This window comes from Strongylocentrotus purpuratus, unplaced genomic scaffold (assembly GCF_000002235.5).
Source record: "Strongylocentrotus purpuratus isolate Spur 01 unplaced genomic scaffold, Spur_5.0 spur5_scaffold_14, whole genome shotgun sequence".
Taxonomy (NCBI): Eukaryota; Metazoa; Echinodermata; class Echinoidea; order Camarodonta; family Strongylocentrotidae; genus Strongylocentrotus; species Strongylocentrotus purpuratus.
Window position 1 is genome coordinate 4,566,812 of NW_022145599.1, and position 71,469 is coordinate 4,638,280.

Consider the following 71,469-nt stretch of genomic DNA (forward strand, 5'->3'; position numbering starts at 1 on the left):
TCTTGTTCATTATGGTATTCAAACGAAATATTTATCATGGGAAATAGTTCAGGTTGTAGTTTTGATAAAATTGATTTAAATGTTGCATGACTACAAACACAAGTAGAAGACAAATGTACTCGATTCGTGTATACCTTTATATGCAGGTGCCACTATTGGTTATGGAGAGAAATGTTTTGCACTCAGATACTAAATGTCATGTACACACAAGTAATCATAGAAATTCACCTTGTTTTTATTTTAGGATGATTGGTGTGACTGGAGGATTTGAAAAAGAACAACTAAATTCTTGTGCCCTTCTTTAACTTCCATCATAATTATATACAAGGCATAAATCATGCTTATTGTGTACATTTAAGAAATCAAATGAAAACATTAAAAAAAAAAGGATTTCTCTTGTAGTCTATTATTTATTGTGAAAAGTGATGTCATAAAAGTAATATTTAGTACATGAAAGTCACAGTAGTAACAATGAAAATGCTTCTTATTTTATAGTCCCACTTGGAAGTTACTACACAGGACTGTAACACAGAAACAAAATACACAAAAAGACATGTATAGCTTAAGCTTGATATTCTACAAACGATACACATGAAACAAGATTCGGGTACATGGAATGAGATCATGTGTTAAAAATAAACTGCATCCTAATAAGTGCCTAAAGAAAAAGACGGATAAACACACTAAACTAGCTTTCTAATATTTTTTTAATATACCTCTGTCACACCACCAAACTGACTCCAAGCTGACTTATTTTTTACCACAGGGGTAATGTAATTTTTTAGCTGGTCTGTTGTCGGCGTGATGTTGGTTTTGTTGGTGTGACTGAGGGATTAGATATGGCACATTTGTCTTGTGAAACAATAGTTTCTTTGCAAATTTGCAACATGGCATCTCAAAGATACATTACATGTAGGATAGATACAAAACTGAGTAAGTTCAGAAGCTTCATTTTATAGACTAGCATTTTTAAAATGAAATGTATAGCTTGTATATAGGTTTACTATATTCATTGATGCACATAATTAATCACTTGGTATTTAAACAACTGCACAGAAAGGGAATAAAAATCACTCAAGAGGAATGTTGATCATTGTTAATCTTATCGCTCAATCAGTCATTTTGGAGATAGCACTTGTACAAGTGACCCCTAAGTGGCTCAAATCTATCCACACATCCTTTAAATGTTGAGAAGTCCCACCATGCATTTTAGAATAATCACTACAAAAGTGATGGAGGTACGCAAAACACCTTTTGTTTGCCATCTTGACACAATACTTCCTCCTATGTATCACAGAATATATTAAAATGAATAACGGTCACATAACTTTCATGAACACATCATGAACACATCCAGCAATTATATCGTCAGGTTTTACAGTTTCATATAAATGACCTTTATAACATGTATCTCTGAAGTCAAGTCGCTTATCGATATCCAGGCACAAGTATTCATAAACAATGTAATAAAAAACAACATAATTACAATAAAATGCTCTTGATAATTCAGGCCCATAGGATCGTATTTCAGCAGGTATTCATATACATAGGCTACACACAGACCTAATATATTTCTATTTGACATGATAAATGCAGAGATATCTAAAATGTCCCAATGCTCAAGCTTGAGAAATCACTCAGATTTAGTCAATACATAATAAACAACCTGTTAAGAGTCGGAAGGTTGACAATCTTCTGACTTTCAGCAGATTGCTTATTATGTATAGACTAATATCTTGGGTTCCCACAGAAATTTGAGGACCGAATTCCATGACCGGGTAAGTACCACTTTGGTACGGGTTGTGGCATCCAAGAGGCATATGGATACCAGGTACATTGTCAGTTCAAACTGGCCGCCTTAGCCACATACGTCCCACACTCACAATCAATGTCCTTGACTTTTCATGACTGGGAGATTTTTGAAACATTTTCCATGACTTTCCATGGTTTTTTCATGACTGTGGGAACCCTGATTGTTGACACTGTGTTCTTGTATAATGGAACATGTCTATAAAGACCACCCAAGGGAAATACAAAATGTGGTCTTTGTAGACAGGTTTTCACTAAAGGAGGTTTGAATGTATATGAATTAGTGCCCTTAATAATATTTAGCTTTTATATAGCGCTTAATAAAAATGTCTCTAAGCGCTTTACAAAATACAAATATACTATTACCTTCTGAGTATATATTATGAATTTCACGAACTCACATTACTACCTGTAGATTATTCAATATCTACTGCCTACTTTAAACAGTCTGCTCTTATTCAATAATAGACTGCTCAACAGGTTTGTTTATAACCATATTTCATTTTGTACATGTATGGAATACAAATAATTACATCCAAACATCCTGTAGTAAGCCCTTCTGACAGAATTTTACTTCCTCTGCATTATGATATTGATTGCTGTATTGCAGAGCTCACCGGCAATCACAAGAAGAAAATACATTGAATTGACTAATTCTGCTGTGATTTAAAGTGAATTACACATTGCAAGTAACTATTGCTTATTGATACAAGTAAATGTGTACATAACTCTATCTTTACTTGTAAGAAATATAATTCACACATCCACATTTTATTCAGATTTTCAGTTCTCTTCCTTTCTACATGTACATTAATGTGTTGCTTTTCAAAACTGTACAGGCCGAGTGGCTCTAAGGTTAAAATACTCTGACCAAGACTGAGTTGATTATACACTATTACTTCATGCCTTTACTAATGCAACATTTTGTTCATATATTTTACATTCTACAGGAAGCACTAGTAAGAGGCAAAGAACACATGTACCAAATGTACATACCCAATTTCTTGAATATTTCTAGAGTAGATGTTTCACAATGACTAATCAACAATGATATTTCAATGACAATGTGATTGTAAATTTTAAAAAATATGCCATACTGGTACAATTCATCTGAACCTGTTCAGGAACTTTGAGAACAGAATTTCTAAGTTTCTCTCTATCTTTTAAGATAATAACCAAAGCTAGTGGAAAGGTACCTTGTGGTTCTAAAAACTATTTACGTTTTATGCTGTACCATGCAATACCTCATACAATGATATCATGACATGTACAATTCAACTTTAATGAAGTCCATCTGATGAATGACCAATAGGCCTAGACCCATGGCTCCCATCCCTGGTAGGTTTTCCCAAGAATGCGAGGGTCAGTGGCTTGATCAATTAGACAAGCGACTTGATCCTCAACGCTTAGTCCTTTTGACTTAGATTGTGCTCGTTTGCTCTCTGTATTTCCACCACATGTAGACTTCAATGCTTTCAAGAACGGAGCGTCCTTCGCGTCCTTCGAATGCGGCCCCATCTCTAGCTCTGCCCTGTAGTGTAAAATAGAAGAGTAAACATCAAATAAAGTATTGTCTTGTTACAAGAATTGCTGCTATAGCCATCCCTACACTTTACTTGTGTTATAATTTCATTGCACTTTTGTGAATATGGCACATGATCTTAATCATTACGAGGCAGCTTACTGCTTCAAAAATGTACAATGATTCTTCTAATGTCTGATTTCATAAACACAAAATGTTTCACTACGGGTCCCACAAAGGTCCCTCAAAGGTCCCAAAACAAGAAATTATATTTCAACACTGACAGTCCAGGAGCGCATCAGTGCCCCGTCTCTAGACATTTTGTGAAATAATTACAACAGTAGTGGCCTATCAGTTCCATTTTTGTCTTCTTTCAAGTCTTATACATATTGTATTGAATTGAATATGGGCCCAGGACTTTTAGGATAAGGGTTGGAAAAAGAAAAAGGATACTTACTTGGTGATGTACGTTGAGTTAACACCTTGAAGTTTCATCTCTGCAAATTTAATCTTTTTCTTTGGGTACCATGAGATGTCCTCACGACTATCTTCAGACAACTTCTGGTAATCGGCTTGCTTCACAGCGAAACACTACAAATCACAAAACAAATATTTAGGAAATCCAGTTTAGGGCCACTGCAATTAAGGATTATTTAAAACTGATCACATTTCATTTTGTTTTTTAATCCACTTTTTTAAATCAGCTTTTCTAGCTCCATTTAGGTTCAAAGCACCACATAATAGGTACTACAATAGACATAATGCTATATATATTACTCATTGCGGATATAGTATCGAAAATAATGTCGCTAGTGACGTTCGTTTGTCTCGCAATGCATGGTCAACAAGGGATCAAAAGATCTCAAAGTTTTGGGCGCCACTTCGTCAGGTGATAAAATATATTTGTAAGCAAGCGTCTTTTATACTCTACGGGTGGACTGGCGGTCAAATAACTTGGCGCACGAAACTTTGTGATCTTTTGATCCCTTGTTGACCATGCATTGCGAGACAAACAGATGTCACTAGCGATATTATTTTGATACAATAGACATGTTTAAAAATTCCATACATTTTAAACAAATACTTCTCTTGCCATTTAAAAGGCTTGTGAGAAGATGGCCCGACATAGCAACAAGTAATGTATGCAAAATGATTCCATACATAGAGATGCCATTATTCAGAGCAGGTGAATTAAATGGTTGGAAACCAGATGCTAGGGAGAGAAACATGAAATACAACGCATTGCAGGTCTATTAAAAAACAAGCCATTTTCTTCTTAGTCTACAAACCAACCTTCCAATCGAGAGATGGCTCTTTCACAAACACATCCATCGTGTTTACTAAAAGCTCATGATTCTGACGAAGCGCCCTCAATGTATGAACCATGGTACTCTGTAGGACGCCATCTATCTTCATGGGTAGCATGAGGTTGATGATCTGTCTGGTCAGACGGAATGGGATCAGCTCTGGGATCGGCAAGAACTGTCAAGAATAATTGTAGACATGACACAAAGAAAATGTAGAATATTTCTTCTGTAAAACATAAAGTACTATTTTTATCTTTAGACAAGTAGCATTTGAAGTGGTTTTATTCATCTTTGTGAAATAAATTGAAGAAAATAAATCAACCTCAAATAATCAATGACACAATAATGGCAAGAAAATGACACAGTTCCCTTCTCATTTTATGATAATACAACTTAAACTAATAAAGTCTGTTCTCACAACATATGACTGGTTTTCAGCCTTCTTACCTGGGTAGCTGATCCAAAGGAATGACCAAAGTCAATGCCCACCATACCGCCTGTCTCTAAACTGACCAAGAAGTTTGAAAGATGTCGATCACCTATACCAAGAATGTATTGACAGATACACAGGACAGCATGCGAACGAGCAAAGTGCGCCCTCAACGTCAAGAATGCTTCAGGGGAAGCACTCAGCTGCATGAAGCCTCGTCTAAAGAAACACAAAATTGCAATGAAGGCAGATATACAATAAGCTTTTGACTTCACAAACATTAGAGTACAATAATGCAAAGTCCCAGATGAACAAGAAATTCAAGTACAAGATAAGTCAAGACAAGAACATAAGTCTGTATTAGTATTCTTGGAGATTAAAGCACTAAAAAAGTTTGTTGCCTCTCCTCCACAATTTCCTGTTTTGATAGAAATCTGATAAATGTAATTGACCTTCATAATTTCACAACACTTTCACTTGTGGAATAAAATTATCTACTGCTGCATGTGCATGTCGATGTATCTATATGAAAACATTTATAACTCTGTCTGCTAGAGCACCATAATGGCAGCCATTCTAAAGCCGGGGTAATAATTGTGGGGCACCAGGAGTATCAAGTCTGATATGAGTGCTATACAAGAACCCACAATTATAAATTATTAATATTGCATGATTATATAATTTAGAACATATTAATCATTTATCAATAAAAGAAACATACCTAAGAAGGTCCCAAGGTAGTTTTGCTTCTCTCTCTCTGAAGGCTTTTATAGTCTCTGTCTCATTTGCTTTCCTGAAAGAAAGAAAAATCATAGTTTTCATGGTTTCACATTATTTACATTTGTTCCACATCATATGTCTCCATACCAGTAGCAATGGCGCAGTGGTACAGCGTAATTTTTGTACAAAATGTTACTTATTATATTCCTTTTACCATACTAACCCTCTAACATGCAAAAAGTCCTGACAAAATTCTCAAACCTCAAAGATTTTTATGGTTTTCTTGAAAGGCGTCACTGTGCGACACGCTCGAACTGTAAATTCTTGAATTTTCCCAACCGTTTTTCCATTAAAAATAAGACATAAAACATGCTTTTTAAAATCTTTCAACACTTAAATGTTTGGAATGGTATATAGAGCCAATTAATTGCTTTGTGATGATTTACATTTACCTAAAATTTAATTAAATTAAATTGTAATAATATAGTAGGGAGAATTTTGGAATAGATCAGATCATATTTTTCCCAATTTTTATCATTAATAATGGTCTGTTTTCACACAAACTTTCAGATTATCTTTAATTGTACATCTAGCATTGAAGTCACTCTCTCATCTGAACAATGTTACCAAGTCCCTTTAAAAGCTGAAACAGGAATGCACAATTTCCCATGCCATACTGCTGAAATCCTTGTATAAGAATCACCATTCCAACAAAGAAAGAGTTATGAAAATATTTTCACTGACCATCACTGCTGAGGTTGTTCTACTTACTTGTATGCTTCAGTAAAGAGTTTAATAATGTTCCCATCATTTTGGCAGAATTTTTGAAGCCAAGTAGTGAAGAGAGCTCCTGGTCCGGCAGTCCTGTGATTACATAACAAAGGGAATGTGATACAATTGAAAATAATAATACTAATAATATTCAGTTCTTGTATAGGGCATAATACGTTATGAAATAACATCTCTATGGGCTTCCAGAGAGCTTTGGAAATTATTACCCTAGCTTTAGTTGTTACCGGAGTGTTGGCTCAGTCAGTAGAGCGTCCGCCACACAACCGGAGGTCGTGGGTTCGAACCCCGGCCACGTCATACCAAAAGACGTTAAAAGATGGGAGTTGTTGCTACCTTGTTTGGCGTTCAACAATAAGGGATTGAGCAACGTCGATCTGGCGCTGCACAGTGGCTGCCGGGCTCACGATCAATTAGGCAAAAAGAATTTCTGTTTCGGTTTAATAAAATTTGGAGTAGACTATTAGGCTATTATTATTATTACTGTAGCTGTGGATGGAGGAGAAATGGTAAAGATAAAATATGTGACTCTCAGTGGCAACATGTAGTACATGTAGAATCCCGAATGTGGGCACCTACCTGGCATAACCACACAAAGTCCATTGTCTTAAAATTAGTACCGTAAATCAGCGTTCAGAAACCCATGCAGGGAAGGACTTTCATTTATTACGAGGCACAGTTGAAGTGCTTGTGAACTTGTCACAAATAATAGTAACAATGTTGTTTTTAAAACTAAAGATGACAGACAAATTTTGCTCCGAGTCCAAATAGAAATTTGGACAGGCTAGTTTTTCAGTGGTGAGTCGATACCCCCTGTGCGAGTGAGCTGGAGACAAGGGTGAGCCTCGGCCGGCAAAGTGAAGGGGTATAATTTATCGAGACTGAAAAAAACAAAAAGCAAAAAGAAACAGCAACTCTCTTCTCTTCAAATTGTTGAATGTAGGTTAACTTCAAATTGTAGATCCTATTCTTTATTCGCATTATGTAAATTATGTTGAGAGACAGAGATTTTTGAAAACCACTCAAAAGTAGCGTTTTGAGGACTCAAAATATCCTGTACCTGTCTATAAGATGGACCCCCGACTTTTGAATTTTTACCGCGGGAAAAAATTGCGTCTTATACACGGAGAATACAGTAGTTTAGTTGGCTATCTATTTTCAAAGCCATGAGAGGTAATAGTCAGGATTGGTGTATAACCCTCCCACTACCACACAGTTTACGATCATACGTATGCAACACGATTGTGAATGTGAATGTGAATGGAGCTTACCTGGATGTATAAACCTTATGCTCAGCTTCAGTCATGGATCTGGTAATAAAATCCTTCAGGGTCGTTGTTCTCTTTACCCACTCTAGAATACCAAGTCTTCAAAGAGAAAATTAAGAGAGAAAATATTGTACATCCTCTGCTCATATTGCACAGCAAAATTGAAATCCTTTTGAGGGATGATTAGGAATATAATGTATTTTGTATGCTTCTGACACTGACTTTTATTAGTATTATTATCATTATTATAATAATAATTATAATTATCATTGTTATTATCATCATCACCACCATCATCATCACCATCATTATTATTAGTAGTAGTAGTAATAGTAGTAGTATCATTATCATCACCATCATGCCAGGGGTATGACTTTGTGTATCTTGTACCTGGTATCGTTAATATCCTTTACATATAATTCACTGAGACAATGAACGCAATCATAACAATTGCAGTCAAATCATGTTACGTGGCATACCTTGGAGTCATGGGCACAACCTGATAGGTAGTAAGAGTGAGCCCTCGTTGGCTGCAAGCCGCATCCTGTGCCAGAATGCCGTTCATGATGCAGAAGAGTTGTTCTATCCTCTGATCCATCCTGAGATCCTCTCCAACCTTGACCAGGAATGGGTAGTCCATCTCATCGTTGCCTCGGATCGTGATGCACTTGGGCTTGCGCAGAGAGGACAGCGTCAGCACCGTCTCGTCGAATCCAGCGATCTTGACATGGTAGGCTGGGAGAGGCTTCTTGCTTCCATCGTACTGACCTGTCAACAGATCAGAAAAATTGTGTACCAGTAACAGATAAATCCAAAGTAAATACAAGAATAGCAGTGTCGTTGTTTCCTTGTATCCGAATAGTATACCAAGTCCAGTCCGGTCGTTGAGTCTTGGCTTTCTTTGACTACGGCCAGGAGGGAAATGTGGTACATTTCCTTAGCATAAGGTTTCAGAATCGAGGCTTAGACCTAGAAATACAAAAATGATTCTATATGAAAGTTAATAAAATAATTTTAAACTGCCTCAACAGAACCTTATGGTTTTATTTGCAGTTTCCCCAATTCATTTCTATTGCTGATTAACTTTGTATAATTCTGGTATATTTGTAGACATGTTTCCGTTTTGTATGTGCTCTGTGTCTTCTATATTGTATATATTGTAGAGGTGTTGTGGTCGAGTGGATACGTCGCCGGACAATCGATCACAAGGTCTGCGGTTCGAGTCCCGTCGCTGCACTAATGTCCTTTGGCAAGACATTGATCTACATTTGCCACACTCCACCCAGGTGAAGTAAATGGGTACCTGGTAGGAATTTATTCCTTGAAATGCAGCTCGCGTAACAGCTGCACTGCTAAAGCCAGGGTAATTATGCTGCATTATTGTAGAGCGCTTAGAGACTTCTGACAAGGTAAGTGTTAGGCGCTATATAAGCACTGTAAATATTATTATTATTATATAATCTGTATCTTATATGTTTTTTTATGGATTTGAAATGAAATAAAACTTGAAACTTGAAAACTTGTATATGGAAAATGCACTATTTAAATGCGTTAATATTATTTACAAAATAAAGCCTGAAGCAAATTTTGAAGCACGGTGGTAGAACCAATTACCTACCAGGTATCTCCAGCTCATCTCCCCTTAGAGTCTGGAACGCAGTGAACCAGGGAGAGTACTCCTTGAGATTGCCAGGGTCATCTTTTCCTGGAGTCATCTTTGCACAGATGTCCTGCCTTAGCTTGGACCATGTCTGCAAGCAAAGAAATCAATTGATATGTGTTCCATGCTTGATACATGTATATGCAGACATAATATGCTTAGAACATGATGCTCATTTGTATGTAAACAGTCACGGGAGTAAATTGTGCCAGTACTCTGATATTTTGTAATTGTAGAAATTAACAACGTTTCCAAGATGGTTTAGAATATAGTCGTGTTTATTCTACAAAAGAAAAGCATAAAATGCTTATTTGCGCATCTGCTACTACAATGGAGAAAAGACTTGATGTTGGAGTAAACAAGTGGTTCCTGTATTAAGCCTTTAGGAATGAAAATATTTTGTTGTCATTCAGAAATTGTTTATTCTCTTCAGGATCAAAACTCAGGAAAAAAGGAAATCATCAATGTGCTTTAAAGCTGTACTCAGCTGAATCAGGAAAGCCTCTGCATTACAATTCACATGAGTTTCCAGACTTGGTCTTACCTTGTAGTCCATTGCTGCAAGCTTACTTCCATCTTGACCAAATGATGAATCAAACCTCTTCTGCCATTCCTAAGAAAAAGAGAGCAAACATTTCAAGACTTCATTCTCTTCTAACAAAATGATGACGACATGATTTTGACACTGTCAAACATAATATTAACATAAAATTTTCTATAGCTAAACAACAGGTATATGCTACATGAACTTGCCTTACTCTTACTTTGGAAGAGGAAAGCTTTCAGCAGATGTTTGATCTGAAGCAAACAAACCACAAACAGTAAACTACAGTGAAAACTCCCTTAGCGACCACCTGTATACAAAGTCCACCAGCCTATAAAGGCCACAACATTCTCTCTTTCTGTTAAATAGTGGATCCCGATGACACAATGTACTAAAGTAATGTACTGAAAACTGTTCATAAAGACCACCTGCCCACACAGACTGCTTTTTTTGCCTCCCTTGAGCAACCTTCCCCCAGCAAGGTCCTGCTTCTACTCTCTGATAAGAGATGGAGGACCTTTCTTGGGCTGAGACATTCGTCACACCAAGAAGGCCAACAGCAGAGCGAGTAAAACATCAAACATCAAATGGATCAAATTTGACTGGCTTGTGTAGGAGTGGAGTAGGTATGGCAGTTTGACTGAAGTCCTAATTTGCAACTGGTTATACTCGCCGTACCCTTCCGACCTTCTTCCAGCACAGTCCTCCTCTTTGATAAGAACTGCAGAAATTACTTTGGGCTTAGTAGTCAACTGGTAAAACCCAACTTGCCCTTCCAACCTTCTTCTAGCTAATAAAAGTTTGGCTTATACCTTAGTCACACCAATGAGACCGAAAGCAGACCAACATCTGAACAATTAAAACATTGCATAACAGCTTAAACTTGGTCGGTTTGGAGTCGGTGTGGAGTAGGTTTGGCATTGTGACCAAGATACTAATTCACAACTAATGAAAACCACCTTATTCTTCCAACTTTCTTCAAGTACATGTATACCCCTGATTCTACTGTCAGATAAGAGCTGCAACAGCAACTTGGGCTTAGTTTTCAACTGGTTAAACCCCTTCTAAATTCAGATAATGAGATCTGTAGGGAGGTTTTCCAGGCTTAATAATCAACCAGTATACTTACCCTTCCAAATTTCTTCCAGTAAGGTCCTGGTTCTACTGTCTGGCTAGAGCTGGATGGTTCTCCTTGCCTTCCTCCGGACTCAAAGAGCTGCTGATAAAGCTGCTGGTATTCCTCCTTGATGGCAAGATGATCACGTTTCTTACTGTTCATCTTACTGTTGATTACACTGACCCAATCCTAGAATTGCAAGTGGCCAAAAAAAGCAAACAGTATGTTATATCTATTGTGCTACCTACCTGAATTACATGTATGATCTTTATTTACAGAGAGTCATTAAATGGGCAACAAGTTTATTATGCATCATTTTGGATCAGCTATGTGATGACACGATGGCTAATGAGTATTTTTCTCATAACGATACCGCTGAATATGGGCTATCCAGCCATTTATTTTATCTTGGAATTCATTATTCTATTTGATATTATTTTGCTGATTGCATGATGTCTTTTTATATGGAAATAAAACAAACAAACTAGTGTAAAATATATAGATGTGACCTGAATAAACTTGAGCCATTTAAAGCAAAAGTAAAATACCGACTCAATTTAAGTATTGACTTGAATATTGGCTCAGAGCTTTGTCTATAGAAACAATGTAAGATGGAGACATTGTGGTATATAGCTGTTATTCACTTGACTCTCTATCCAAGGGTTGAAAGTTTGAATCCAAGCCCAGCATTAACGTTCTTTGAGAGGACACCAATCCACATTCGGCACTCTCCACCCAGGTGTTAAAAGGGTAACCAATAGGTTGCGCATGTCACTGTACTTTGCTCAGCATTGTAAGTGTGTGTAAAATAGTGCCGGGCTAGAATGCTACCCAGGAGTGGTGAATGTGCATACATTGTGTGCAGGCAAGCATGAATCTGATGACTACAGTAATGAAACATCTGCGAAGCACTTTAAGAGACATCGTCAATGTATTGAGTGCCATCTAAACCGAGAATAGTATTAGCATTATTAAGATCTTTCCGAAAATCCAATCATTTTTGCAAAATAATATACCTTAAAGATGAATCCAGGATGGGTAAGTCTCTGTAGAGCTAGTGTAAGATTCTCAACTAGTGGTACTGTAGATAAGATGTCTTCTATTTCCTTGACTGCATCCTTCCTCTGTTTCTCCTTTGATTTATCTCCAAGTTTGAAATCTTCACTGCTGATCTTGAATGGGTAGACTAGAGCCTAAATACAAGGTGATACACAGGCTCAAATGAATTCTTTTACTAACTCTATGCTGAAGAAATAGGTACAGTGGAGCCCAAGCATCAAATAACATATAATCGTTTAACCGCAAGATGGCCGTAAGAGCTACAGTAAACATATAAATTTTCCATCCCCTTACCAGGTTGTCTAAGTACGTCAAGCATTAATTTGTCCCCATTTATGCTTCCTAAGCATGTGACATATTGAAAGCTTACATCTAAAAGCGTTCAACAAAAACCCTCATTCAACCAGCCCACCTTTCATTCTTGAGTTAAGAAAATCACAGAAAGCATAACTTTTACAAGGGGTATGAATAATCCATTTGTTAAGTGGATGTATTGTCACTTGCAAACAGGGCCTTCTTGCAGGCAGCCAACAACAATTGGTATGAAATATTTGGTCTTCTAAAAATTAAGACTGTACAAGTAACAACTGAAACTTGGGACTGAACACGTTACTATAAAAAAAAAAAAAAAAAGAAACATTCACCATGGGTTACAGAGATGTATATCTGTGTATTAGATGGTACACAAAAACCTTTCAAATATCAATCGATGAGCATGGTATGTAAGTGCTACTCAGTCCATCAAAGCCAGTAAACAAACTATTTCCGGTATTTGTTTTTAATTGTAAGTACAGTCAAGTGACATGTTTTTGGTAATATTAACACCGCCTGAAAGGGAAGGGGGGGTGTAAACATTTTGTTGTATGCTTGAAGATTTCCTCTCACTCATCATGATTGTATTACCTGTGGGTAATCCTTTGCGATAGCTTTCAGGATGCCCTGGACAGCTAAAGATTCTGGTTTGTCAAGAAGAGCTACCATCTGGCTTATCCAACCAATGAACATCCAACTTGGAATGATGGAAGCCTGTGTGGTACAAAACAACGAAAAATATCATATAATTACATTCATTATCTTAAAATGTTATGGGCTTTAACAATAGCAAAACCAACATATGACTGTGATTAATCAAAGCTGCTTTATGTTACTTTAACCTGTTGACCACTGAATTCTCACATAGACTCCCATAGACTTAAAGGGAAATTCCACTCTGATAATAAGTTTCTTTTAATATTAGGACCAGAAAAAACAAAAATACACATCAGTGTAAATTCCATTCTGATAAAAACAAATATTTTCCTTTTGCCTATCTTGATCATATATTCACAGCTTTAAGCCTAAGTGTATACATGTACATCAGCTCATGAAACCAGCACAAAATTGCTCAAAAGAAAATCTTGAGTCTATCTAAGGAAAAAAACACTCAAAAATCGAACAATGTAACAAACAAAACAATATTTAATATAAGATTTTAAGTTGGAAAGAGTAATATATGCGAACCTTTTTTACAAGACTTTGCATGGTATCAGGATATTTTTCTACCAGCTGGAGCAGCCTTGGGAAGTGTTGCCTGGCCTCGGGTGAGTTCAGATTCATAGCTTGAAGAGTTGAGTTGACCACGGTGGAGGGGTATGCTTCCATCAAGGGCAAATAATCAGGGTTGCAATCATCTGACATTAAATACAAAGTTTACCGTCAATAGTGTCTCTTTTTAATAAATTTGGCAGCATTTGTTGTAAAGACAAGTGTTGTTACATAACAGATTATTTTCAAATTCTTTTTAACCGCTAGTCAAAATCAGACTTTTTTTTTTTTTTAGTAATACTTTTTTTTTTAAATTTGGGTTTTTATTGGAAAATTAAAAGAAATCACATTATTTACAAATTATTTACATTAAATACAAAGTTTATTGTCAATAGTCTCTCTTTTTAATGAACTTGGCAGAATTTGTTGTAAAGACCTACCATAAAATTGTTCTTGCTAGCCACTTTCTACCCAGAAGTAGTAAGTGGGTAAGTCATCTGACATTAAATACAAAGTTTACTGTCAATAGTGTCTTTTTAAAATAAATTTGGCAGAATTTGATGTAAAAACCTACCATAAAATTTGTCTCCTAGTCACTTTCTACCCAGAAGTAGTAAGTGGGTACTCAGTAGGAAGAAATTCCTTGAATGCTTGAGTGCCTTGTCATAATTGCTTGACTAAAGCCTAGGTAATACATTAATATGAATAGAAAGGCCCTAAGTAAGAACATTACTAATACTGATCAGTGAGGGGTAGACAAGATCACTAAAGTACTTTTAATTTTATCAGTCATTTGCTCTGGTGACAATTGCTCTAGGGCTTTATAACATCAAAAATACAGGCTTAGGTTTGCAACTAAGTTTTAGGTCAGGTTTAGGTTTAGGGTTATAACCTGGGGTTAAAACTGGCAATTGGCTTTATTATTACCTCGGTCACTGGATTCTGTTACGACTCTGCAGAATCAAGCAGAATCCAGTGACCGGGGTAATAATACTGTGAGCGTTGTAACCGATAAAGTGCTCAGTAAGAATCATTTATTATTATAAAGGTTTAGGACACTTTTTATTTTTAGAACATTGTTCTAATATAATTCTCAGCAAATTGAATGAATGGACAAAACATGTCATTGTACTCATACTCATGGATAAGCAATGTTAATATTCATTTACCATCGTCTTGTTGCCGTAGCAACTGATCACAAAAGCTGACGAGAGCCATGTGCGCCTTTGCCATGCTCTGCTCCTCTCTCTTAGCTGATGATGATAATGAATGGGAGGCAGGGTCTAGTTTGATGGTTCCTACGGCATCATCAAGGTATTTCTTGCTCTTCATAAACAGACTCTGACACACCTGTATTCAATGGAGTGGAAAACAAAAGTCTAGGAGGAATACCAATAAATCATACTGATTGCCCTTATAGTCCATTTACCGTATATTTTCTCATTTGTTTTTGTTTTGCTTGTTAGGTATAAAACTGCCATAAATAAACTTCCAATGGTGAAGTTTCACTTACAATTTAATTAATTCAGCATTTTTACAGCATGAAACTTTCGTGAATTTAAACCACTTGTGGAATATGAACACATTTCATGCACGCAAAGGATTCTGGTATTACAGGAGTCATGTGATTTCCAAATATGATCGTCAAAGCTTGAAAGCTGGTGCAGGGTTTGCTGCAAATGGCACGTTAGGGGTTAAGGATCATGACCAACAAGGTTCTGACTTCAAGATATTTTAATTTTCTCACCTTCTCAGGTTTGCTCTCTTGACATTCAGCTTTAGAAAGCAATTTATCCAGCTTGCCGGCATCACTGAGTCTGGTTAACATTTCTCCTTCTAAAGTATCACAGCAAGAAATAGAAAAACAGAAGTTGTTAGACAAGCTGGGAGGAAGATCCAAAATACTGTAACTATACTTCATCTGTACCAACAGTATTTACAACTTGGTAGAGAGAGTAGTTGTCCCGAGGACTGAATGGGAAGCCGTGTTATTGTACAGATACTGTAAAGCATTTATCACTTTTAAAACTTAAAGTCTCAAAGGCCCAAATTCACAAAGGAGGTTTAAACCCTCATTTACATAACCCATGGTTTAAAATTTGCGCAAATTAAGCGTACCTTGCCTCACGCTCGTCCAATATTGGATCTCTGACTGTGTCACGCTTATTTTGCGCTAATTATAGACCATGGGTTACGTAAATGCAGATTTAAACCTCCATTATTATCATTTAATATTTCTTAGCAATGAAGAAGACAGAGACAGAAAAGAGAAAATTTTACCTTGCACTCTATCATTACAATCACCATAATATTAGACTATTCCTTAATCCTGTACATGCATGTTTTGAATATGGTCTGAAAATGAACAAGTTTAAAGTATTTTACAACTTTGTAGGTAAAGACCAGGTATTGTACATAATGCACACCTCTTTAATAGTCAAAACAAAGTCGTCATCTAATTTGATTCCACTCAGTCATGCATCTCATTCATCGAGGTACCTTCTTGTACAAAGCATAATAATGTAATATGTAAAATTATTAATTTTTTTTTCTTCTCATGCTTTCAATTTTCTCTAACCGCCATTCTTCTTCACGATTATCAGGCCTACTTACTTTCTTCTTGTAGAGCACTAGCCATGGACTGATAGGTCTTACTGGTCAGGATACGATGGTCGCAGAGTAGGAACAGATCACTCCCCAAGTTATGGGATACTGGTAACTTGCCTGCAGCACATCATACAACATATTATACTGATTGAATGATTGAGATGGATTAAAAAAATGGAATTTATACTTCTGAAAACTATGTTATATTCAATTATTTAAGTATTATTTAAGTATGTTAATTTTCATAACAAACTAAAATTGCATGGAATATACAGATTCCATTTAGTGCTTGCTCAGATGCCTCTCAATAATGTATGCATCTGTATATAAAGACCACATTTTTTGTTTCTTTTGAAAATGGTCTCTCATTGAAACATGTACAAAAGGAACCTGTCTACAAAGACCACTTTTTGTGTTTCCGTTGTGTAGTTGGTTTAGACAGGTTTGACTGTATCTTGTTTACTAACATAAGAGTTAAAGTATTTTTAGGACACCTGTGTGACCTTTGAACTCTTCAATTCAAACCCTAATCAGTTCGTCCTTGCATACTTGTACATTCTTGATCCCAGAGGATTTGTTCAATGGTTCTCAAATTATTGCGGTAACAAAAAGCGGAACCGACAACCCCAAAATACAATGACTCCAGCAATACATAAGGTGGCGGAGGCATAACAAAACTAGATGGAATTTTGACTGCGCGCAGTCGAAAATGATGCCTCCGCCATAGAGCAATTTAAACAAGTTTGGAGTTTAAATCTCCAGTGGTTCTTGAGATATCATGATAACAATCTCAATGTATGGAATTTCATAAGTTGACCTCTGTGACCCTTGACCTTTGACTTACGTGCTCCAAAATCTAATCAGATTGTCTTCCTATGGTGATACATACTATCCTTAAGTTTGAAGTTTTTACATCTCCAGTGGTTCTTGAGATATCATGATAACAATCTCAATGTATGGAATTTCATAAGTTGACCTCTATGACCCTTGACCTTTGACCTACGTGCTCCAAAATGTAATCAGATTGTTTTCCTATAGTGATACACACTATCACTAAGTTTGAAGTTTAAATCTCCAGTGGTTCTTGAGATATCATGATAACAATCTCAATGTATGGAATTTCATAAGTTGACCTCTGTGACCCTTGACCTTTGACATACGTGCTCCAAAATCTAATCAGATCGTCTTCCTATGGTGATACATACTATCCTTAAGTTTGAAGTTTAAATCTCAAATGGTTCTTGAGATATCGCGCTAACAAACTCAATACAAGGAATTTCATAAGTTGACCTCTGTGACCTGTGACCTTTGACCTACGTACTCCAAAATGTAATCAGATCGTCTTCCTATGGTGATAAATACTATTCCCGAGTCTTAAGTTTAAATCTTAAATGGTTCTTGAGATATTGTGATAACGGTCAAACGGGACGGACGGACGGACGTACGGACGGACGGACGTACGGACGGACGTACGGACGTACGGACGGACAACCCGAAAACATGATGCCTCCGGCACCACCTTCGGTGGCGGAGGCATAAAAAAGTATACATAAAACAAATCAACTTTATAGTTTGATTACCGAGATGATCTAAGGCCTTGAGAAGAGAGGTGATCCTTTCATATGGCTTAAGAAGCAATGCCTTCCTTTGTGTCATAGACACATAACTGTGAGTCCAGGCTGGTCGGAGGTCCTCAAATTCTACCAGGCCCCGATGAGTTGATTTGAGATGTTTGGCTGCAACACAGAAATTGGCCTGGAGTACAAAGGGAAAAGATCAAAGATGTGCTACTTTGCTTCCACATACATCTACTATCATGAGATGGGATCACAATATACTTAGCAGCTACCTCTCTAAAAAGGCCACTTCTTGTGTTTTCGTTTGGTGGCCTTCATAGACAGGTTTGACTGAAATTGATGAAGAAGTTTTTCCTTTGTTTGACAGAATCATGGAAAAGGTAATGGTTGTCAACTGCCCAGTAAAGCATTCTTACAACCAATTTCAGTTTGAAAATTCAATTTCATCTTTTCATCAATACATGTACATGTGTAGATATTTAATGAAAGTACATTCAATGATATGCATTCTCACCTGCTACTATTGGAGTTGTGACCCTAAAAAATGCAAGGAACTGAAAAAACAACAACAATGAATCAAAGGCCTTCTTGCAAGCAGCAGATTACAGTATGTATCCATTTTGTAATTAATATTTGTATTATTATTTGCGCCGACCAGAAAAATCAAAAGATCTTGGGCTTTGTGCAAAAGTACCAGGATGACTGTGCAATTTTAAAACAATGTTTCATAGTTTGGGGTATGCGAACTCGTGAAACAGTAAATATGCATTTAAACACGCAAAGGCTAAGACATTGGATGTATGCGTGCAACTCTTTCAAAATGGATGGGTAAGGACTAAATGTATTTTTCTCCCTCTGATTAATGTGGATTTCATTTTAAAAAAAACATAAGGATGTAGTGCTGAAAATTAAGGTACTGGGTTTCATACAACTAATAACAATATTGAATGGCTTTCTTTTGTGATATACACGTGTATACTATATCAAACTCGCTTTAACAATATTTTGTTTGTCATGCCGACTTGTGAAATATGCTCATCAGCCCATGGGATAGTAGTATATCCTTGCATCCCAATCAAGGCTATTCAATATCACATGCGCACCTGTTGGCAAGCACTATCAGCCATCTTCATAGACAAGAGAACCTTCTCCCTCCTCACAAGGTCATCAAACTTTTGGTCTTCTGTCTCCATGGAGTCTCCTCCTCCTCCTCCTCCTCCTCCTGAGTCACCTAACAGGTTACACAGCTTGTCCATGTAGAGACATCTGATGAATGATGCACATCAACAAGTACAGTCAAGAGAAAGAGAGAAAGAGAGAGAGAAAGAGAGAGGGAAATGGATAGATAAATGGAGAGAGAGAGAGAGAAAGAGAGAGAGAGAGAGAGAGAGAGAGAGGAAGAGAGAGAGAGAGGGAGAGAGGTGGATAGAGAGGTAAATATATATTAAAAAAAAGAGAGAGAGATAGATATATAGGTAAATAGATAGATAGATAGAAAGAGATAAACAGAGAGAGAGAGAGAGATAGAAAAAGAGATAGAAAAAGAGACAGAGTAAGGTGGAGAGAGACAGAGAAATGCATAAAGAAAGAGACACAGAGAGATACAGAGAGAGGGGTTAAGTTATGCACATGAGACTGGAATATCTCATTGCTTCTCGTTATCCAGGTGTGTAAAAGTAACCTATAAGATGTCAAATTCATTGTGGTTTTAATAACAAGTGCACACTGCTGTTAAATGTGAGTAACTGTATTAAACTCAAGGAAGCAGTAAGTATGCAATGAAGGTGCTGGGTGTAAAGTGAATACAATGACCTTGGTGACGACTCACTGAAATATTATCAGTGTTTGATATAAAGCACATACACTGTATGCTGCAGCTGTAAACCAATGCGGTTTACCACATGATTCTTATTAAAGCGTACTTAAATGACTGCACTTCCCTTTTTTGTATATTAACATATATATAACTGTATGTGAGTACATGTATGAACTTAGCTGCACGAAGCTATTAACCATTTTCATCCCAAATTGCAATTACTTTAGTACACCACAGGATATGTGAATGAACCCTGCTGTTTTCAAAGACTCTCAATATACATCTGGACTGACCTGTATTGAGTGACGTCATCCCACACACTGATTGGATCCCTCTTTGGGTCTGGTAGATTCCTGGACCAGTCCGACACAAGTCTGGTGGCAGAAGACTTCAAACCCTCCGAAACTATAAGCATCATAATAATCAAAATATAAAAACAAGAACATCTACTTACGTACTCATCTTCTACTTTTGTGTATACTGGTAGTCCTTTTATGTGCACCATGAGTAACTGATGTCAAGCAATTGATGAAAACAACATTATCAACAAAGTTTATGAATATTAAATTGAGAATATCAATGGAGGATTCCAATATTCAATGCATTTTATCTTAATTTATCTAACTTTCGTGGTATCTTGTTACAAGTTCATGTTTCAAACATAACACAAAGGTGTTTGAAAATGCTTCAATTTTAGACTTTGATTCAAAATCAATTAAGTGTTCAACTGACAGCAAGATTACGCGACCAAATGGTAGGATTAAGAGCAAACTTGAGAGAACTCACATGGTTTGTTGGCAAGTTGTAGGAACTGTTCAGCTTCAGTGAGCTTCTGGATGTCTTGGAGTTTGGACAGACGACTTGTAAGCATCAGAGGTCCAAGACCAGACCACTCCTAAAAATAGAAAAAGTATTTCATGAATTTTTGGAAAAGGACTAAGAAAAATGCCACATGAGGCATGAAAAAATCTACTTTTTCAGTCCCCAACTAATTGTACATTTTCATTGTGTATTCAATCAATCAAATAATCTATTATTCTTGAAAAGTTATGAAAAAAAAATCATAAACTGCTATGTGTTTGGCCTGTTAATAAGTAATAACCCAGAATGAAAAGCATCAGAAATGTGATAACCCCTCTCATAGTGGCCTGATTTTCATCAGATGCGTCCGGATGCATCCTATAAAATGGTCACTATGAATGCTACAGAGGAGAAAAAGCCGATAGAATAGCCGATAGAAAGAAGAGAAATAGCGATGAAAAAAGCGATGAAACGGCTATGAAAGGGGTTTTAGAAACAAACAAATATGGAGGCATTTTGAAAATACAACAGCATTGATTTCATCCCATTCATTTGTCATTGCTGAAACTAAATTGTACATTGTAATCATTGATCAAATGCAACTACATCCTTTTACCCAAATGAGAACAAAATTCTAACACCGACAGAGAAATAATAGAAAAGACAACATGCCCAGTGTACCCCTACCTGCAGAAAGGAACTTGTGCTGTTTGCCAAGTAATATTTCGCTCTATTGTAGTCTTCTTTCAAAATAGACAAGGCAGCCAATTCCTCTGTGTATCGAGACTGATCAAATCATGCAAAAAGAAAAAAAGTCACATATGAAAACATTTTTTCTATTAAAGGGATCTGTTAACTTTGTCTCAGATTCTGAAACAAAATCCTGGATTTAGCTCATGCTGCAATGATAATTAAAAACCTTTACAGTGTAGGTCCGTCAGGAACTCCATGACTTTTACAAGCCGATCGCCTGTCTGATTATCAAGATATTTATGATTGGAAATCGAAACCAATTTTTGTGTTTTCCTAACGGTTTTCATAACACTACAGTCTATTGGGGAAAACGAGTATGGTAAAACCGGTCACTCAAAGATTTTTACTTTTTTGAGGCACTTCTTGATCATTTTGAAGCGCAATTTTTCAAAGGCTTCAATATTACACCATATCACAGACACTGATAACACGTAGGGCTGTGCATCTCAGTTTAACATTGTTAAACGATGCCTTTAAAGCTTGACGGATCGCAAAACCAGAAACTTAATAAGCATGGACCTTTCACAAACTTCACAAGTACTCCATACTTGTGATAGTTTCATGACATAAATTGATTGAACTACAACCTTTAGTTTTTGCAATTCACAGGAGTTTTTCTGTGGGAGAAATGACAAATGTTTATCAAAGTTGCAGTTCATAAAACAGAAGTTTTAGAAAGGGTTGGCAGTCCCTAACACAAAACTTGTATAACTCCTATGAGAAGTTTGAAAGATATACAAGTACTTTCATTTCTCATGATATAAATCATCTTGGTATTACTGCATGTATCATTTCTCTTGTACATATGTAGATCAAAATGCTCCTATCATGATACAGATTGTTCTAAACTAGATCTCTGCATTCCAAACAATAAAACAAGTAGATACACTTAACAACTAAATTATTCATTACCTTACCAAGTTTTTGAAAATCGATTTGTCCTGATTATGTTTGTTGAGAATGTGACATATTAAAGCTTAAACCTAAAAGTATTCAACAAATGCCTTAATTCTTGAGTTATGAAAAACACAGAAAACATCAAATTTACAAGGGGTATGAATAATTTGTTATACATGTACATCTATGATATGTGGGAATAGTCAGAAAATAGAGTGGATAAAAATGATTAAGCCTTCACTGAATAGGGACTCTGGCTAGTCACTATCTCTATCTTTGCTCCAGTGACCTCGAGGCAGCAGACAGCAGGAAACTGTAAAGAATCACTTGGCTTGAGATGGTCATACAGGAGTGGACGAAAACTTGCCTACTTAATTTTAAGGTTGGTAGAAGATTACATTTTTACATGTCATATTTTGACTTGTTAAAGAAAAAGAATGAAGAATTTACCTCTAGAATGACTCTCTTCTCTTGGTCCTTGGCAGATGAATCGATGAAGCCTAGGAGACTATCATCTTCTGAACCTTCCATCAAGCGCTTGAGTTTGGATCGCATCATGTATGGCAGGTAGATCTCCTGCAAACCAAAATGATGTAGAACATTTAGAACATGACATAATAATGTAAGCAATGTCAACATGAATTTCAAATAAATATGTATGCAACACTCCTCTGCATCAAAAATAATAATCTGATACATGTCATCTTCTATAACTCATCCGAAACAAAAAACAAGAGAACAAACTCACAAAAACACAACTTGTCAATTATTTTACTTGGTAACATTTCTTAAGTGATGAAGGTCAAAACTGATACAATAAAAATAACTTTACCATAAAATGTAATGAACCTTCTAAACTGTAAAAAAAACACACACTTGATACATTAAATTAGATGAAATTAAGGTATAGTACTTCAACAGATCTCATTTAAAGAACCATCAAGATATTACATGTATGTACAATCCTGAATACTAAAGAAGTCACTTGCATCTTATAAACTTGTTTCCTACTAGTTCATGGCCAAAATACACAATTTAATGTACCTGTTGGTAATCATCGTTCCATATCTGAGACAAATCATTTGATCCTTTTCCTTCAATCTGATCAGTTGAGAAGCTTTCCATGTCATCCCACTTTGTCAGCTGGTTGCAGCACTACAAATAGAAAGTGATCAAATGACTTGGTTGCTGTATTATGAATATATTTTGGTAATAAATGATTGAATCCAGTCAAATAAAACCGGAACATTTGCTTGATATTAAAGATAATCTGAGGCTCTGGTTATGAGCATAAACAATTCACAAAACTATCTCTACATACATAAAAAACATCTGACTAATCTATATGAAGAACATGCGTAATTGTGAGTAATAAGCAAAGTAAACAAGGCATTATATTAAATGTTTGGACTATGGGAAGGCTAATATGTAAGCCACTTACACTGCTTTGCCATTTGCAATAAGTTTTCAGCATAAAATTTCCCTAAACAAACAATTATTTACATGATAACATTCCAAAATAATTTCAAATATTTCTTCCTCAAATTAAAACTTCACTGAAAGTACTAAAAATTAGCTAAGAATTATTCAATCATGTTTGAATGTCCAATGGTACAAATATGAGTAGCTGACCTGAAGACGAGCCTCATCCCAGAAGTCTTCCTCCTCCCGAGCAACGCCATCTGGGCCCCAATCGGATGATATTGCCTGTATACAAGATAGATAAATGGTTATTGCATCTTTCATGAATGGCAGTTTCACCACTGAATTGCATGTGAATTACACAAATTGGATATGTACATTGAACAAAGGTCTAACGTGGTATTATTATTTGGTTGAATCCGTTCGGACCTTCGGACCTGCATGTTTGATGGTGTAGGGCTGTATCCAAGCTCATCGAGCAAAACGAACTTCACTTCGAACTTTAGCTTGGCCGTGATCAACGCATGTTTTAGAATGATTGAAAGGCACATCGATGTTGTTCTGAGTGCTTTAATGTATTTTCCTTTATCATTTTACCCTGGGTAAGCTATAATTTTGTATATTTGAACAACAAATGCCAATTACATTGTAATTTTTATAGTCTGATCAGGATTTTAGTCTTGAGTGTGATACAATCGTTTCTTGTCAGTTGTCTGGAAGTTTTGACTTCCGTTTGTGAACACGCTCCGCATCGTCAAACGTGACTCCTTCCTTGCACCCTCAATTTTAGAGACAAAAAAGACCTACCGTAAAATGAAACAACATCCAATAATTTCTACAGCACATTTATTTAATTAGATTGAAATCCAGTTTGTGAATTGCATATTTCAAGTTCTGTACTGCAAATGAAAAATGAAAAACTGAGTGACCTTTTACCTTTGAGTAGAGTTCGAGAGCGGACTCGTAGTCTCCTCTTGACTCCGCTTGGATAGCTTCCTGCGTCACATCCTTCGTCTTAATGAGGGCGCCAAATATTCCTCGTAGAACATCAAACTCCCCCATGGCTTTGTACAACCTGCAAATAAATATTTTAAAAGATTGAGCACTTCTTGTCAGAATATGTAGGTTAGGAGCATATTTCTCATAGATTGCAATAACGAGACAACTCAGAAAGGGTTGTGATGTGTACTGAATTAAAAGTTTTCAGAAATGATTAAAAAGAAGTTCATTCATTGCTGCGATTAAATATACAGGCATATAATAATAATAATAATGAACATTTGTATAGCGCCTTTTCTACAAGTAGATACAAAGCGCTTAGAATATCTCCATCACAGCAACAAAAATTGAAAAACTACATTCTCCCTTAAATTAAATGTAACTTTCTGGTATTCCATACTCCTCCTGTAGCTGTGGAGAGTAGAAATTAATCAAAAGACAAACATCTAAAGACAAGCACTACTTCCAACTCTCAATCAACGCTAAAAAAACCTCACCCCCCTTAATTTAGAATTAGAACTGGCCTGCCAAACATCATTTGATGATTTAAAATGTCCAGATATCATAGGCAACAAGCTTCAGGGTTTCCTCTTCATCCTGATATCGTTACTGCTTATGGTTTATACAGAGTGGTGATGGCTAACAGAGCTAAAAGCTAGGGTAGTCATTTCAAAAGCCCTTTAGTAGCGTAGATCATTGTTATATCAGAATGTGATATGCTTAATAAAATGACAGATAATCATATGAACATACCTAGCTAGTTCAATCCATGTACTCATCTCCTGGTTGGACTCTGGTCTTGAAGTCCTTGCTCTCTTCCTACTTCTCTCATCGTCCCCGCTCTTCTTAATCAACACCTCCTCCAACACACGAATACCTTCAAGCAATAACATAGATTGATTAAGAATCTCTTTTATAATTATAAATGACAACATTTAAAGATAATTCTAACAGAGTTTTAAAAAATTGTCAGCCCCTTTATGGCCAGGTCACACATAGACGACGCACGGCCGGCGCATTGAAAATAAAAAAAAAGTTGTGAACCCGATTTTTGTCAGGATTTGGGAGAACCTAGCGAGCTGACACCGGATGCATATCGTGTTGCTAGCGCGCTGTGCGTATACAGGGTGTGGGCTCCGCGTATATCTGGTGTTGGTCTAGCGCGCTCAGCGCATGTCTGGCGTCCTTTTTGCAAGTACATTTATGCATCACCTCCGCGCACACTTTTGAGCTTGCTCAAAAAATCCTGACGCACACAGCGAATGACGACGAATGCAAAGCGTTGGTCCAGCGCGCTCGACGAATGAGTAACGAATGATGACGCACACCTAGCGAACGACAACGCACTGGTCAAAATTGCAAATTCCCAATGCGCTGGCCGTGCGTCCCCCATGCGTCCCCTATGTGTGACCGAGCCTTAAGGCTCGTTCGGATATGAAGTGGTAAGCCACAATGCTTTTAATGCTTTAATGGTAATGAAAGGCAGCCGTGCACAACAAAAGTCTTACTCGAATTCCCTGAGCTCTGTGTTATCAGATACTGTAATCAACTAAAATATGCATACGCCTTGAAAATTTGATGTTTTTTGTGTTTTTAGTAACTCAAGAATGAGAGATGGACTGGTTGAATAAGGGCCTTTCAGATGTAAGCTTTTCTAAAGAAACAAAAATCGGGACAAATAACAATTTTACATACTTAAAAAGTTACAAAACTTGGTAAAGTATGAAATATTTAATTGTTAAAGTTGCTTGTGCATGGGTATATAGAGGGCAGCACACAGACGTATGCATGGGAGCGTAATACCTGTTGGCTCAGTGTTATGTAGTGATCGCCAAGTTGCCTACTTCACGAACGACTATATACCCACGCATGAACATCTTTAACTGTATGTATCTTTCATTGCAATTTTTCTTTTGTTTACAAAAGCTATCATCAGAATTATTATAAAAAACTAAACAAATTTAGGGATGACTTTAATCAGCTCAAATCGTGATATATGACGGTTTTACCGATGAGAAGCTGACGACTGGTCAGACATGATTGGCTGATAGCTGCAGGGTCAAGGGTCAACTGCTCACTGTGGTAGAAACCAATCTCCTGTGGAACGATAAAGGGAAATCCATAGGGGTAATTTTACTATCATACATGTATATATTGAATGAAATCTTTGAACCTGCTGTAAAACATACTACAGTTTTTGTACGTGTTGATATCTTCACATAACAAATCCCATCACAAATGATGGTGTTATCTGAACCAATAATCAGTTAGAATAAATGACAACTACATTTTAAAGTACCTGGTGAAAATTACAAATGATACAGAATGAACATGGGAAAAAGCACTTTTACCACGTGTTGTACACAAAATTCCTACAATTTTTCATGAGTTTCAATGAACTACATACACAAGTCAGGATTAATAATACCTCTTTTGTTTTTATGCATTAACAGTAAAATGCATTGTGAAGTTTTGTACTAACAAAGTTATTTAGAGCCCAATTTATTTAAAATGTAAAACTAAAACAAAGAATTAAAATATAAATAAACCCCTGATATTTTATTAATATTTTTCCTCAATGATTTCATTTTCATGGATTGAAAATGATAATAATAAAAATAGTTAGTTCTAAAGTAGACTTGACATTCTTGGTGCTCTGCAATCATTACTGAGGCTTCAGCATGCCTGCCATTATGACACTCTAGCATTTCAAGGAATTAATTCCTATCAGGTACCCATTTACATCACCTGGCACAAAGCACTTTGTGCCGCGGCGATACTAGAAACACCAACCATGGAATCCACAGTCCGCTGACGTTTCCACTAGAGCACGACAACTTCACTAATTGCATGACCCCGTTTTTTACTACCATGGCAACATCACTCAACAGCCAATCAAATCAATGATTCCATCGAAGTGACCATTTATGACAAAATTACCATGAATGGTAAGTTTTATGTAACAGTCGAGGCACAGGTAGTTAATAGAGTAAAGTATTCAGGAAATGTCTGAAGTCTTTTGACCATTTCAGCATGCATCTCTATTTTAAAACTCTGGATATCATTTAATCAACATCTGGAATCATAACGTTTGTTAATTACTATCTTTAATATGGCCCTGAACATCCCTTACCAACATACAGCTGATGAAAGCCGGATCAAACTGGTTTGAATCGGTTAGCATCTGGTTGAGATGCCTTTCAATGCCTTTCACATGAAGCTCTGTTTCTCCATCTGTGCACATGTCTCCTATCCTGGCCAAGATACCCCTAAAGAGGGCGCAGAACAGCAGTCGAGACAGCGTGGAATCTCTCTGACAAATAGGATTTAATTTGTTTGAAAATTAATAGCAGTTTTGCAAAATAATGAAAATAAATTTGTCTTTACGTTATCACCAATAAAATTTCTAACAGTTCAATTCTTTCATTTTGTAAAGCTCATGATATACATTGCACAATTAAGAGGTTTCCTTCATGGCCAAATTAAAAACAAAATATTTTTTAATTCTACTAAATTCCCAAGCACTCATTAGTGCTCATGCCTGGAGTATTCCTCCAAACATTTCATCTGTAAATATCAAACAATGTTGACTGCTGTGAAGCTCCTACTCCTATATTTTAAAAAGTCAATTATTCATATAACTAGGCTCTGTAAGACAAAGCAAATTGATCTTACTTTAGAATTCAAGTTCCTTTATTTACACTCATCATTAAAAATACAAGAACATATACAATTAAATACGGAATAATCACACATAAAATATCATACATTCAATAACAACAAAATAACATACATGTAACATAATGGGAGTGAAGGGATGAGCTAAAAAGGAGTATGGTCCTTATGCTAGAGCCCATCCCTCAGTATAATATAAATAAAAGGCAAATTAAATGTTGTAGGATTGGAAGCATGACAAAAAGAGGGAAAACAAGGGGGGGGGGGGGGTAAAGAGCCTGGTGAGTTATAGCACGTAGGAATCAATTAAATACATTTTATATTTTCGTTTAAAAGCTTGAAGACTTTTACAATTTCTTATATTTATTGGAATGGAATTCCAAATTTTTGGACCATCAAAAAATATTGACTTTTTCATTAAAGTTGTTTTAATTTGAGGTAAGTGGAAATTAGTTGCATTTCTAGTTTCATAATCATGAAAAGTCGATTTCAAATTAAAATACTTTAGAAGTGCACATGGTAAAGATTCATTTCGACACAAGTACATAAAGACTGCAATGTGATATTCACAGATATCAAATACATTGAGAAGCTTTAATTTATAAAATATAGGTTTCGAATGAGCTCTGTAGTGTGAATTTGAAATTATCCGGATGGCTTTCTTTTGCATTTTGAGTATCCTATTGAGATTGGTTTGGCTTGTCATGCCCCATACTTCAGAACAGTAATATAAATGAGGAAGAATTAAAGTATTATATAACATTCTTAAAACACATTTTGGTAGAAATCTAAGTTTGTTTAGAATGCCAGTATTTTTTGAGATCTTGTTGCAGACAGCACCAGTGTGTTCATTCCATGTAAGTTTAGAATCAATTTCTATTCCGAGGAATTTGTTTACAGATACACGTTGGAATTCATGATTATTCACCTGAAGATCAACCTCATTAAAATCTATTTTTTGTTTTGTAAAAACCATGTAGTTAGTTTTATTAACATTCAAAAGTAATTTATTCAAAGAAAGCCAATGTAATAGCTTGTTTATTTCATTACCAAAGTCCTGTTGTAAACTTTGAATATTTTTATGGGACATAAACACACTGGTGTCGTCTGCAAATAAGATATATTTTAATTTGTCCGATATATTACACATGTCATTAATAGAAAGAATAAATAAAAGCGGGCCTAAAATAGAGCCTTGTGGCACTCCACATACAACTGTTTGCATAGACGAAGTATTACCTTTAATTTTGACAAATTGTTTTCTGTTTGATAAATAACTCTTAAACCAATTTAATAACACACCATGTATTCCGTAATTGAACAATTTTGCAAGTATAATATTATGATCAAGAGTATCAAAGGCTTTACTGTAAAATAGCGATCCACCACTATCTTACAGTGCCCTGCTAATCGAATATGCTACAAGAAGTGTTTTAATGCATACGTTCTTTAAATCCCCCAACAAGCATTAAACACTTTAAACCAAACACTAAATCCTCACCAGTGCTAAAGCCTGTAGTGGTGCTATGATGTCAGAGTGTTTAATTTGGATGTCTGGAAGGTCCCCTGTCCTGTACTGACGGTACATCGTCACCTGCGCAAACCTACGCTCTCTCTGGCTCTTCTGCACCTCCTGGAAAGAAAGTTCATGATAAACAAATTTTAAAGTCACAAAAAATGAATATCTGATTGACAAATGGTTTGTTTTTGTCAAATTACTAATTTGTTTTTGTTTTTTAATTAACAGTCAACCTAATAAAAAATCAATGAATATCAAAAATGTCAGAGAAATTCCCTTCTATAAAAGCATGAATCATGTGGAGGCTTGACAAAGAACATTTACATGTACCAACTCATAAATCATTAATAAACATGTTCATACCTTAAACATCATTAATCACTCTTTAAGGACTTTCACAATTTCAAGTTTGGTGTATTGTAATAATAAAAAAAAAGTTGAGATATAGGAATTGAGAGAAGTGAAAATATGATTTTGAAAATTAAGTATGAAATATGAATCTACAAAGAATTTTAAAAAAAATACAAAGAGAAAAGAAGAAGTTCTACATGTACCTCTCTGAGTTGTTTTTGCCTTGTAGCCCGTTTAGCAAAGAATGCACTCTGAGAGGATTGGTCCTTCATGAAACGTCTCTTGAGTCGCTGAACTTCCTTCTCCCCTTCTGAGGGTGCTGGTGAAAAATACAATACAGAAAACACAAGTCATTATTTCCAGATGGAAGAACCGTTGCAAAGAGGATTATAATATAGAAACGATCTCATTCAAACTATAACAATGCACTTGATCCTATTGATTCATGGATGCAAAGAAGCAGCCATCATATCATCTTAATTAAATACAGCAAAAACATGTATATATAGACCGCTCAAGGGAGACTAGAAAAAGTGGTCTCTATGAGCAGGTGGTCTTTACTAACAGGTTCCTCCAAAACGAAGCACATTCCAGAAAGTTTGACGGTATCACCTACACACACACACTAACAGTTTGGACCTTTGAACAATGATCCCAAGATATCTTGGACTAGAGTACATGGAAAATGTATGTTACACAGTCAAACCTGTCTATAGCGACCACCCAAGAGAAACACAAAAAGTGGTCTTTGTAGACAGGTTCATTTAGTACATGTTTCAATAAGAAACCATTTTGAAGGGAAACAATAAAATGTGGTCTTTATAGACAGGTGGTCACTAAAGCAGGTTTGACTGTACCAAATCAATGTGTATCCCATGGGTTAAAGGGGAATTTCAGACTTTTCCTATCTTTGCTTATACACCGGCATGCACGCTTACTTTCATTTTCCAGATTTTAACATTTTATGGCTGAGTGGTCATCTACATATTATATTCTTTTCAAGATTCATGCAAACATTTACAGAATGAGGTTGGAAACCTAACAGTCACAAGGTTTGGGGAATATTGATATTTCTCCAAGTACAAAGACAAATTCAAGCCACCTTTCTGACCTTCATAAGCTAAGTTTTTTACAAAGTCAATGCAAATGATTGAAACAGATTTGGCTAACCTTTCCTGGCCTCTTTGTCTCTGCTTCCACCTGCTCCAGCCTCCTGCTTGGTGCCCCTGGAGCCCTGGGCAGTTCTCTTCGGTAGAGACCCCATAGTAAAGAGCAAAGAGGATTCACTCGCTGAGGAAGATGATGAATAATCAGCAAACGTGTCCTGGCTACCTGTCAACCAGTTGTAGCCATTCTTGTGACTGGAAGCAGCTTTATTAGACAAAATAGGGATAATAAAGATATTGAATTAAGGAATAGAAATGTTGACATTAGCATCGTCTGTTGTTCTAGGCGTGAGGTGTTTCGGTTTGTAAACTTGGCCCTGAACATCAAGATGGGAGTCCATGGATCATTATTAATTTCATCCTCATCATCGAATCACAAACATCATTATCAATCATCATCGTCTCCATTACCACCTTCGTCGTCATCATCACCATCAAATCACAAACATCTTAATTGATCATCATCAGGCATTTAAAAAAAAGTTTTTGTATTGCTCTTTGCGACCGACCCAAAAATCTTGACATCTATGGTCGGCTTTTTGAAAAAGTTTTTTTAATTAAAAAAAAATATTTTCCACCGATCCATGTTTTGGCACTTAAAGGGCAATATAACATCTTTTTTTTAGGCCTCATTGCTTTCATCATTATCATCACAATTAACATCATCATCACCATCTTCATCATCATTATCTCACCATCACCACCAACATTGTCATCATCACCATCAAATCACAAACATCATTATCAATACTCATCAAAATCATCATTGCTTTCACCCTTATGATCATCATCAAATCATCGCAAATACCATTGTCATCATTGTTATCATCATCATCTTTGTCAAAAACATCATTATCAATCATCACCTCCTTCATTATCGGCGCCATCATCATCTCAAACGTAAACATCATTACCAATAATCATTATCATCATCGTCATCAAACCAATCATCATCATCACGAATACCATCATTACCTCATTAGCGTCCTCATCACCATCATCATCATCATCATAAAAGCTATTGTATCATTATTAATCGCTACCCCTACCATCAACATCCCGTCATCACCTCATCCCCTATGATGACCATCACTCACCATTATCTTGAGTGGCAGTGAAGTTTTGAGTAACCTGTGTGGCCCTCAGCTGTCCTCCTCCACCCATGCTCATTCCTGATGATGTCATACTCTGTGATGAGGGGGATCCCCTAATACTCCCCTGGGACTGACCCACCTGGGTCTCTACAAACTTGGGGGTGGATATCGCTGCGTGACGCTGACGCCAGGAGTGGTCGATCTGCACTTCCTGCAGGTTGAAGATACAACAATAAATTTAGCTAGCATCAATTCCATAAATGGTGGGAGTGTCGTGGCCGAGTGGTTAAAGGCGCTTGACTGGATATGCGAAGGTAGAGGGTTCGAATCCCGACACGCCACTTATATCCTTTAGCAAGATATTAACCTGCACTTGCTACTCTCCACCCAGTTTTTAAATGGGTACCCGGTAGGATGCGACCGACATTGTTGGTCAACCAGTTTTTGAGCGTCAAGTAACGCCTGGCTGGAATGCTCCCCAGGGAGTGGAGATTGAGCACACAGTGTGTGCAGGCAAGCACTGAATCCAATGACTGGGGTAATAGTATATCAGTAAAGCGCTTAGAGACATAAAGCGCTATATAAGCGGAATATTATTATTATTATTATAAATGCTATCAGATTTTTAAATTTAAGTACTTTGACAGGTATTTGGTGTGCAGTAAATGCTCTGCTATGAGTTTCGTTTTAGATTATATATAATGATAAAATCACAATCAAACTATTTTTATCCAAGTAAACAATTATTGTACCCATCAGTGTATGCATCTTAATTAGTGCTGTAGTCAAACGTTTAACCGTCCGGTATCCGACCGCCCATGGCGGATTCCGTTTTCAATTGGACGGTTTCGTTTTCCCGATTTTTTTTTTTTTTTTTTTTTTTTTTTAAAGTTTCGATTTATGCCCCTCCACCTGGCACTATGCCTGGCAATGTCTCCCAGCTCAGTAATTTGTGTGTTGACTCACCACTCCAAAACTAGAACAACACTCCAATTTGTCTGTCATCTTGGTTTGAAAGTAATCTTTGTAATAGATCTCATCATCTCAATATGTAGTTTATAATAATAATTCATCCAACTTTTACACAAGGTTCTGTCCTAGGTCCTCTACTGTTTTTAATTTACATTAATGATCTTACACATTCTTCTAAAAACAACATTGTTACTATTATTTGTGACAAGTTCACAAGCACAAATCGGCCCCTTTAAATGCACCTCGCAGTTAAATGAAAGTTGCCGACAGAGTCGGTAAAAAAAAAATATTAAAAAACGATTTTTAAAAAAATTTTTTTTAATAATTTTTATTTTTTAATTTTTTAAATCGTTTAACCGAAAACCGTCCGGTTTTGACTGGCGGTTAAACGGAATTGGAGATATCCGTGATGTTACAGCACTAATCTTAATGTGAACTTCATAACTTCCTAGACTACAATAAAAACCACCATAGATGAAAAACAGATGGAAAAAATGCCTTTGATAGTCATCATTTCTATTACTAGAAATAGTTATACAAGGTTATAGTATGAGAAACAATAGCATCAATGGACGATTACCAAATTCCTATGCCTGAATTTAATATGAAAACGTCTAAAACACTTAAATGTCTGAAATGTATCATGTATTTGTACATAATCCAAAAGTTTCATGACTAGGTACAAATGAAAAAAAGGATAAAGAACCAAAGAGATTGTTCCATACCTCAAATTTGCAAGCTGATAACGGATGTTCAAAGATTTCTCTCTTGAAGTCAGGGCTCTTGGAGGTCATCTCTAGCAGCAGGTTGGTGGCGTAACCAAGGTAACGATTCTCTGTACCGGGGGAGTACATACATCCTAGCATGGAGATGAGACGCTCAAGAGTCTCCTTGGGTAGACGAGTCTCATGACTCCAGAAATTACTCACTCGCAACCTACAATAAACAAACAAAATGTGTCGGGTGAAGAAAGAGAGAAAGTCGGAAGAGAGGGAGAAAGGAAAGATTAAGGGTTTATACTGAGAAACAAATATTGTCTGATAAGAAGCAAAAGGGCTTTAAAGTGACTTGGTAACATTGCCTCAGATTCTGAAACAAAATCCTGCATTTAGCTGATGCTGCAATCATAATTATAAACCTTACGGTCAGTCAGGAATCCCATGACTTTTACAAGCTGATGGCCTGTCTGATTATCAAGATATTTATGATTGGAAATCGAAATTTCATTTTTTGTTTTCCTAACGGTTTTCATCACACTACAGTCTAAATTAAAGTAAATTGAGTATTGTAAAACCAGTCACTGAAAGATTTTTACTTTTTTGAAGCACTTCATGATCATTTTGAAGAGCAATTTTTTATGACTTCAATATTACACCATATCACAGACACTGATAACTCGTAAAGCCATGCGTCTCAGATTTATCATTGTTACACAATGCCTTTAATAGTAAATGCGTATGTTGACACAATTTTGGCTTTCAACAAATGATAAGTGACCAGATCAATTGAAGGCAAAACATAATGAAAGAAACACTTAAAAATGCAAAAAAAACAACACTTTGAAACATAAGAAATACATGACACAATGAAGCTCAAGTTTTCATAGAAATACACACATCAAAATATAGCAAGGAGTCAATATGCACAATTTATCACATACAAACTCAATTAAGATGAATACTATCAGACATTTAACCAACTGCCAACTGGAATCCGATCGTCTCTGTATTAAGCATATTTGAATTAAAGAATTCAGTGGTCAACATGTTAACATGTAAAAGAAACTTTTGCAAAGTTTAAAAGTGGTCCAGAATCATGAAGTTTTAGGCCGCAAAATGAGAGGACTACAATAATTATTTACCAAAAATGAGGCTGCAAAATTAGCCAGTTTTCAGTCACTTTTAAAGCTTATCTGTACTAGTTTATAAGAGTAATTAGACCACTCTGTTAGGTCACTGGACAGGTGGTTATCTTATCAACTCAGCTCTCAATTAACATAAGAAAAAGAGGATCATGGGGGACCAATGGTCACCGATTAGGCATGTTTTCTATATAGAGGTAGCAAGTAGCTGCAAGTAGTACAGTGGGGCTTTAAAGAAGACAAATTTAGAGAGGGAAGATATGCTGATTACCTGAGATAGTTATCCTGATCAGAGAGACCTTGAAGGAGGGTATCCTTGGCGATAGATAGAGCCTCATCACCATCCTGACCCTCTCTTTTATCCTCATCCCTATAAAACAATCAGAGAAAGAAGATTACAAGTTTATAGTGAATCAAAAGTATTATGTTTTATTTCAACATTGCATGACACATAAAATGCAGGTAATACTGTTGTTGATTAATGCACAATTCTGCGTCAGAATCAAATTGACATTTGAGATCAGTTACCCCCTTCCCCCTATAGTTGAATGAACACACTGTAACGAATAAGAGCCTTTCATACAGTTTGACTTTGAAAAGACCTCAATACACAATGCAACATGACCCAAGTTTGCACAACAGATCAAACTGAATAAGCAAAACAAACAAAAACCAATAGAGGATGTTTAATATAGATAATTTAGTTACACAAAAGTTCCTTGCTGTAAAATAACAGAAATTATAGAATTAACAGATATTTTGCGATTACAGAAAGTTTCTGGTCAGACAGTAAGAATGATATGATACCTGTAGTTATCGTAGATCCACATGAGAATGGAATACATTGTATCTCTGCAGCTAGGGCTGGGATGAGAAACAAAGTCCTTGACAGCAGGGAGGAGGTAGCGAAGCTCAGACGGTTTGAGTTTCGGAAGCATTCCATCTACCAACTTGAGACTCGTCAGCTGATCAGCCTCATCTCTGAGAGAGAGAGAGAGAGAGAAGGGTAATAATAACAAAATATAATTGCATATTAATATGCATTCAGAAGAAAGAAAAAAAAACTGGTTGTTGAAAATAATCACCGATTGCAGCAATAGGCTTGACTGGATAACTTGTTTAGCACAAGGCTTATCTGCCACAATCCGATCTATTAGGATCCGTTAAGATACACAGAAATGAATTTCAAACTGTTGCTAAGATATTGAAGTTATATAGAGGTGCCATGGTAGTGTGGTCCGTTCACTTGAATCTGAGTGCACGGGTTCAGGGTTCAAATCCCAGCCAGGCACCACACTGAACAATAGTGTCATAAAAGACAAGTTTCACCCCAGACTCTTTCACAAACACAGTTCACAAGTTAGCTCTACTTCGTTCAATATATCTTAGATTTGATTGAGCTTACCCCTAATTGTGCAGATATTGTAGTGTAACTCATTTGTGGTTACACAAGGCAAAAGTGCATCTATCCGAAGTACATGTCCTCTGGCAAGACATTTACTGTATAATTGTCACACTCCACCCAGGTAAAATTTGTAGCCAGTAGAAAGAATTTTTTTTTTGAATGCCTGGGATCAAAATAAGATACTTTGTCAATCACAGCAGAATATACATGCATTTACAGTAGCTGTGCTACGTAAATTTAGATTTATTGTTGTTAAACTCAGCTATCGATTCTTACTTGTGTGTGAGTAGTGCCAGGATGTTCTTGTTCTTCATCTCGATGAAAGCATTGTCGATATGTTCTATCCTGGCTGTGATGATCTGCAGACATTCAGTCTTTGGTTGACCATGGATGGAAGGCAACATGAACAACAACTTGTTCATGAATCTGCAACACGGAAACAACAATTTACATTATGATGAATATGATTGACCTTTCACTTGCCACAAGTGTAAAATTCACAGTTGCTTGTTTGCCACACAAGGCAATCAACACAAAACAAGAGGCATCAATCAACAGGATTGCTTTGTGCGACACAAAGCCTTTGCAAAATTACCTGTTTTAATATTGATTAGCTCAATGACAACCCTTAAAACATTTGTATACTTATGCAAAATACCACAATGCATGAAAGTATTTGTGTCCTGCTCATTTGTGGAATATATATATATTTATAACAAGATTGGTTTACACAATTGCAGTAAGTGATATTGAAAGATCATAATTGATCAATTTGGAAGTGAAAACAAGTACAATGTGTCTCTCGTTTTAAATCAGAAAGGTGCTGTTGAAATAATATTCTGATTGCTGAAGTTTCGAAAGAAGAAGACGATGTTCTGGACGAACCTATCGGTGAAGACTGGATAATGGAGATGGATCTTATGAAGGCAAGTGATAAAGATGACCTCTTTCCCAGAGCCTAAATGGAGTTGACTCAGCTCCTTGTAGGTTACTTCATGTAGATGACTGTCAGGGATCTAAAGAACATGAGCATCTTGCAATTAAACAAGTCCTCTTGTTCTATATCATAATCTATACACCAGTGATTTATTATTTGAAATAACTACCTGCAACATATGTTTTTATTTGAATCTTTATGAATCCTTCTGAAATGCTTTCCTTCAAAAATAGTGTATTCTGTCATTAATAACCAGAAAATACCTGAAAATAAGAGAAAGAGAAGCAAATCTATTTTTTGTTTATATCTTACATCTAATTCATGATACCTCTTGAACTTTCCTTATCTATCATGTCTTCACATCAAAAGTGTTGTTGATAATTTGTGAAAGTGAAAGTAAATATATTCAAACAATAACTCATTCACACATTGTATCTCTTTGAGCTGACCTTATCAACCTCAGCCATCTGTTTCATTGCCATGCCGATGACCTCAGCAGCCGCCCCATGAACCGCCTTGTATCTATTGTCAATGTTGGATGCAAGTGCTGAGTAAAATCTAGATAAAGATAAAGTAATAAGCAGGAAGATATCATGTGAAAACACCATACAGATGTTCGGAAATAAAGTTGTCTGCAAAATTCTTTGTGAGGAAACCCTTTGAAGAAAAAAAAGTTAAAATAAAGTTAAACTATGCAAGGATAAACCCTTCAAGATAACTTCCTCCATAAAGGCAATTTTTTTAATACGAAAAAGGATGAACATTTTTCTACAGACCTACTTGGGTGTAAGAATTAACATAATATGTGATTTCTTTAAACACATTTAACAAATGTGCCATAAACCTGTAGCTCTAATAAATCTTTTATTCTAGCGTTCCTTTCCTCAGATTTTTGGTTAATCAAGAAGAATCTGATAAGGATTCAAGTTGGGTATTAGTATCATGAAGTATTTGACAACACCTGTGCCTGGGAGGGGAAGAGTTAAATGAATCACTGTGATCCACTGGGGCTCTCCTACCGGTATAACTGAATGGGGGAATACAGGTGGACCACTAAAGCGGGGTTTTCCCCTAATCTTATAAAAATAGTGCAGTGATTTCTTAACATGCAAAAGTGGGGTCTCTCTACACGGCCCCCCCCCACTAATTTCCTTCCTAGGGACAGTCCTTTTTCACTGTAACCAAGCCTGCGTCTATGAAACAGGGGAGGGGCACGTTACCACACAACGCAGATTTCAGTCATCCATCTGGATTGGATTTGAATAATAATAACACAACGATGTGCCTAAGCGCTTTCTTTACAGATATATATATATATATATTATTACCCACACCAGGCAGACCCTTTCCTAAATGAGCCAACTCGCCTCCTCAAGGTCATGAGTGAAATACCTACCTGTCTGCATCCACATCACATGTGCGACTCAGAGGATGAAGATTATTGGCTAGGACCACCCCAAGAAGATGAATACCAACAGCGCTGTCTTTCTTGTCAGGTGATCGGTCTTGGAGGCTCTCATAGATCACTCTGAAAAAGTATAACATATAATGGAATTATAAGTCTTCACCAATCACATGTGCATGTCTGTTTCATAGATATAAACAGTTCCTGAGAGGATGGTGAAGATTTGTCTTTTGTTGAAGAAAATAACGTTCCTTTGAGAAATATTCTTTGCCATTCTGTTTTTCCATTCAATTCCTTTTGAGCCTTGCTTGCAGTGAGACATTGTACTAATCCTTCACCTCCCCCTAAAAAAAGTTAAAGAGAGAGAGAGAGAAATGGAAACACCAACAAGTAAGGCTACATAAATTTAAATTATTGTTGTGCTGATCTAATTATGAAGTATTGGTACATCTATCATGGCAAGATTTAACAAAATGCAATAGCAATGATTAATCAACAGTAGCCATTCACATGAGAACAAAACCATACAATTGCAGCAAGTTGTTATCTGGTGTGTATAGCAACATAACCCTTTGCCCACAGGAGGCTGATGGTCTCTGTATTAAGCCTATGGCAATTAGAGAATTCAGTAGTCCACCGGTGAAGGATATCAGAAAATCAAACTTCAATACATAGTCCAATGCAAGTATGAACAGTAACTTGCAAAGCAATTCTAATCATTCTATACTGGAATTAAACCCCTTCTGGGCAACCATGTTTTGGGACGTTGTCATAAATGAACTTTCAAGAGTGAAATTTTTACTTGAAATGCTTTTTGTCATTGCCAAATGGGGAACAAAATGTCTTCTATGGATGTAAACTTGATGATAGATTTAACAATTCCTCTTTCTGGAAAATGTAGACCTTCTCAGTCCAGATTTGCCACCCACTGCACAGAGAGAGTTATTAAAAGACATACAGTTGGCAATTTCTTTGTGCAGTATGTTATCAATTCCTGACATCGGACTTGATGGAAACAACATTAATGGGTGTAAAAGTCTCGCATATAGCGAATTGGACATCCTACAAAGAAATCCCCCCCCCCACCCCCCAGTTGGAGAATCTTTGGGTGAGAGAAATTTACATCTAGGAGCTTCCTTATAGGGGAGGGGGATGTTTGAAGGGTCAGTGCATTATATTAAAATTTAAAGAGTAGACAACGATTTAAAATGGTTTATTGACAGGCTGACAAAATGTAGGTCAAGAGGTTGTTTACATTTTTGAGGGAAATTCACGCGCTAGGAAATGTAATACTTTGTATTACATTGGAAGGAAATGTACAAGCGTATGTACGCTTATCAAGCAAGCGCGGAAAATACCGCCAGCAAATTAAAAATAGCACGAAGGTGCTTTCATTCTAGTTATGGCTTTCATTTTGAATGGACAAGAAGAAAAATTTACGGAGTCTAAAACATTATTAGAGGATTTGGATTAATACTAACGTTAGCACTGCACTGGAATAATTAGTGGGATATCTAACGCTGAATTATTTCTTCTCGTGAGCGACCAGCGGGATTATACTCGGGTTTTGGGCTGGCCTTTTCGTTGGGCCTGATTAGAAAGGAGAGTCCATTTCATTATCAACTTGAACTGTTAGTGTTAGTGGCCTTGTTCGCATCTCTACTGGCAGGAGTACGTTGGCGATCATGCCAAAAGCGAAGAAGAAATCCGTGGCCGGGAGGAAGAGGGGTGGTGAGACGGCGCCCAGGGCAACGTTACCTCCAAGTCAGGCGGAGAATCCGAGAGCGGATGCAGCGTTACCCCCAAGTCAGGCGAGGAAAAGTCCGAGGGCAAGGGCGAAGGCAACGTCAACGCCTGTCGGAGTGGGCCCCAGCGGCGCCGACGATCAGGGCGAACAAATATGGATGGTAGGCGACTCTATCGTTTTCTGGGCCCATCGCAGGGCGGAGCGGACTGGCTGCACCGATATGGGTTTGGGGACGGTCATCCATTGGGCTGGAAAGCGGGGCCTTCGCTTGGACCAAACAAACGCATGGCTAGAGTCGATTACCAGTGGCCTGACGAAGCCGACCGTTTTAGTGTTACACGTGGGCACGAATGGAGGGATGTTCGAAGAGGGCGATGGCGAATGCGGTGAACAGATTAATCACATCGAACACTGAGATGACAATAATATGGTCTGATATCCTAGAACGGGTTGTAGGCCGGAAGAGCAGGGAAAATTAGACGATAGAAGGAGGGCCACGAACCGATACGCTCGCGCCTTGGTCGGCAGGAATGGGGGAAAGGCCATTCCACACCCCGACATAAGGCATAAGGATAGGGCTTTATATAGGCCGGACGGATTGCATCTCTATAATGAGGGTTTGGACAGGTTTATCACTGACCTGAAGGAGGGCCTGTCCTATCTCGGTTCATCCAAGTAGTTAAACAATGATAATGTTACAAAACACGTTGTTTGTTCTTATATTTCAATGCTCTTATAGTTCAGTGTTCTTATATTTCAGCGTTCTTATATTTCAATGTTTAAGTCTGTTCGGGTAGCAAAGTAAATCCCGCAAAAAAGTTTGAGTCCGGCACCGCAAGATCATGTTTTTGTTGTTGGGATAAGAGTGCCTTATTTTGGGAGTAACAAAGTTGTGGAGAGTAAATAATAGTTATATGGGGCAGGTTTAGGTGGACATTGGTAAATGACCAGTTTTGCGAATGCTTCATTTCGAAATGGGCATTAACGGTTTAGTCACTTCTTTGAGGGGAATGGATTAGGCATAATGATGTGCCGGTGTTGTAGAGATAAGTTTATTACGATACTCTGTAGTCTGTTATAGGGTTATAAATTAGCTTAAGGGCGAAAAAGTACATGCCTGTACATGTACATTGGTTAATTTGGCCGATTGAAATGTTAATTCCACCAAAGTGTAAATAGTTAAACATAGATATTCCCTTAGTGCACAAAAATCGTTTGATGACAACGTTGTGATTTGGCGGCCGATCATATATAAATATATTCTCGTTTGGCGGTAATTTGTCAAATTATGCCTCCAAATCACTAATCACATGGTACTGATAAGTTTATTGATCAATAATTGTCATCCGATAATTTTCGACCCCACTCAATTTTTACATGCGAGGGGGTTGCCAATGTATATTCAGTCGAATTTGTTCGCATGTCAATTCTTAGTTTTCCGGCCCCCATTCGATTTGAATGCGGGGGGACCTAGTTGCACCTACACATTTTCAAACTCAGGGTGTCACGCTTTAATCTTAGGCATCATCCGATCTTACAGGCGGAGAGGCTGGTATATATATACATCTATATTCTATAACTTTAGGCATCACTCGATTTTATAGGCGGGGGGCTGATATAATGACTTAATGTATATAAGTTTAGCCTAGGCATCACTCATTTGTAAGCATTTTTTATGATTCAATATATCTGTGTTATTTTGTTATGACACCCAGAAAATCAAAATGTGCAAAATAAGCGTCCATCTCAAAATGTTAATAAAGCCACGACATAAACGCAAATTTGGTTGTTTGTTATTTTTGTTAGCCGTGAATAAAAGACCTGTATGTTGCAAAAGTGACAGCCCCTCCCGGTGACTGACAAAATCTATCACTGGATGAATACCCAAACAGTGTCAAATTCCCATTAAAGAACACTTAGCCTTCACATAGGACTCACCTGGTAGGTACATCAATGACCGCTTTCCAGCATTCTACCAATGTCTTGATAACTTCCAGGTTGTTCTTCATCACTGATTTCCTCTCATGGAAGCTGTTCTCCATCAGGAACCTCAACACTCCACTCGCTAAACGATTGTCCTGGAGAGGGGAAGCACAAAGTTTTGTGTAAACTCATCATTTTCATCATCGCTTGGACTATTGACAATGTGGAGGTGTCGCAGTACTTATTTATGATTCATTGTCAGAAGGATATTTATTGTACTTTATATTATTATTGTTATTGAAAAAATGTATGTTTACATGAATGCAGAAGAAAATCAAATCAAATCAAATCAAAAATTTCATTTGGAAAAACATTATTCTCTATTTTCCACACTCCACCCAGGTGAGGTACATGGTGACCCTGCAGGAAATTTTAAAATGCTTCAGCACTGTAGTGGCAGCCCTTGCTAAAGCCAGGATAATAATAATAATAGAGCGCTAGGAGTGGCAATGTGCCAGACATGAGCACTATACAAGACTCCACTATTTTCATTATTCTTAGGTGTTGTGGTCTAGTGGATATGTCACTGGACTGTTAATCACATGCTTTGGGTTTCAAGTCCTGCCACGGCACCAATGTCCTTTGCCTAAACATTAATCTATATTTTCCACTCTCTCTACCAGGTAGAAAGATGTTCCTTGACTGATTTCAAGGCCTTACGGCCACTGGGCTAAAGTATGGGTAATAATAGTACTTTCTAGGTGCCTTGAGCATCCCCTGAGCGTCCCCTGAGGTGGATATGCAAGCATAGTTGTAACTGTGGCTTTTATTAATATCAGTATGTGGTATTTCATTCAACAGGGATGATTACTGATAACAATCTTCTGTTCTTGTAATATCAGGTATCACATTATGACGTAACATGTGAATCCAAAGAGCTTTGGAAAGAAAGGAAGAAAAGAATTAAAGGGACTTGGTAACATTGTTCAGATGAGAGATAGTGGTGCTAAGGTAGTGACTTCAATGCTAGATGTACAATTAAAGATAATCTGAAAATTTGAGTGAAAACAGACCATTATTCATGGTACAAATCGGGAACAACTGATCTGATCAATTTCTTAATTCTCCCAACTATATTATTACAATTTAATAATTACATTTTAGGTGAATGGAAATCGTCACATAGCAATAAAATGGCTCTACATTCCATTCCAGACATTTGAGTGTTGACAGATTTTTTATAGCCTTTTTTTAAGTCTTTTTTTCATGGAAAAACGGTTGGGAAATTCAAAAATGGTTGGGAGAATTTACTGTTAATCACTGTTAGAGGATGTCATACATCGACTCCTTCAAAGAAAACCATAAATATCTTTGTGGTTTGAGAATTTTTTGCATGTCAGAGGGTTAGTACAGTAGAAGGAATATAGTAAGTAACATTTTATACAAAAATTAAGCAATTTTTTCATCAACCTTCAACAATGTTACCAAGTCACTTTAAGAGAGCTTTACCTCTGGAACAGCTAGAGTGGACCAGTCTAACATGACCAGCATGATGTCCAGTACCATGTAGTTGATCCCACCTTGCTGACCTCCGGCCAAGAACTGCATCAATGGAGACAGCCAAAACCTGGCGTACGGCTGGAACACCTTTCAAACGAAGGAATAGGAGACAGGAGAAGATGGTGAACAAACAAAAGTCATTCACATGCATGATGTGCAGAACCTGAGGTAGTCATACCTTAATTGTCATCGAAATGAAAGTGAAGAATTATTTATCTAGGATGCATGTATGATTGAAAATTTTCAAGAGGGAAAATAAAAATTCTGACTTTTTTTAAAGTACAGAGCAAATGAGTGGAATTAATGTGCAAAAATCTCTTATATGGCAAGGCAGTAGAGCAGATGTCTGTGAATCCTGTTTGGCATTAGAACGTACATTCATCTGCCAAGATGCAGAAAGGCATCGTTTCAAATCCTTAAACAGAGTAAACATCCTACTGGCTCTCAACAAATGATACATCAAATAGTACTGTAACACCAGAATATTGACAAAAACTTGCATGTGGTTTAGACTTGTAAAATTTCATGCTGCAACTTAATTCAATCACAACCGACAAGGCACTGATTTTTTTTTTGTGTGTGATTCATAACAGTTTATTGCTTTGAAAATAGCTGTTGTCTATAAATTCACTAAAGTTAAATACTGCATACTTTTTTGGCTTAACTCAACATAGAGTGATAATCTTTGGTAATTAAAAAAACATTCGTTTCAACAAAACTCGTCATCAGTGACAAATGACAGTTTTTGTTATAAGCTACTGAAATCCTTGCTTCTGATTGGTTATCAGCAGATTTGTCTCTGATTTTTGTCATTTGTCATTGAAAAAAAGTTTTGTGAAAAAAAACCCTGGTTTGCTTCTTACATCTTGTGCATTGATGACCAGTCGGACGATGAAGAGTTTGATGTTGTGTTCCGTGGATTGTGATGAGAGCTTCTTCTGAAGACCAGACATCCATTGAGGCATCTCTTCTGCTTTGGTTGCCTAGGAGATTGAAAAAAACACCTAAACAATCACTTTACTGTACAGGATGCAGAATTGTCATAAGGTCAATTCCAAGCGCTATGGTATGACATTTCTAGACAGACATTTCAACAACGAAAATCTACAAATTAATGATATATAATATATTAATTAATTAACCTATAAACCTTCCTTCAAATTAACAAAATATTGAATTTCATATTTAAATATTTCATACCGGTAAGCCAAAACAATGCAAACTATGATTTCATGCAAAAAGAGGAGTGATCAGTCTAAGACCCCGTTCTCACTCACTTTGAAAGTGGTCTTAGTTAGACCGCTCCAGACTGCTCCAGAGGAACGGGTCTTGAGGAACGGTTTGCGAGCGTTCACACTCCGAGCAGTTTTTATGGCTCAAACCGCTCCACGAGTCAAAGTGGTCTTGTTGCTATGGCAGCTCAGGTAGGCGGGTCAAGTTTTTCGCGCACGGAATACAAACCATATGTACCGTACTACATGTTTCGCACCGAAGGTCACTAGCTCACTTCCGTTCAAAGTACGCTTTCCGTTCACATTGCATGTTAGAGCACTCTGGAGCGCTCTTAATAAGACCCGCTCCTCAAGACCACCTCGGAAGGTGGACTTCTGGAGCGGTCCAGAAGTCCGCTTCCTGGACCACTTTGAGCGTTCTCACTCACCTAAGAACCGCTCCTGAGGAGCGGGTCTTAGTTAGAGCGCTCCAGAGCGCTCCAACGAAGTGAGTGAGAACGGGTCTTATTCACTTTTGTACATATTTACTATAAATCCCCCCCCCCCCCCCCCCCCCCCCCCCCCCCCCATGAGAACCTTACCTTGGTAATGTCAGGATTAATCTTGTTGTTTGTCATGTGTTTGAGCACACCTGTCATAGCTGCCATACATTCATGCTGATTCACCCCCCCCCCTCCCCCTTTCCCCTCATGAGAACCTTACCTTGGTAATGTCAGGGTTAATCTTGTTGTTTGTCATGTGTTTGAGCACGCCTGTCATAGCTGCCATACATTCATGCTGATTCCCCCCCCCCCCTCCCCCCTCATGAGAACCTTACCTTGGTAATGTCAGGGTTAATCTTGTTGTTTGTCATGTGTTTGAGCATGCCTGTCATAGCTGCCATACATTCATACTGATTCCCCCCCTCCCCCCTCATGAGAACCTTACCTTGGTAATGTCAGGGTTAATCTTGTTGTTTGTCATGTGTTTGAGCATGCCTGTCATAGCTGCCATACATTCATACTGATTCCCCCCTCCCCCCTCATGAGAACCTTACCTTGGTAATGTCAGGGTTAATCTTGTTGTTTGTCATGTGTTTGAGCACGCCTGTCATAGCTGCCATGCATTTATGCTGATTCCCCCCTCCCCCCCCCCCCCCCCCCCCCTCATGAGAACCTTACCTTGGTAATGTCAGGGTTAATCTTGTTGTTTGTCATGTGTTTGAGCACGCCTGTCATAGCTGCCATACACTCATGCTGATCCCCCCCCCCCCCTCCCCTCCCCTCATGAGAACCTTACCTTGGTAATGTCAGGGTTAATCTTGTTGTTTGTCATGTGTTTGAGCACGCCTGTCATAGCTGCCATGCATTCATGCTGATTCAACGCATCCTCCTCCATCTCCAAGTACTCGCCACCGGGAGAGAAGACTGGCTTAGAGTCCTATAAAAATGCAGATAACATGTGGCAGACATTAATTTATATCTAATTTTTATGAAGGAAATATAATGAATCATAACTACTTCATCTTATATATTTGTCAATGAACCCTTTTCCATACTACTTTTGCTGTATTTGCAATCATATTCAAAGTCCTTTTGATTCATTTTACACTCTATTTCCTTCTCCTTCTTTCTTTTATCCACTGTTCCTTCTATCATATTTTCTGGTATCGTTCAACTATCTCATGCGGTAATCAAGCCTAAGGCATCCTTAATAAAATCTGTAAAGAGCTTAAAAAAGGTATTTTGTATTAATCCGGATCTATTATTATTATCTATCAATAGCCTAATGTTGTGTTATTAAAAATCTCCAATACATAACTGCAAAATCCCTACTGCCATATCTCTACTGCCATATTTATTCAGTTTTTTTGTTCATTAACCAACATCTTTCAGGAATCACCATTTTTATTCTTTCTGATATCTCTCACCTGTCTGCTAGCCATTGATCCTGGTCGCTGGCTGCCCTGGCTTCCCTGGCTACCCCCATCTCTCTGACTCTCCATGGAGCTACCAAAATGTCTCACACTGCTGGAGAAGTCAAACTGATTTACATCTTCACTCAGGCTACTGTCAGATAGATACTGAGACGATAGGTAGTGGGCTGGGCCTAACAAATTCAACACAAACACAAAATCATCTCAGGTAAAACACCATGTACCGGCATTGAAGTATTCTTCTGGATTTCCTTGTCTGTCATAAGCTTTATGGTAATAATACTACATGTAACTGTTTCTTACAAAGAGCTTTACCGGTAATATAACGACCAAAGCACTTACAGTATTTCTATTACCCTGATCACTGCATGAAATTACTATTCTGCAGAATCTGCACTTTACAGTGCACATTTTCCACTCCCTGTGGAGCATTCCAGCTAATCGCCTTTCTATGAGCACACACATATTATGCTAATCCAATTGAGGTTTGTATCCTACCAGGCACCCATTTAACACCTGGGTGGAGAGAAGCAATGTTCATAAAATGCACCGCTCAAGGGCATAAGAAGGTAATATGAACTAATCCCTTCTTTGCAGACAAAACATCAACTACAGAAAGGGAGGATACTGTAAAGATCATGCTATGCCATACCATCTTGCTTAAATCTGCTAATCTACTAAATATACTAGTTCTTGACAAAACAAAACTCTGACTGGGGTAATCAGAATAAAATTCAGATATCTGTGCCATAAATGAAAACATTATTTATTATTTATTACTATTAGTGCCTTTCACTTCAGGGAACTCTTCCTTTTTGGTGGGAGTACAAAGAAGTCATAGACAATTCATTCATTCCCTACACAAATAGTAATGCGCTGTATATCATTCACGACATGCCTGACAACTTCGTACTTTCATATCATTGACTGCTCCAATCTACCATTTCTACTTCTACTACCACATGAAATCATCAACAAACCTGAAACATATCCGGATTCCTCAGGTGTGTTTGTCTCCCTCGCTTGGGTGCGGATGGCCACAAACCTCTTCTTGCGTTCCACAGGTGCATCCATCTCGATGGCAAAGCCGTACTCCTTCTTGGGGTCCACCAGGTTGTCCAGCAGAAATTGGCCCTGATCACACAATGAACATAAAAATAAAGATTGATCCAAATTTGTACATCAATAATACTTTTTTTACAAAGGTCGACTTACAGCCGCGAAATTCTTCCCACCTCTCATTTACTTATACCAACATTGTCCATGCATACCAAAAAAAAAAAAAAGACATCTAAAATTCCTTATAACAAACTAATGTGATTCTTTATTTATAATAATTGATAGCTGTGTTGTCTCTACTGCACATAAACTCATTTATCCATCTGAACCTGCAGTGTATAACTGAGCATATAAAGAAGAGACTCTACAATGATGACACTTTCTTGGTTTACACTTACACTCACATTATGTTTTATCTGAAATTATTTTTACCCTAATAATTGCCAGATATCCATTCACACCTGGGTGGAGAGTGGCAAATGTGGATTAATGTCTCACCAATGAACGTTAGTGCTGGGCAGGGATATGAACACTCAACCCTTGGACTGAGAATCAGTGAATCAAAGAACCAAATACTCTGTATATAATTCAAATTCTTGGGCTGGGTTTAATGCCCACAGTATGGAGGAGGTACTGCCTACCTTTGCATGGTTCTCACTGAAGAGGAAAGCATTGTAGAACTTGATGTTATCCTGAACGCAACTGATGATGGCAGCAGAGCAGTTGAAGGCGGCGCAGTGAAACTGACGTCTCAGCTCCACTGCAACTGTCTCCCCACGGCAATCCTCATTGCGAGCTCCAAGTGCAGCCCTTACAAAGTCAAACAAAGACAAAAATATTGAAGTATCGGTAGGCAAAAAGCTAAGAGGTAATTTATTAGGCAAAGGATACACAAAAATCAATTGTTCAACTTATTAACTGTAAGCTTCTTCTTCTTAATGAAAGAATTGAAGGCTCAGCCTCAGTGGTAGAAAGGTGATCAGGAAAAGCCTGGTGGTCCTTTGATAAGACATTAATCTTCATTAGCAAGTCCCTCAGACAGGACTTATGCCATATGTCCACCTGGTTGCTTACCTCATGCATCATGCATTTCGCAGCGTGTTACGAGATCCCAGGAGTTCACGTCAGCTATTCATATTGTACGAAGGCGCAACATGAATCTGTGAATCATTCATAGCGCTGTGTCGATCGACGAGGTGCAAGCTAGCTAATCGTGGCATGGCATGCATGGACGTACTTTGTTTACTAGGTGGTACTGTGTATCTAGTATTTGGTATTTGTGACTGTACTGATCATCGAGCGCAAGATTTGTTGGCAAAAGTTTAGAGTTCTGAGATGTTCATTTTCCCCATTATTTTAAAATCATACCAGATCGTTTTTGAGTGTGTGTGTGTGTGTGTACATGTTTTTAGAGTACTGTTTTAAGCCTCTTTTAATGAACACAACTACATGACATGTCTTCATCGAAATGACTAAATACTTGAGAATTTAAATACATGTACAATACAGTACAAATATGTGTATTTTCATAACAGTTAAACGAAATCACCCGTATAAAGTTAGTAGTTAAGCAACCCCCTAATGACTCAGGCTTAATTAGGATAACATGGGCTATCACTCACTTGGTCAATGCAGTTGACATCTCATTGCCTTTCTCAACGTTACCATGGCGATATTCTCGATTGAGAGCAGAGTCCTTACTGTTGAGATCATCTTTACTCAGCCTGGAATAAAGTACTTCAATCAGCTCGAAGTAACAGATCTTAGACACTAGTTGGTTCTCAAAGGCTGGCACAGGGTTCTGAAAGATGTGAATCACATCAATATCTAGTTTTTATTTTTTTAAAGCACAATGAACACTATCGCAAAGAAATTTGAGATACCCTATTTGCCGGCGATAAGGCCGCACCCCCGATTTTGACATTTAAAAAAAAAAAAAAAAAAAAATTTTTTTTTGGCCAAAGTTGGAATTCGATCTCTTGCGTACAAATGTTGATGTGACTAAAATCATCTCCTTAAACCACGCGGCCATCCTGCGCCAATAACATACACTGCTGTTTTCTGTGATGTACTCATTGAAATGGATTGAAAATGGCGACTTCGCGTGCTGGATGCTTCGCGGCGGCTCCGTTAAACGGGCCCTTCTTTTACTTTTGCAATGCATTGGCACGAACTTAGATCAAAATCTATCCGCAGATGTTGTTTTTGGAAGTTTATTTTCGTCTTCATGTCAACAATGCAAGATAAAATTGTAGGTAAGATGTGTGGAAATAGTTATTGTACCGTTCATAGATCTAGTCCCATATGTACAAATTTGTGCTGGTTTTGACTTTTTTTTTCTTTTTTTTCTGTTTCTGCGTAAAGGCCGCACCTTGACTTTTTGATATTTTCTCTTCCAAAAATACTGCGGCCTTTACGCCGGCAAATACGGTATAAACTAAAGGACAATTTCACTAGATTATCCCATCAAAATTATGTTCAGAATACAAAATATGTCACTGGGATGTTTTCACATTTCAAATGGCGATGGAAAAGCCTGATGAAATTGCTTCACATTGATTTTTCAAAAGTCTTTACGATTATGATAGGACTACATTATGTTCATATCAAAGTTCTATTAAAAGACCAGATTTTGTCTTTTCAGAGGAATACTGGCAATCCAAGTTAGCTGCCAGTGTTTCAATTGTAAGATGGAAGCGCATACCAGATGTCTGACATTCACAACACAGCAGTGGCCAAACAGCATCTGCTGGCAATCCAAAAAGATAAAATAACTGGAAGCTAACTTCAGTCTGCCTGTACACGTGGGAGGAAGGTGTCTGAGCCACTGATATTGAAGCTATTACAGGTAAACACTTTGGATGTGTTGAGTAGAGTTGAGTTGAGTTGAGGTTTTATTATCCAAATGTTCAAATACAGTAATATAACAACAATAATAACAATGATAAATGTATGTTTGACAATAATCTCGAATGAATAATAGGGACCAGAAAGTAGCATAAAATGCTAATCATGTCTGGTACCTTTAAAGTACAGTATCTTAACATTTGACAATTTATGTATATTATATATATATATATCTGAATTATTGAATACAGGAACAACTCAAGCTACATACTATTCTATGTATCTAACATAATACATGTTATGAAAAGGATTCCTGATTATCTTTTCAAGATGATTACCTTGGTGAGCCTAGCCTCCAGGACGGAGATGATGTCATGGATATGACCTTTATAGAAGGTCACCGTTGCATCACGCGAGGCTTGCCTGAGGAGAGGGATGCAGACTCGTTGAATGGCCGCTTTACGGATCTCCTTGGAGTATCGCTTGTCTTGCTTGAAGATCTCAAAAGGGATGTTGGCAGCTGCAGACTGCTTCTCAGAAGGAAGGCTGCCAATTGATATCAATTAACAAAATAAATTTCACATGTTCAAAAACAAACAATTTAGTTAAAACAAATTATCCATCACACATATATTTTTCGACAGGATTTGCTGCCCACAGAATGGAAGAGGTTCACAATCAGATATCAGGTATCGCTTGTCTTGCTTGAAGATCTCAAAAGGGATGTTGGCAGCTGCAGACTGCTTCTCAGAAGGAAGGCTGCCAATTGATATCAATTAACAAATAAATTTCACATGTTCAAAAACAAACAATTTAGTTAAAACAAATTATCCATCACACATATATTTTTCGACAGGATTTGCTGCCCACAGAATGGAAGAGGTTCACAATCAGAACCGATGAATGAGACTGAGTGACTCACCGTTTGGCAAATGAGACTGAGTGACTCACCATTTGGGAAATAAGACTGAGTGACTCACCATTTGGGAATAAGACCGAGTGACTTACCGTTTGGCAAACTTGACTGAGTGACTCATCGTTTGGCGAACAAAAGTGAGTGACTCACCGTGTGGCGAACAAGACCGAGTGACTCACCGTTTGTCGAACTTGACTGAGTAACTCACCGTTTGGCGAACTTGAATGAGTGACTCACCGTTTGGCGAACGAGGCTGAGTGACTCACCGTTTGGCGAACGAGGAGAGGGCGCCCTGTATCTTGTCTTCATAGCTGTGTTTCTCATCTCTGCAGAGGATGCTGATGATGAGTTTAAGTAGCATCAGGCTTCCACTCATCACCAGGGAGGTTAGAATCTTGACAAAAAGCAACCGAAAGCATTGCGAATGTCACATACATGTCTAAAGTCACTGGCTAGACTGAGGTTATCCCTACTAGAGAGAGTGCATACAGGCTTTGTGAGGACATCTACATGTGAAATGTTGACTATGAATTCTGAGCATTTATGTTGTGTATCATTTGCCAGCAACAAGATCTGACCCGTGGAATCCCAGTATCATTATCCACTCCTTACATTCTCTCTTTTTCTTTCTCTCTCTCTTCTCTCCATCTCCTTGCTTCTCTCTCCCTCCCTATCTCTTTCTCCTTATTCTCCCTTTAAAGCAATCTTTGCTGTCTGTCTCCGTCTGACCATATTTCTCCCCCTCTCTCTCTCTCTGCATCTCTCTTTCTTTAATAATTTTCTTTTTATTTATCTGCCCATCGTCTCTCTCCCACCATGTCCTAACGAACAATGTAAAACCTCTAAAACAATGCAGAATGTATAAAATAGTCCATTGTAAAAATCTGCATTGCAGATAATGCACAAATATTCTATTTTACCTTGTTGAGTGCCATGATATAGTCATTATAGCGGGGGCTTCCTGCGTCAAGGTCTGTAGACTTGAGGGGAAAGTGGTTCGCAACAAGAAGGTCCAGAGCAGATCTAAATCACACATAGAAAATGCAATAGTGGGACGTGACTTTCCAAAAAAAATCCTTGTTCGGTTTTAGAGATAATAGCGGTACTGTACATGAATGATGCTTTCTTACACATAGTTTTCCTGATCACAGATTGAACATAATGACTGTTTAAATCCAGAAAGGCTTTCATCCAATGTAAAGACAGATGTGGGCAAGGACTATTCTACCTCTTTTTTTCATCTCTATTCTATCCACTGGTTTGTTTGTTATATTGCCTTCTGTATATACAACCAAGCAAACACCTATTGCAATAACTCATTTGTTATCATAGTATTTCAATTCAATCTTACGCAATATTCTTCTCGGACAGCTTCTTATGTAAGATTTGTTCTTCCCCAACTGTCCCCAATTCAAACAATATGACTGTTAATATAATATGTTATGTTTCATTATGTATTTGCATTCTTTGGAAAGTGAAGTGTAATGAGTTTCTACAACATGTGGTCTTATTGCTTGTTTGAAATACGTGTGTAAAGTAAATTGAATTGAAACTGAAGTTTCTTACTTGAGTTCCTTCTCTTCTTTCTCCGGTACATTAGCAAAGAAGTAGAGGACATCAAGAACTTGAGTCTTCCAGGCAAGAGGCTTCTTGGGGTCTCTTAGCATGCTCAGGTACTGGTTGAAGACTGGACAGAATGCAAGGTGGGTTGGGTCTGTGGCAAACTAGGTGAAGAGCAACAAGCATAAGCAAATAAATTAAGTACAGACATTTTCCTGGAGGACAATGGCATGGAAATTGTCATGATCTCTAATGTATAAGCCATTCATTTTCATGTAGAGATATTTTTAAATATATAATCGATATAATATGTTTATTTCTCATCCATGGTAAACCAGTAAGTTACCTTGAAATCAATCTGGAGAACTTTCTTCATCAGATTGAGCATGAAGTCATCTTCTTGTCCCAGGTTTGATAGGGTTTCCCACTGAGTCAGGACAGCACTGTAAATAGCCATACCGTATCTAGACCAAAAGAAACAATAAATAATAAACAATTCAAACTTGATGGATAGACCGCAGCTCTTAAGTGCTGCCTTGAAGTAAATCAACATCAGTAAGAATGTCACTGAAATAGTGGAACATTATGATCCTCACAAATTGGGACTTCTTCACAGCTAGTAGATCAAGAGATGCCAATTTATCAGGGAGGACTATGTTAATTATCGTAATAAAGTTAAATCTATCTACAGGTGTACCCTTTTCTGATCACTCTGTTGCCTACAGCATGTTCTAGCCACACATAATCACTGCTATAATCTAACTATCACATTCAAACTTTAATCTTTGAACAATTCTCAGTGATCTCTCTGCTCCTAACCACTCCCTGATCTCTCTGTTGACTACATCATCTTCTAGCCACACATCATCACTCCTATACTCTAACAATGCAATAAAACTTTAATGTTTCAACAATTCTTAATGATCTCTTTGCTCCTAACCTCTTCCTGATCTCTCTGTTGACTACATCATCTTCTAGCCACACATCATCACTCCTATACTCTAGCAATGCACAAACTATCATGTTAAAATTTTAATGTTTTAACAATTATTTAATTATCTGCTTCAAACCTCTTCCTGATCTCTCTGTTGCCTACAGCATCTTCTAGCCACACATCATCACCCCTATACTCTAGCAATGCACTATCTGTCACATTAAAACTTTAATCTTTTGACAATTCTTAATGATCTCTTTGCTCCAAACACATAATCACTGCTATAATCTAACTACCACATTAAAACTTTAATGTTTCAACAATTCTCAATGATCTCTCTGCTCCAAACCTCTTTCCGATCTCTCTGTCCGATCACTCCTATACTCCTGATCTCTCTGTTGACTACATCATCTTCTAGCCACACATCATCACTCCTATACTCTAGCAATGCAATATCTGTCACATTAAAACTTTAATGTTTCAACAATTCTTAATGATCTCTCTGCTCCAAACCTCTTCCTGATCTCTCTGTTGACTACATCATCTTCTAGCAACACATCATCACTCCTATACTCTAGCAATGCAATATCTGTCACATTAAAACTTTAATGTTTCAACAATTCTTAATGATCTCTCTGCTCCAAACCTCTTCCTGATCTCTCTGTTGCCCACAGCATCTTCTAGCCACACATCATCACTCTATACTCTAGCAATGCACTCGCTATCACATTAAAACTTTTGACAATTCTTTATATCTCTGCTTCAACCTCTTCCTGATCTCTCTGTTGCCCACAGCATGTTCTAGCCATACATAATCACTTCTACACCCTAACTATCACATTAAAACTGTAATGTTTCAACAATTCTTTCATTATCTGCTCCAAACCTCTTCCTGATCTCTCTGTTCCCCACAGCATGCTCCAGCAAGCCATAGATGATCATCCCTATAGTCCCTCTATCCTCTCTAACCCGATCGCTCAGTTCATACACAGTGTCCTGTCCATGCTTAACAAGCTGGTCCATGATTGGCTGCTTGTACGTCGTCAGGAATAGAACACCCAGGCTGGTCTGGGAGGCAGACAACCTAGAGGTCAGAGTTCGTGTTGAGCTGACGACGGGTGTGGTCTTCAACAGGCAATCAATCAAGCTGTTCGTCTGATAATTAAAAAAAAAAAGGTTTTGTATTCATTCAATATAACAAAGACCCACATTACTATTCCATTCAGAGATCAACAATCAACAAGGACAGGAGCCCCCAGAAAGGAAATCAGACAGACTGAAGAAACATTGATTTATAATTCACTATTTATATACGAATGCAGAATTTTTGTTGAATCTTACATATCACCTACCGCTTGAATATACTTAATAACTTTGAAATATAATACCATACTGCGTATCCTCTGCTTAGAGAAAGAAGGGCATTAACTTGTATATTTTACACAGAGTTAATGCCCTTCTGGCTCTCTACAGATGATATACTATGTGATTTATCTCACATTATATTTCTTCCACTGTATGCTTCATGAAGATTGATATTAAAGCAATACCGAAGCCATCATCCATATCAATGCCTCTGAGCCCTTGAAAACTTTGATTCACACTAATTTGAAATGTGTATTGCTTTAAAAAAGATGAAGAAACTAATATAAATTAAATATCAGGAGCTCTTGTAGCGCAGTAGAATATATACTTAATGTTGGATAGTTTCTGCGCTCTATAAATGTATTATTATTATTATTATTATTATTATTATTATTATTATTCAAAGAAATGTAGGCATAGTTAATAGTATTACTAACATAATACATATTAAACTTTACTTTGTTTTACATTATGCTAAAAACTTCCATGAGTTTAATAGTTTCATACATTTCTAATCACTCTCTCAAAACAAATCTCAAAAGGAAGTAGCCAATGATTGATGAATACAAAACAGCAAAGTGCAGATCTACAGTTACTGTAAAAAAAAATTACCTGGACTCCGAGCTGGAATGCCAGCTCAAGTAACCTTTGACCTAAGTCAATCTCTGAAGGGGTCATTTTTCTCGCTTCCTGACCGTCCTCTCCTCTCCTGACCAGCCCACGCATCACAAAGTCCAAGATGGACAAAGCCTGGTTGGTCGTCTATCAACAAAGACATAATTCCCAAGTCATTACTAATTTTGACACCGAACTGAACACAAAAATAAAATGGGTGGCTAGAGAAAATGTATTTAGTCATTCAAATTACATATTTTGTTGTTTGATTAGAAATATGTTATCTTAAAGAAAATACCATTCCCATTTCAATGACATCATTTAGACAAATGAGAACAGGTACATTTGCGTTCACACCCTCAGGCCCGAATTCACAAAGGAGGTTTGTAGACAAACCTCCTTTTGTTATTTACAAACCAGGTTTGTACAAAACACGTCGAAACGCGTCATATGACGTACATAAACCTCGGTTTGTCGACAAACCTCCTTTGTGCATTCGGGCCTATGAGTAGGGGAAATGGCGCAGAGATCAGATTCTACATAAACCTTTTGAGTACACTTTCAACTTGCCATGTACAAAATAATTTGGAATGTTTTTTTTCAATATGTACCTATTTAGTCGAACATCACTTCATGCTCTTCTCCTAAACTAACAAAGGTAAACAGTTTGTAATAAACAAGATGAACAAGACTGTGTCTGTAATATGCTTTGTCCTCTGTGTATATCCATTGATCAATGATTCTGTAGCCTTTAGCATCTGACCTCACAAACCCAAACTTCTCGTTCAATCTGTTCATGCTTGTACATACCTCAGCCCAGTTTAGTCAACACTGGTTCAATTTTATCAAGTTATCACATTAATGAGGTATTTTCTGAGATTTGTTATACTTGTCTAGTGAGTAGTTTGGCCTTCTGTAGCTGCTTGTATCCATTCACAAGATGCTGTAGCTGTACATGATCCAAACCAAGATCACTCTCATCACTGAACAACATCGGTAGAATGGAGAACAAATCCTCGCTCCTGTTGGATATCATCATAATATATTGAAAATATCTAAAGGTATAAACTAGTTCTGGTCATGCGATTGCATTGTGAAAGAAACGTGGAATCGATCAGAAAAGGTTGATCATAAGCACTGTACACATAAATATGTATATGGGACTACCCTATATCTATCCAGGACGGATAAATATGATAATTTACCAAATATATCAATAAGTAGGCGGTTTCCCGGCAAAATTTGTATCATCACATATTAGTCAAAACATATTCTTTCACATGATCGGTAATAAGAGCTTCCATTTCATTTTTGTGACAGGGGGGCGTTTCCAAAACTGGTCTACACCTTTAATAATCTTGGACTCTACAATATGCAGACCCTTTCATTCTCTGAATAATTGGTATAATTAAAAAATAATGTGAACCTATAGACTACTGAATTCTCTTATTCCCATAGGCTTAATACAGAGACCACTCTGGTACAGTAGTCAAAGGGTTAATATAAATTATTGGTGATGCAAGAAAAGTTTATGGTCATGATGGAACACATTAACATTTCTGGTGCAATACTGAGTATCTAAATTAACCTGTATTGTCGTTATCAGTATTTTGTTTATTATCCTATTTTTTAAAATTTGTACATTATGTTTTTGTTGTTTCAAATCGTGTTGTGCTGGTGGAAGACACATTTTTCACTTTTGTGGACAAGAATAAATCAATATCAATTATCAATTAATAACAATAAAAACAATCATCATCAAACATTACAATATAAGGGTAATGATAATGATAACTAGAAATATCGCAATCTGTATTGCCGCGCAATGTGAATGTTTCCACCGGCAGTGGCAGTGATTTTGTGTCATCCTTACGTTCGAAGGAGGGACAAAGATCCCCTCTCCCCTCCCTGTAACATAAGGATGACGAAGAGAGGTCACCACTAGTGGCTCAGGCTATTGCCATGACTAGGAGCAGCATTACCAAACAACAAGTCAACGCAAAGCGAAGCATCCCCCGCAGGGTACAAATGGCCTATATACGTCAGAACAAATTACCTCCATTGGACTACACTATTATATTACTAGGCAAGGAAGTTCACCACATTTTTACATATTTAATTAGGTGTTTTTGCATATTTAATGAGCTATGACCTTTCACCTTTCACCTACACACTCAGAAATCGAACTTAGGCTGTACATGTATTTTGATACCATGTACCTTCATCAAATTTCATTAAAATCTGTCAAAACAATACTAAGTTATGGATCGGAAACCAGATTTGCATATTTAATGAGCTATGACCTTTGACTTACACACTCCAAAATCAAACTTAGCCTGTATTTTGATATTATCTACCTTCATATCAAATTTCATTAAAATGTGTCAAACATTACTGAAGTTATCGATCTGAAACGAAATTTGTTACGGACACACGGCAGCGGTTTTATATCCCCTCCGACTTTGTCGGTGAGGGGATAATAAGTGTGTAGATTAGAGTATAATTATATAGAAAATTTGAAAGAAATCTGTCAAGAAATGTGGCAGTTATGTGAGTGCGCAAAAGGATAGCCACAAAAATATGGCCTTTTACCCTATAGAAGACGGAACACTAGGGGCAGCATCACCAAAAGATATGGGTGTGTAGATTATACCAAGATACACCTCCATACAAAATTTGAAAGAAATCTGTCAAGGCATACCGGCATACTGCCTGAGGATACAATTATATCTCAGCTGGTGGTAAAAGGGTTTTAAGTGCACCCACATGACACAGCTCTCTGCACTCTTCTCAAACATGATGACCTCCCTCTGCCTCCTCCCCCCCCCCCTATACACAGGTGTAATCATTTATCAGCTGGTGGTAAAAGGGTGTTGTGAACCCACATCACACAGCTCTCTGCACTCTTCTCAAACATGACGACCTCCCCCTGCCTCCCCCCTCCCCTCCTACACACAGGTGTAATCATATTTTAGCTTGTGGTAAAAGGGTGTTGTGAACCCACATCACACAGCCTTCTGCACTCTTCTTAAACACGACAACCTCCCCCCCCCCCCTTCCCGCCTACAAACGGGTGTACTCATATTTCAGCTGGTGGTAAAAGGGTGTTGTGAACCCACATCACACAGCTCTCTCCACTCTTCTCATACATTACAACCTCCCACTGCTTCCCCCCCCCCCCTACACACAGGTGTAATCTTATATCAGCTGGTGGTAAAAGGAAGTTGTGAACCCACATCACATAGCTCTCTGCACTCTTCTCAAACATGACAACCTCCTCCTGCCTCCCCCCATCCCCCCTACACACAGGTGTATTCATATTTCAGCTGGTGGTAAAAGGGTGTTGTTAACCAACATCACACAGCTATCTGCACTATTCTCAAACATGACAACCTCCCCCTGCCTCCCCCTCCCCCTACACACAGTTGTAATCTTATATCAGCTGGTGGTAAAAGGAAGTTGTGAACCCACATCACATAGCTCTCTCCACTCTTCTCAAACACGACAACCTCCCTCCCCCCTCCCCTCCTACACACAGGTGTAATCATATTTTAGCTTGTGGTAAAAGGGTGTTGTGAACCCACATCACACAGCTCTCTCCACTCTTCTCAAACATGACGACCCCCCCCCACCCCACCTCCCCCTCCCCTCCTACACACAGGTGTAATCATATTTTAGCTTATGGTAAAAGGTGTTGTAAACCCACATCACACAGCTCTCTCCACTTTTCTCAAACACGAGGACCCCCCCCCCCCCTACACACAGGTGTAATCTTATATCAGCTGGTGGTAAAGGGTGTTGTGAACCCATATCACACAGCCCTCTGCACTCTTCTCTCACATGACGACCCCCCCCCCCCCCCCCCCTGCCTACCCCCTCCCCCTATACACAGGTGTAATCATATTTTTAGCTTGTGGTAAAAGGGTGTTGTGAACCCGTATCACACAGCCCTCTGCACTCTTCTCTAACATGACGACCCCCCCCCTCCCCCCTACACACAGGCGTAATCTTATATCAGCTGGTGGTAAAAGGATGTACGTGCACCCACATCACACAGCTCTCTGCACTCTTCTCAAACACGACGACCCCCCCCCCCTACACACAGGTGTAATCATGTTTTAGCTTGTGGTAAAAGGGTGTTGTGAACCCACATCACACAGCCTTCTGCACTCTTCTCAAACACGACACCCTCCCTCCCCCCTCCCCTCCTACACACAGGTGTAATCATATTTTAGCTTGTGGTAAAAGGGTGTTGTGAACCCACATCACACAGCTCTTTCCACTCTTCTCAAACTTGACGACCTCCCCCTGCCTCCCCCCTCCCCCCTATACACAAGTGTAATCATATTTTAGCTTGTGGTAAAAGGGTGTTGTGAACCCACATCACACAGCTCTCTCCACTCTTCTCAAACACGACAACCTCCCTCCCCCCTCCCCTCCTACACACAGGTGTAATCATATTTTAGCTTGTGGTAAAGGGTGTTGTGAACCCACATGACACAGCTCTCTCCACTCTTCTCAAACACGACAACCTCCCTCCCCCCTCCCCTCCTACACACAAGTGTAATCATATTTTAGCTTGTGGTAAAAGGGTGTTGTGAACCCACATCACACAGCTCTCTCCACTCTTCTCAAACATGACGACCTCCCCCTGCCTCCCCCCCTACACACAGGTGTAATCATGTTTTAGTTTGTGGTAAAAGGGTGTTGTGAACCCACATCACACAGCTCTCTCCACTCTTCTCAAACACGACAACCTCCCTCCCCCTCCCCTCCTACACACAGGTGTAATCATATTTTAGCTTGTGGTAAAAGGGTGTTGTAAACCCACATCACACAGCTCTCTCCACTTTTCTCAAACACAGGCCCCCCCCCCCCTACACACAGGTGTAATCTTATATCAGCTGTGGTAAAAGGGTGTTGTGAACCCATATCACACAGCCCTCTGCACTCTTCTCTCACATGACGACCCCCCCCCCCCTGCCTACCCCCTCCCCCTATACACAGGTGTAATCATATTTTAGCTTGTGGTAAAAGGGTGTTGTGAACCCGTATCACACAGCCCTCTGCACTCTTCTCTAACATGACGACCCCCCCCCCCTCCCCCCTACACACAGGCGTAATCTTATATCAGCTGGTGGTAAAAGGATGTACGTGCACCCACATCACACAGCTCTCTGCACTCTTCTCAAACACGACGACCCCCCCCCCCACACACAGGTGTAATCATGTTTTAGCTTGTGGTAAAAGGGTGTTGTGAACCCACATCACACAGCCTTCTGCACTCTTCTCAAACACGACACCCTCCCTCCCCCCTCCCCTCCTACACACAGGTGTAATCATATTTTAGCTTGTGGTAAAAGGGTGTTGTGAACCCACATCACACAGCTCTCTGCACTCTTCTCAAACATGACGACCTCCCCCTGCCTCCCCCTCCCCCCTATACACAAGTGTAATCATATTTTAGCTTGTGGTAAAAGGGTGTTGTGAACCCACATCACACAGCTCTCTCCACTCTTCTCAAACACGACAACCTCCCTCCCCCTCCCCTCCTACACACAGGTGTAATCATATTTTAGCTTGTGGTAAAAGGGTGTTGTGAACCCACATGACACAGCTCTCTCCACTCTTCTCAAACACGACAACTCTCCCCTCCCCCCCCCCTCCTACACACAAGTGTAATCATATTTTAGCTTGTGGTAAAAGGGTGTTGTGAACCCACATCACACAGCTCTCTCCACTCTTCTCAAACATGACGACCTCCCCCTGCCTCCCCCCCCCCCTACACACAGGTGTAATCATGTTTTAGTTTGTGGTAAATGGTGTTGTGAACCCACATCACACAGCCTTCTGCACTCTTCTCAAACACGACAACCTCCCTCCCCCTCCCCTCCTACACACAGGTGTAATCATATTTTAGCTTGTGGTAAAAGGGTGTTTAAAACCCGTATCACACAGCCCTCTGCACTCTTCTCTAACATGACGACCCCCCCCCCCCTCCCCCCTACACACAGCGTAATCTTATATCAGCTGGTGGTAAAAGGATGTATGTGCACCCACATCACACAGCTCTCTGCACTCTTCTCAAACACGACGACCCCCCCCCCCCTACACACAGGTGTAATCATGTTTTAGCTTGTGGTAAAAGGGTGTTGTGAACCCACATCACACAGCTCTCTCCACTCTTCTCAAACATGACGACCTCCCCCTGCCTCCCCCCTCCCCCCTATACACAAGTGTAATCATATTTTAGCTTGTGGTAAAAGGGTGTTGTGAACCCACATCACACAGCTCTCTGCACTCTTCTCAAACACGACAACCTCCCTCCCCCCTCCCCTCCTACACACAGGTGTAATCATATTTTAGCTTGTGGTAAAAGGGTGTTGTGAACCCACATCACACAGCTCTCTCCACTCTTCTCAAACATAACGACCTCCCCCTGCCTCCCCCTCCCCCCTATACACAAGTGTAATCATATTTTAGCTTGTGGTAAAAGGGTGTTGTGAACCCACATCACACAGCTCTCTGCACTCTTCTCAAACACGACAACCTCCCTCCCCCTCCCCCCTACACACAGGTGTAATCATATTTTAGCTTGTGGTAAAAGGGTGTTGTGAACCCACATGACACAGCTCTCTCCACTCTTCTCAAACACGACAACCTCCCTCCCCCCTCCCCTCCTACACACAAGTGTAATCATATTTTAGCTTGTGGTAAAGGGTGTTGTGAACCCACATCACACAGCTCTCTCCACTCTTCTCAAACATGACGACCTCCCCTGCCTCCCCCCCTACACACAGGTGTAATCATGTTTTAGCTTGTGGTAAAAGGGTGTTGTGAACCCACATCACACAGCCTTCTGCACTCTTCTCAAACACGACAACCTCCCTCCCCCCTCCCCTCCTACACACAGGTGTAATCTTATATCAGCTTGTGATAAAAGGGTGTTGTGAACCCACATCACACAGCTCTCTCCTCTTCTCAAACATGACGACCTCCCCCTGCCTCCCCCTCCCCCCTATACACAGTGTAATCATATTTTAGCTTGTGGTAAAAGGGTGTTGTGAACCCACATCACACAGCTCTCTCCACTCTTCTCAAACATGACGACCTCCCCCTGCCTCCCCCCTCCCCCCTATACACAGGTGTAATCATATTTTAGCTTGTGGTAAAAGGGTGTTGTGAACCCACATCACACAGCCCTCTCCACTCTTCTCAAACATGACGACCTCCCCCTGCCTCCCCCCCTCCCCCCTATACACAGGTGTAATCATATTTTAGCTTGTGGTAAAAGGGTGTTGTGAACCCACATCACACAGCCTCTGCACTCTTCTCAAACATGACAACCTCCCTCCCCCCTCCCCTCCTACACACAAGTGTAATCATATTTTAGCTTGTGATAAAAGGGTGTTGTGAACCCACATCACACAGCCTTCTGCACTCTTCTCAAACACGACAACCTCCCTCCCCCCTCCCCTCCTACACACAAGTGTAATCATATTTTAGCTTGTGGTAAAAGGGTGTTGTGAACCCACATCACACAGCCCTCTGCACTCTTCTCTCACATGACGACCCCCCCCCTGCCTACCCCCTCCCCCTATACACAGGTGTAATCATATTTTAGCTTGTGGTAAAAGGGTGTTGTGAACCCGTATCACACAGCCCTCTGCACTCTTCGCTAACATGACGACCCCCCCCCCCCCCTCCCCCCTACACACAGGTGTAATCTTATATCAGCTGGTGGTAAAAGGGTGTTGTGAACCCACATCACACAGCTCTCTCTGCACTCATACATGACAACCTCCCCCTGCCTCCCCCCCCCTACACACAGTGTATTCATATATCAGCTGGTGGTAAAAGGGTGTTGTGAACCCACATCACACAGCTCTCTGCACTCTTCTCAAACACGACGACCCCCCCCCCCTACACACAGGTGTAATCATATGTTTAGCTTGTGGTAAAAGGGTGTTGTGAACCCACATCACAAAGCCTTCTGCACTCTTCTCAAACATGACACCCTCCCTCCCCCCTCCCCTCCTACACACAGGTGTAATCATATTTTAGCTTGTGGTAAAAGGGTGTTGTGAACCCACATCACAGAGCTCTCTCCACTCTTCTCAAACATGACGACCTCCCCTGCCCTCCCCCCTCCCCCTATACACAGTGTAATCATATTTTAGCTTGTGGTAAAAGGGTGTTGTGAACCCACATCACACAGCTCTCTCCACTCTTCTCAAACACGACAACCTCCCTCCCCCTCCCCTCCTACACACAGGTGTAATCATATTTTAGCTTGTGGTAAAAGGGTGTTGTGAACCCACATCACACAGCTCTCTCCACTCTTCTCAAACACGACAACCTCCCTCCCCCCTCCCCTCCTACACACAAGTGTAATCATATTTTAGCTTGTGGTAAAAGGGTGTTGTGACCCACATCACACAGCTCTCTCCACTCTTCTCAACATGACGACCTCCCCCTGCCTCCCCCCCACCACAGGTGTAATCATGTTTTAGTTTGTGGTAAAGGGTGTTGTGAACCCACATCACACAGCTCTCTCCACTCTTCTCAAACACGACAACCTCCCTCCCCCTCCCCTCCTACACACAGGTGTAATCATATTTTAGCTTGTGGTAAAAGGGTGTTGTAAACCCACATCACACAGCTCTCTCCACTCTTCTCAAACACGACGACCCCCCCCCCCCCCTACACACAGGTGTAATCTTATTTCAGCTGTGGTAAAAGGGTGTTGTGAACCCACATCACACAGCCCTCTGCACTCTTCTCTCACATGACGACCCCCCCCCCCCTGCCTACCCCCTCCCCCTATACACAGGTGTAATCATATTTTAGCTTGTGGTAAAAGGGTGTTGTGAACCCATCACACAGCCCTCTGCACTCTTCTCTAACATGACGACCCCCCCCCCCTCCCCCCTACACACAGGCGTAATCTTATATCAGCTGGTGGTAAAAGGATGTACGTGCACCCACATCACACAGCTCTCTGCACTCTTCTCAAACACGACGACCCCCCCCCCTACACACAGGTGTAATCATGTTTTAGCTTGTGGTAAAAGGGTGTTGTGAACCCACATCACACAGCCTTCTCCACTCTTCTCAAACACGACCCCTCCCTCCCCCCTCCTCCCCTCCTACACACAGGTGTAATCATATTTTAGCTTGTGGTAAAAGGGTGTTGTGAACCCACATCACACAGCTCTCTCCACTCTTCTCAAACATGACGACCTCCCCCTGCCTCCCCCTCCCCCCTATACACAAGTGTAATCATATTTTAGCTTGTGGTAAAAGGGTGTTGTGAACCCACATCACACAGCTCTCTCCACTCTTCTCAAACACGACAACCTCCCTCCCCCTCCCCTCCTACACACAGGGTAATCATATTTTAGCTTGTGGTAAAAGGGTGTTGTGTGAACCCACATCACACAGCTCTCTCCACTCTTCTCAAACACGACAACCTCCCTCCCCCCTCCCCTCCTACACACAGTGTAATCATATTTTAGCTTGTGGTAAAAGGGTGTTGTGAACCCACATCACACAGCTCTCTCCACTCTTCTCAAACATGACGACCTCCCCCTGCCTCCCCCCCCTACACACAGGTGTAATCATGTTTTAGTTTGTGGTAAAAGGGTGTTGTGAACCCACATCACACAGCCTTCTGCACTCTTCTCAAACACGACAACCTCCCTCCCCTCCCCTCCTACACACAGGTGTAATCATATTTAGCTTGTGGTAAAAGGGTGTTTAAACCCGTATCACACAGCCCTCTCACTCTTCTTCTCTAACATGACGACCCCCCCCCTCCCCCCTACACACAGGTGTAATCTTATATCAGCTGGTGGTAAAAGGATGTATGTGAACCCACATCACACAGCTCTCTGCACTCTTCTCAAACACGACGACCCCCCCCCCCTACACCCAGGTGTAATCATGTTTTAGCTTGTGGTAAAAGGGTGTTGTGAACCCACATCACACAGCTCTCTCCACTCTTCTCAACATGACGACCTCCCCCTGCCCTCCCCCCTCCCCCCTATACACAGTGTAATCATATTTTAGCTTGTGGTAAAAGGGTGTTGTGAACCCACATCACACAGCTCTCTGCACTCTTCTCAAACACGACAACCTCCCTCCCCCCTCCCCCTCCTACACACAGGTGTAATCATATTTAGCTTGTGGTAAAAGGGTGTTGTGAACCCACATCACACAGCTCTCTGCACTCTTCTCAAACACGACAACCTCCCTCCCCCCCCTCCCCTCCTACACACAGGTGTAATCATGTTTTAGCTTGTGGTAAAAGGGTGTTGTGAACCCACATCACACAGCTCTCTCCACTCTTCTCAAACATGACGAACTCCCCCTGCCTCCCCCCTCCCCCTATACACAAGTGTAATCATATTTTAGCTTGTGGTAAAAGGTGTTTGTGAACCCACATCACACAGCTCTCTGCACTCTTCTCAAACACGACAACCTCCCTCCCCCCTCCCCTCCTACACACAGGTGTAATCATATTTTAGCTTGTGGTAAAAGGGTGTTGTGAACCCACATCACACAGCTCTCTCCACTCTTCTCAAACATAACGACCTCCCCCTGCCTCCCCCTCCCCCCTATACACAGTGTAATCATATTTTAGCTTGTGGTAAAAGGGTGTTGTGAACCCACATCACACAGCTCTCTGCACTCTTCTCAAACACGACACCTCCCTCCCCCCCCTCCCCTCCTACACACAGGTGTAATCATATTTTAGCTTGTGGTAAAAGGGTGTTGTGAACCCACATCACACAGCTCTCTCCACTCTTCTCAAACACGACAACCTCCCCTCCCCCTCCCCTCCTCACACAAGTGTAATCATATTTTAGCTTGTGGTAAAAGGTGTTGTGAACCCACATCACACAGCTCTCTCCACTCTTCTCAAACATGACGACCTCCCCCTGCCTCCCCCCTACAACACAGGTGTAATCATATTTAGCTTGTGGTAAAAGGGTGTTGTGAACCCACATCACACAGCTCTCTGCACTCTTCTCAAACACGACAACCTCCCTCCCCCCTCCCCTCCTACACACAGGTGTAATCATATATTAGCTTGTGATAAAAGGGTGTTGTGAACCCACATCACACAGCTCTCTCCACTCTTCTCAAACATGACGACCTCCCCCTCCTCCCCCCTCCCCCCTATACACAAGTGTAATCATATTTTAGCTTGTGGTAAAAGGGTGTTGTGAACCCACATCACACAGCTCTCTCCACTCTTCTCAACATGACGACCTCCCCCTGCCTCCCCCCTCCCCCCCTATACACAGGTGTAATCATTTTTAGCTTGTGGTAAAGGGTGTTGTGAACCCACATCACACAGCCCTCTCCACTCTTCTCAAACATGACGACCTCCCCCTGCCTCCCCCCTCCCCCCTATACACAGTGTAATCATATTTTAGCTTGTGGTAAAAGGGTGTTGTGAACCCACATCACACAGCCTTCTGCACTCTTCTCAAACATGACAACCTCCCTCCCCCCTCCCCTCCTACACACAAGTGTAATCATATTTTAGCTTGTGGTAAAAGGGTGTTGTGAACCCACATCACACAGCCTTCTGCACTCTTCTCAAACACGACAACCTCCCTCCCCCCTCCCCTCCTACACACAAGTGTAATCATATTTTAGCTTGTGGTAAAAGGGTGTTGTGAACCCACATCACACAGCCCTCTGCACTCTTCTCTCCATGACGACCCCCCCCCCTGCCTCCCCCCTCCCCCTATACACAGGTGTAATCATATTTTAGCTTGTGGTAAAAGGGTGTTGTGAACCCACATCACACAGCTCTCTCCACTCTTCTCAAACATGACGACCTCCCCCCTGCTCCCCCCCTACACACAGGTGTAATCATGTTTTAGCTTGTGGTAAAAGGGTGTTGTGAACCCACATCACACAGCCTTCTGCACTCTTCTCAAACACGACAACCTCCCTCCCCCCTCCCCTCCTACACACAGGTGTAATCTTATATCAGCTTGTGATAAAAGGGTGTTGTGAACCCACATCACACAGCTCTCTCCACTCTTCTCAAACATGACGACCTCCCCCTGCCTCCCCCCTCCCCCTATACACAAGTGTAATCATATTTTAGCTTGTGGTAAAAGGGTGTTGTGAACCCACATCACACAGCTCTCTCCACTCTTCTCAAACATGACGACCTCCCCCTGCCTCCCCCTCCCCCCTATACACAGGTGTAATCATATTTTAGCTTGTGGTAAAAGGGTGTTGTGAACCCACATCACACAGCCCTCTCCACTCTTCTCAAACATGACGACCTCCCCCTGCCTCCCCCCCTCCCCCCTATACACAGGTGTAATCATATTTTAGCTTGTGGTAAAAGGGTGTTGTGAACCCACATCACACAGCCTTCTGCACTCTTCTCAAACATGACAACCTCCCTCCCCCCTCCCCTCCTACACACAAGTGTAATCATATTTTAGCTTGTGATAAAAGGGTGTTGTGAACCCACATCACACAGCCTTCTGCACTCTTCTCAAACACGACAACCTCCCTCTCCCCCTCCCCTCCTACACACAAGTGTAATCATATTTTAGCTTGTGGTAAAAGGGTGTTGTGAACCCACATCACACAGCCCTCTGCACTCTTCTCTCACATGACGACCCCCCCCCCCCTCCTCCCCCTCCCCTATACACAGGTGTAATCATATTTTAGCTTGTGGTAAAAGGGTGTTGTGAACCCCGTATCACACAGCCCTCTGCACTCTTCGCTAACATGACGACCCCCCCCCCCCTCCCCCCTACACACAGGCGTAATCTTATATCAGCTGGTGGTAAAAGGGTGTTGTGAACCCACATCACACAGCTCTCTGCACTCATAACATGACAACCTCCCCCTGCCTCCCCCCCCCCCTACACACAGGTGTATTCATATATCAGCTGGTGGTAAAGGGTGTTGTGAACCCACATCACACAGCTCTCTGCACTCTTCTCAAACACGACGACCCCCCCCCCCCCTACACACAGGTGTAATCATTTTTAGCTTGTGGTAAAAGGGTGTTGTGAACCCACATCACAAAGCCTTCTGCACTCTTCTCAAACATGACACCCTCCCTCCCCCCTCCCCTCCTACACACAGGTGTAATCATATTTTAGCTTGTGGTAAAAGGGTGTTGTGAACCCACATCACAGAGCTCTCTCCACTCTTCTCAAACATGACGACCTCCCCCTGCCTCCCCCTCCCCCCTATACACAAGTGTAATCATATTTTAGCTTGTGGTAAAAGGGTGTTGTGAACCCACATCACACAGCTCTCTCCACTCTTCTCAAACACGACGACACCTCCCTCCCCCCTCCCCTCCTACACACAGGTGTAATCATATTTTAGCTTGTGGTAAAAGGGTGTTGTGAACCCACATGACACAGCTCTCTCCACTCTTCTCAAACACGACAACCTCCCTCCCCCCTCCTCTCCTACACACAAGTGTAATCATATTTTAGATTGTGGTAAAAGGGTGTTGTGAACCCCACATCACACAGCTCTTTCCGCTCTTCTCAAACATGACGACCTCCCCCTGCCTCTCCCCCCCCCCCTACACACAGGTGTAATCATGTTTTAGCTTGTGGTAAAAGGGTGTTGTGAACCCACATCACACAGCCTTTCTGCACTCTTCTCAAACACGACAACCTCCCTCCCCCCCCTCCCCTCCTACACACAGGTGTAATCATATTTTAGCTTGTGGTAAAGGGTGTTGTGAACCCACATCACACCCTCTCTCCACTCTTCTCAAACATGACGACCTCCCCCCTGCCTCCCCCCTCCCCCTATACACAAGTGTAATCATATTTTAGCTTGTGTAAAAGGGTTTTGTGAACCCACATCACACAGCTCTCTCCACTCTTCTCAAACATGACGACCTCCCCCTGCCTCCCCCCTCCCCCCTACACAGGTGTAATCATATTGCTTGTGTAAAGGGTGTTGTGAACCCACATCACACAGCCTTCTGCACTCTTCTCAAACAAGACAACCTCCCTCCCCCTCCCCTCCTACACACAGGTGTAATCATATTTTAGCTTGTGGTAAAGGGTGTTGTGAACCCACATCACACAGCTCTCTCCACTCTTCTCAACACGACGCCCCCCCCCCCCTATACACAGGTGTAATCTTATATCACTGGTGGTAAAAGGGTGTTGTGAACCCACATCACACAGCTCTCTCCACTCTTCTCAAACATGACGACCTCCCCCTGCCCCCCCCCTCCCCCCTATACACAGGTGTAATCATTTTTAGCTTGTGGTAAAAGGTGTTGTGAACCCGTATCACACAGCCCTCTGCACTCTTCTCTAACATGACGACCCCCCCCCCCTCCCCCCTATACACACAGGCGTAATCTTATATCAGCTGGTGGTAAAAGGATGTACGTGCACCCACATCACACAGCTCTCTCCACCCTTCTCAAACACGACGACCCCCCCCCCCCTACACACAGGTGTAATCATGTTTTAGCTTGTGGTAAAAGGGTGTTGTGAACCCACATCACACAGCCTTCTGCACTCTTCTCAAACACGACACCCTCCCTCCCCCCTCCCCTCCTACACACAGGTGTAATCATATTTTAGCTTGTGGTAAAAGGGTGTTGTGAACCCACATCACACAGCTCTCCTCCACTCTTCTCAACATGACGACCTCCCCCTGCCTCCCCCCTCCCCCCTATACACAAGTGTAATCATATTTGCTTGTGGTAAAAGGGTGTTGTGAACCCACATCACACAGCTCTCTCCACTCTTCTCAAAC

At 39.5% G+C, this 71,469-nt stretch overlaps 2 protein-coding genes across 2 annotated transcripts; both read right to left on the minus strand.

The window, feature by feature from the left end:
• Positions 1-390: 390 nt before the first annotated feature.
• LOC576405 (DNA-dependent protein kinase catalytic subunit) lies at positions 391-51,880 on the minus strand. The gene is made up of 49 exons (XM_030984011.1): positions 51,628-51,880; positions 50,065-50,243; positions 49,084-49,252; positions 48,364-48,517; positions 47,378-47,556; positions 46,747-46,887; positions 45,100-45,219; positions 44,186-44,323; positions 42,692-42,831; positions 38,998-39,129; positions 38,051-38,159; positions 37,550-37,680; positions 36,941-37,090; positions 36,067-36,240; positions 35,531-35,629; positions 34,124-34,334; positions 32,430-32,637; positions 31,337-31,537; positions 30,370-30,485; positions 29,798-29,929; positions 27,755-27,934; positions 26,631-26,718; positions 25,375-25,498; positions 24,559-24,697; positions 23,833-23,907; positions 23,245-23,355; positions 22,651-22,776; positions 21,238-21,336; positions 20,536-20,644; positions 20,043-20,154; positions 19,037-19,199; positions 17,937-18,111; positions 16,363-16,473; positions 15,497-15,585; positions 14,919-15,099; positions 13,726-13,895; positions 13,129-13,251; positions 12,183-12,359; positions 11,179-11,355; positions 10,050-10,118; positions 9,464-9,596; positions 8,325-8,613; positions 7,849-7,944; positions 6,560-6,652; positions 5,790-5,861; positions 5,086-5,287; positions 4,625-4,813; positions 3,789-3,922; positions 391-3,340 (listed from the first exon to the last, which is right to left on the minus strand). Exons 2-49 carry the CDS (start codon positions 50,082-50,084, stop codon positions 3,124-3,126), a joined length of 6,747 nt encoding a protein of 2,248 aa, XP_030839871.1. The 5' UTR covers positions 50,085-50,243; positions 51,628-51,880; the 3' UTR covers positions 391-3,123.
• Positions 51,881-53,054: 1,174 nt separating this feature from the next.
• LOC115923439 (DNA-dependent protein kinase catalytic subunit-like) lies at positions 53,055-57,740 on the minus strand. The gene is made up of 6 exons (XM_030984012.1): positions 57,569-57,740; positions 56,677-56,826; positions 55,586-55,854; positions 54,112-54,229; positions 53,772-53,929; positions 53,055-53,228 (listed from the first exon to the last, which is right to left on the minus strand). The coding sequence occupies exons 1-6, from the start codon at positions 57,716-57,718 to the stop codon at positions 53,117-53,119; spliced, it is 957 nt and encodes a 318-aa protein (XP_030839872.1). The 5' UTR covers positions 57,719-57,740; the 3' UTR covers positions 53,055-53,116.
• Between the last annotated feature and the right edge of the window lie 13,729 nt (positions 57,741-71,469).

What these genes read in the sequence shown, in the direction of transcription:
- LOC576405 (XM_030984011.1), bottom strand. Translation starts at nt 50,084, where the DNA reads ATGTCAACTGCATTGACCAA. An exon ending in AGACAAAGAGGCCAGGAAAG is followed by an intron (nt 30,486 to 31,336) that starts GTTAGCCAAATC and finishes ATTTTTCACCAG; the next exon opens with CACCCTCAGAAGGGGAGAAG. An exon ending in TTGCAGCAATGGACTACAAG is followed by an intron (nt 9,597 to 10,049) that starts GTAAGACCAAGT and finishes CTTTGCTTGCAG; the next exon opens with ACATGGTCCAAGCTAAGGCA.
- LOC115923439 (XM_030984012.1), bottom strand. Translation starts at nt 57,718, where the DNA reads ATGATGATATCCAACAGGAGCGAGGATTTGTTCTCCATTCTACCGATG. An exon ending in CCAAACTACTCACTAGACAA is followed by an intron (nt 56,827 to 57,568) that starts GTATAACAAATC and finishes CTTTGTTGATAG; the next exon opens with ACGACCAACCAGGCTTTGTC. An exon ending in TTCTCCAGATTGATTTCAAG is followed by an intron (nt 53,930 to 54,111) that starts GTAACTTACTGG and finishes CTCTTCACCTAG; the next exon opens with TTTGCCACAGACCCAACCCA.